Below are 72,089 nucleotides of genomic sequence, written 5' to 3' on the forward strand. Positions count from 1 at the left end.
GGTAATTCCCCTTAATACAGGAACTATTAAGAGACTGGAGTCTCTGTGTGTAGCTCACACAGCCCCTTTATTAAGCTCACCTTTTAAGAGCTACCTTGCATGATAGGGTCCTTGTTCTCTCTCACCCTCTCCCACTGTAAATTTTCCAGATGGAATGATACTTTCTTTAAGCATTCCTTCATTACAATATCAGCTACCTCTCTCACCTGGGAAATAAAGGTTAATTGGCGCTGTGCAATTCCAGATTCATATTACAGGCACTTGAGATAGGCAGTATTAACTAACAATCATTGCAAAAATGGTAATGACTAAGCTAGAGGCACCTTGAAATCCCCACCCAAAGCTAAAAATTGTGGCCAGCCAACTGTATACTGAAATCATACAGACATCTTTGGAGGCTATTTACAGGCAATTAGAGCAGAACTCACATATGATAAATTGCAACATCCTCAAAATCTCAAGTGTAAAGTACCTTAATTCTAAGTTATGGCTAATATATCCCCAGATCATTTTTTAAAAACTAAATTGCATGCAAGTGACCTTCTATCCTCCTCCGTCTTGATATTCTGTTTCACTCTGTGAGCAATTAGTACTACTGAAAAGACATCTTTAGCTCAGAACAGACTTCCAACTCATTTAACATTTCATTGTTGGATGATGGAAAAACAATTGAATCAGAGACTGGAGCTAAATGGTTCATCTGAGTACAGAAATGCTGTTTATTATTTCAAACGTGTAGCAGTGGCACTTGCTATCTCAGGCCATCATTTCAAGAAGGAAACAGCACACAAAGCTGGGTACTAACTCCCAGTTCTGTCCGCCACACTGATTGCCACAAGTCAGTGTCACTGCCTATAGACTGAGACTGAACTTCATTGTGAAAATCCTTCCAAACTGGACCCACATTAAGCCATCTACTCCAACAGGGCTGCCCAGCCTCACAAGCCACAGCACTTCTTGGCCAGTGTTAAAGTTGTAACTTGTGAAGTACTTAAGGATGAAAGACACTATAAAAAAAAGTTTAGTATTTTTAGAGCTCAGAGAAGGCTAATAAATAAATTAATCTTTATGTCAGTCTTTGAACATTGTATGGCTTCAGGCAAGTACATGCTCCTTTTCAAGGCAAAATAGAGAAGAAGTAGTTTTGGTCTCTGAATGGAAATGGGTTTAGAGGGAAAGTAAACTGCATCTCTTATATGGAAGTGAAAAAGAAAATGATGCAAAGGGCCATGTGTCTTGCTTCCTTGGAGTCCTCAACAGGGGAAGGGAGGGAGTCTTGTCAGGAGGGCAAGATGTGGTCTATGCTTGTATAGACAGGGAAAGAAGAAAATAGCTTCAAGAGGTGAGAAATGCCAAAGAAATAAAATTGGTATGGTAAAAGAGGTGTTTAAGAGGCTTATTCTCCCTCAATGTATTCCCTGAATTCCTATTTAATATTAATGGGACTTGAATACACAGCTCATGGGGAAAGAAGAGTGCCCTTTGTGGGCTTAAGTAGGATCCTACAAAATTCAGAGCAGCACAAGAGGTAGCCAAAAGAAGTTGCTTAAGTTCTAAAAAAAATGCAGAGTACAGATGCACAGAACGAGCCACTGAGAAAACAAAGTGAGACCAATAAAACCAAGGAAGTAGAGGTAGCTGATGTGAGAGCCATACCCTAAATTCAGGTAGCTTCCTTGCCTCTAGTAGATCTCATTGACATATAGTAATGACATTAGATATAAAGAGTTACTGCTCACTCCAGCTAGCGGATAACTGCAAAGATATGTACATTTTCAGCAGCATAGTGTTCCTTTTCCTTTTTGCTGTGCCACGTGATAAATCCTATGATGAAATACAAATCCTTGCATGATTTTTTATGTAGCAACAAACAAAATAACTCAAGAGACAGCATTGCAAACATTTGTACTAAGCTACAGTTCTGCTGGACGCATTTAGGAAGATGTAGCAGGTCATAGCAGGTCAGTTTTCAATGGATGCTTGGCAGTAGAGCTCTGCAAAAACCTACAGTGCTAGGACTGGGATGGCAGTGCAGCCACAGCTGGAAAGGGGATAAACCCTGCTGGCAAGAATGATGCTGTCTCTGGACTAAGGCAAAGATGAGACAGACCTTTAACTGGGGGGGATCACAGGAGCCACAGGAAGAAACAGTGAAGGTGGGATGTAAACAGAGGGTGATTAATTTTGATGGGTCCCATCTCCTGACTGCAATAAATCAAGACATGTCAGCCTCAAATCTAGAAGAAGCGACATTCTAGCAGATACCTCTGAAAAGCTGATTGCTCCAGCACATCCTGATTCACAAGGGTATGAATGGCAGTAATGGGAGGGCTAGTAGTAAATCTGCCCATGGCTTCTCTGCATTTCTCTGTCAATGTATCTTTTATAATCAGCATCTAGTGAAAAAAAAACAAAGCTCAAACAAATCAGCCTCCTGATGAAATCGCTAAGGCAACATGCAGCTCCCCTAAGAAACAGTCCAGAAGTCAGGTTATGATGAGCACTGAGGAGTGACTAGCCTGTAGCACAGTTACGTAACAAAGGGGCTGCAAAGACCCTCAGACTCGCACGAGTCCAGGAAGCTTTACATCACAGTTGCAGTTCATGAAGTTTTACAGCTGATTTATGGTATTGGTTTCAGAACTCTTCACTCTTTTATAAGTGCATGGGACTTTTCCTATAAACACGGATTGAGGAGAAGGCTTTGGACTATTTTTTACACATTGTAATCATATGCAGGCATGCTATCACTTGCAAAAAGTGATACCTATATTCTCCCTCTCTCCGTACCTCTCTCCCCCATTTTATTTCAAGCATATGGGCTGGTATTCCTATGGGTAAACCACCTAAAAATTAGTTCCAGAACAGACATGTTAATGGTGACTTAAATAACTAAAACATAAAGTACAGCTGATGAAATCTTGGCAGTGAAATATTTGAACATTGCCAGAAAAAAGTAGATTCCCACCTTATGTCCAAATTTCATTACCCCTCCGATGACCAGTACTATCAGTTTGTTTTGATCTTGGTAGCTTTAAGTATTTCTTAGTTTCTGGAGATTAATATACTGCCACCTGCAATCATAACACCTAGGACTGCGATGTTGTCAGATTTTTTTGGTTCAGTTGGGGTCAGCTGAACTCGGTGCCCAGATGGGACACTTCATGAGCAGCCATGGGTGGTTGTGATGAGCTGCCTCCCAAGCAGTGCAGCACCCCAGCCTGGTAGCACTGTTTCCAAGTGCACCACTAGTACCATCTTTTCCCATGTGGCAGAAAGCTGACAGGCGTTTGCTCACACCCATTAAAGATTCCAAGAGGCATTTTATAGATGAGTGAGTTATAGATGCCTATTTGCTGGCTTCCTGAGGGGAGCTGCTCAGATGCCGGATTTTGTATTCATCACAAAGTTCATTGGAAAAGGTATCTTCACTTCCTTTCAGATCTATTTTGCAAAGCATCTGCTATGTTTCATGCAGGCTACAGCTGATTTCTGTGGAAAGCAGCAATTCCTACATAGGATTTACACATGACAGCAGCAGGCTAAGCATTGATAGGCAGGCTTAATCCTCAGCTGTGCTCCAGCTGATATCAAAGAGCTTTTATATTTAATAAGTCTCAAACACTTAGAATCACAGAGGACAGAAAAGTACATAAAAATATGGTAGACCCAAACTATCCTCCAGGGCAAGATGAAACAGAAAATCAAGAGCATAAGATTTCTTAAATGGGTAGAAGTCCATACTCAATAATAATGAAGAATTATACACAAATCATCCTGCTGTTTCAGGATAATTTATCTAAATACGATGTCAGGCAGAAACCACTGGAGCAGTGATGCTGGGTAGGTATGTGTCAGAAAGCAGACATATGAGTAAGTACCATGGATGAAGACTTCTCCCCAAACCTATTTTCCTCTCTTTGTTTCATGCAGGAGAGTAAACCCCATAACAGACCCCCTCTCCAGAGAGCCTTTCTAAGCTCCACATCTCTGTTCACCCACCTGGCCTTCCACATCAAGCAGAAAATACTTCAGCTTCAGCGATCAAAAACATTCCCTTTCCTGCCTCATGAGGGGAATGCTGCTCCCAAAGCCTGCTGGGATCTGTTTCTGTCCCTCTAACACAAGGACTGTTTTAATTTTAGATCCGAACTGTCCTTAACCAGAAACATCAGAGAGATATGTTTTTAGAGGTTTTAACCAACCCAGAACAAAACTGTCAGCTGGAAGACACTTCCTTCAGTCCATTGCCACCTTCTTGATCTTGAGATCTGTCAAGCCCAGATAAGACGGCTTCATCTTATTCCCAGCTAGCTGGCAAAACACAAGCTTGAAAGTGCCTGTATCTCTTCCTCGTCCCTGTATATATAAATATCAAGTGTTTTGTGTCATCGTGATAGATCTTTTCTGCCCTTCTGCTTTTTCATCCATAGTGCTATTACTCCCCACCATCAAAGCCTGTCCATTCTCTCTCTCACTTATATAGTGAGATAGTCTTACTTCTGCTCTACCAAAAAAGAGCCTTTAGGAGCATCAGCCTCAACTATAAAAGCTCATAATAAATCCAATTTCCTCATATTCTCCTCCAAACATTATTGCTTTATGCAGTATTAACACAGGGTTACCATTCTCCTCCAACTTCCTTCCTGTCCTCACCATTACTGACAGTTGCTGTCAATCTATATGGCTGGTTGCCAATATTACTCCCGCTCACCTGTAAAGACAGCATCTCTCCCAACCCCCTGCGAGACTGAGAGAGTATTTAACACATGTGCAACTTTCAGGTGACTGTTTTTGACAGTGCAGGTTTTGAAAGATAAAGGAACAGGAAAGCTTGTGTTGATGTCTAAGCAGCCATATACAATGCAGCAGTTCAATTTTCTGGGAAGCGTACATGTGGAGGCATCTGGGTGAAGAAGGAGCATAGCAGGGCTGGGGAAAATGGAAGCCCTGCAGAAGAGATCCAGGACAAACAAGTGTGACTAATGCTGAGGACGGTTAAATTAAGAGCTTACCTAGTGGTCCCTTTCTCCCTTAGGTCAGTACTCACTGGGTTAGACCTCCATAGCCAGCATTATCATCAAAGACTTTCTTACAGGCACAGCAAATAGGGAAGACAAAACCGCTTGACTTTACCTTTGATATAAAAATAATACAGGTTGTGTAAAGCATATGACAGCTACAAGGAGTCTATGACAGTAATTTGAGGAATCTGTGCCCCTGAAAGATGCAGTAAAGTCTCTGGCAGCTGGTGGCCTGATGGAGTTGAGATGATGCAGACACAAGGCTGGGACCTGTAATCCCAAACAGCCAGGCTATTTTATTGTGCTTATTCACACGAACACTTGTGAGATCTACAGGAGATCTATGGATTCCTTAGCTGATAGCATCTCCTGACTGACCTCCTTTATCTCGCTACTAGTGGCAAGGAAAAATGTCTCTTTACTCATGGCAAGGAAAAATGTTCATGTTAGGGTTTGAGACACTCTTCTGACCACCAGCTTACTTTTTTAGCTCTGTAACTCTTCGGAGGCTCTGCTCAGCGACACCTTAATTCCATAATTTTCACAATAACAACTTAACTTTTGTCCAGATATCACAGGTATCTTACCCCATTCTCCTTCCCTGAGAATTTCATACAGAAGAGGTTATAGTTCTGTTCAGAGACAGAGACATGTGAAAGAGACCGATAACATCCATTTTTGGAATTAGCTTTTCAAAGCTTTTCCAATTGTGCAGACCTCAAGGAATTGGGCTTGTTTTTCTTCATTTCCCTCTGCAGAGAGAGAAAGAGATTCCTGGAGTCACAAATCCAGGAGCTATGGAAAGCCTGTCTTCACATGCTCCTGCTCTGCAGGACATAAAGCAGACCCAAGCCCATTGCAAGGAGAAGGAAAGAGGGTGATCTGACAGCTGGTGGTTTGGTGAGGATAAAAGGCCTGAGAAAACCAGGGTATCTTCTCAAAACCTCTGAGGAAGAAGTTGAATCCATAATACACACTTTTGCACCTGATAGTAACACTGTTGGGTAGGTTTTGTCACATACTTCCAGGCAGCTTAAAATTTAATTTGTTCTGATCCAGAGAATTGCTATACACATCTGATCAGAGCACGATCAGGAACATTTTGTATGAACAAGCAACAGTTTCCCAGAGAACTTGGTTTGCGTCCTTCAAAAGTGGATTAAAATATTCAGTTGCTAATGGCATAGTGTTTCAAAACTGTACTCGAGTAACTGGGGAAGGGACCAACACTCATGGTCAAATTAGGGATTAGCACAGAAAAAACGCCAGAAGTAACTTTCTGTTGAACCCAAGTTTGAGCTGTTCAAATTTTTGTATTTTGTCCTGAACCTATCTTGAGCCATGGCTGGAATTCGGTTGTCTTCAGAAGATTAGGAAAAATTTGCCTGAGATCAGTCATCCTTTATTTAAAAAACCATACATTTAACTTGTAGCAACATCTCACTGAATTGTATAACACGGGAAAACAAATCTGAAATGAATTTAGTTCTTAGACTTTCCTTTCAAGAGACAACAACTTCGAGTTATGGCAGAGCATGGGTCCTTGGACTACTGAATTTTTGCAATTGGCTAAACTATGTGACACTTTTTTCAGGTGATGTGACTGACTGGGGAGTAGTAGTGAGCACATAGATGTCTGCGCCCAGACATTACTAAAGTAATGAGAGATTCAACAACTGATTGAAAAGACACATCTTCAGAGATCATCACTGCCTTCTTCACAAACAACAATATAAAATATGAACCTCAAGAAGACCGAGGAGTTACTAATAGCATCAAAAAGGGAAACTGAATATAACTGAGGGTACTGGACATTCTGATAAGACTTTTCACTTGATATCATCATAGCAATTTGGTTAAACAGAGAGAAGATCATGGCCCTGAGTAGAGTTGTGGAATCCAGTTTAAAATGAAGCACTGGTACTCAAACACTCGGTGATTGTAAGAAGATATCTTATTCCATGGAAATTACTTGAAATATGCTCATTTCAAACAAGGGTGGAGGGGGCTGGAGGTAGGGGAATGAAAGTCACCAGGTTTTTTCTGTCGTTAAGTCACTTGGAGAACACCACCACTGAACCAAAGGAGGAATTCCTCCTGAAATAAATCCCTTTTAATATACATACAGAGATTTTTCTTTTGCTTGCTTCCTGTCTCGTTCCTTTGAATTTGGTAATCCAATCTTCTTCCTCCCACGTCCTGCCTTTTCTGATTCCTAATTGTTTGTCCCACAATAACCTGTTCCATCTTTGAGCCACAATGCCTACAGGTTTCAGAAGGTCCATCCCATTCTAAGGGTGTAAATCATTGACAGTCCTTACAGAAATGCTAGTTTTATAATGATTCTATGATGGCCAATGCCCAGTGCTCTTCACTGGTACATTTCTGGCAACTTTTGTCTTTGTGTCGGGGCATAAAAATATACTCAGAGTTACTGTTGCCTTTTTCAGAGGCAGTTTCCACTGTGATCTCTCATGAGTATACTCTTTATTGCAATAACTTCTCTGAGAAACAAAATCACTTCTTAAAACTAACTGCTTCTGCGTACAGACATTATTCAGTAATGACCTCAAGTGACAAAAAGCAACCAGAAATTTGCAATTAACAAGATATAGAAAATTTCCCTGCTCTGCAATTAGCTTTTTTGTGCTGGATCCTATGTCTTGACCCTCATCTTGGCATTTTTATATCTCCAAATACTCCAGTACACGTGAAAGTTTACTTCCATGACTAATCCTATTGATTCGGATCAGACTAGTCATGTGAATGAAGTTATGTGCTAATATAGGACTTTGCAGGCTCAGGATCTCTTCATCCAAACCTTATCCTCCCAGCCCTTCACCATGACCCATGAATTCCAGTGGTTTTCATTCATATACAAACAAACAAGCCAGGGAACCAAGGGATATTAATTGGCCTGGAGCCAGGGCAAGGATGTCTTTTTTCAGCCTGAGGTTCTTAGGTCCGGTCTCCTTGTCCCATCTCTGATAATGGTTCTCCATTCAGTAAAACACTTGCCAGGGCTTCCCAAGCATCAACTGCCTTTTAAGGCAAGTATTTGAAGCTATGACAGATGTTAAGATAGCTGGTTTATTTATTATGAAGTGTTTAGTAACGCATTCACATGAAAAATGCTTGTGAATTTTAGTAAAGAATGACATACAAGAGTCTGAATTTTGTCTTGAATTGGTTAGTTTGTAGGTCTAGGAGAGCTGGTTTCATCATGTTGAAAAAGAAAATCCTGTGAAATATATTAAAATCCAGATGCAAGGGGTTTTTCTTTCTTTCTTTTTTTTTTTTTTTTTTATTATCAGGTTTGCCAAAATACCAGTAAGGTTATGGAACTAATAAAGTAAATCCTATGCTCATGTGACTCAACTGCATCTAGTCTGAAGATAAGTCTGACTTAAGGGTTCAAATATATGAAGTGCTTGTACAGTAGATGTGAAATAAGTATATCTAAGTATTAAATCACAAGCAAGTGTTATCCATCTGCTAAGTATATTAATGTACTGCATCATGTATACTATACTTTATTGTGCTTATATTAAATTTAAAGTGCCGGAAGGCAAACAATTTGGATATGTGAAAGTGAAAGGCTTTCCCAGCTCTTTTTCCCAAAACAGTGAATTAAGTTTTTTATTGGGTTGGTGGCTTCTTTAGTGTTTCTGTGCTATCTTGGCAGGTATTATGAACAGCTCAATGAGAAATACTGTTCTACCGAACCTGCCAGACAGCTGAGAAGTGAGGCAAGTCATGTAAGTGCTGGATTGTGGTTCTAGCTTGCATTTTACCCATGTAAGTATACAAAAGTTGAGTAGAATCTCATTTAGGGTGCAAGATGCACTCTAGTTCAAAGGCTGAACTGGGCAGGAGTGAGAGAAATGGTGAAAGGAGTAGAATGCAGATACAGTTCAAGTCCAAGTACAATGAATATTATATAAGCTATGTTTGAAAGCGGGAACATTTGGAATAGAAGGTATCTTGGAGCATTTATGACCATTATTAGCCATTCAAGCTTTTGTGCTTGTGTGTGTCACATTAGTTTTCCAACAGAGTCCCAGATTCCAATTTCTACTATTTATTCTCTGCCTTTCTTGACCATGTATGCAAAATACTTTACAAACCAAGCAGATGGGTGCTTATTTTTCACCAATCTGCTTCTGCGTAATTCCGAGTTTATGTTGTACCTGGTAAAGAAATCTAGTAGTGGATTGTGGATTGGTCAGCCAGAATATGGCAAGCTGTAGACATAAAAATATGGAAAGAGCTCCAGACACTAGTTCTGTCTGGTGGAAAATTGTTATCTGCAAATACCACCCACATCTTCAAACACAGACCCATGAAATGCAAACAGTAGCATCTTGTGTCAATACCTTTGGCCTGGTCATGCACAAGATCTGCTGAAACGTGGCATTTAGAGATTCGAATCTTCAAAGTGAGAGCACTTCCCTCCTGGTGGGGAGCGTGGCTGCCTCGGGTCTGCATGCACAAGCTCTTCAGCAAACCTTAGTTAAAATTCTTTTCTTTTGCTGCTGTTTGAGTTGGAGCGCTGCAGATCTGCCATTTCTTATACTCCACCTGCATGTGTTAATGGCCAGTTCAATATATCTGGGGTACAGTTCTTATTTCACGCGGCTTTATTCTAGCTACCAGATGCAAAATAGACTTTTTAAGCATTTTAAATGGTTTGTAACCTGACCTCGCATGGTATATCACCTTATGTGTGACCAGCAATTTCTGAGACACAGTTCCTTACTGCAAGCAGTTAAATTACTGGTTACAGCCATCTGGTTTACTCCTGGAGTAGGAGTTTGACTCCTCAGACCAAGTTACTCTAATTCAAAACCTATAAATCTTCACCAATAAAAAAAAAAAAAAGGTAAAAAAATAGTGGCTGTTTTTAAGAGAGGGAAAAAACCCAAAACCCCCAACAGCCCAGTTCTTTCTTTGCACGGGTAGCATTCTCAAAAGTGCTAAAGCAATCTGGTTTCAATCTTAGTTATGATCCTAAGTAGATGCCTTCTTGACTCTGGTATCATCATGGCTGCAAAATAAGAAGCAGGCTCACTGGCACTGAACGTACGTATGTCCTGGATTTGCTCTGCCTCCTGCTTGTGGAAAGCTGGCAAAAGCAGCAAGGCTGAGTCTTACATGTTTTTTCTCCAGTTTATTGTGTTTAGATGGGGTAAGCATACTGCAAAGCTGCTGGTTGTCCACTTGATGGTATCAAGTAACTGAACATGGGAGGGTACAGCTGCTTAATGCTTTCTGTTTGGGCAAACGTGACCAGAGAATTTTACACCAGGTAAACCAGCTGCATTATGTTCTTCACCTACATGAACAAATCCAGTGCTAGATTTAATCAGACTGTGCTTCATTTAGCTTGCTGCTCACATTCTGTAGTACAGCCTAGTCTATTCTGGACCAGCCTTGCTGGGAGGTGGATAAACACATCAGGAAAATCACCATGGTTTTCCGCAAGAGGAGGACTGCTAATGTGCATTGTGTCCAACAGAAACATTGTGATCTGGCTCATTTGGCAATCTTTACAACAGCAAATACATATAAATCTAACGCATCGACTTTCCTTCTCAGGGTAGCTGATATGATATCTGATATGGAATATACCACATTCAAAAGAAATGGATGGCATGATGCTGGGACAGAAAGGTACTTAGACAGAAAGACTGCACCTTCTGGCCAAGCAAGACATTGAACCACGTCACAGTGGTACATGGGTATGCAGTTGTCTGTACCCTGTATGGGCACTGAAGCAGCCAGAGGATGTCCATATCCTCTGATAAGAAGATAAATAAGAAGAGCTGATCTCAGAAGGAAATTTCACCCTGTCCTAGATGAGGCAGCACCCACTTGAGCTTGGCAGCAGCAGGGCACAGGCAGCTGTCCTGCCTGCAGCAGCGCCTCAGTAACCCCCTGCATAAAATCATAATCATATCCTGAGAGTTTGCAGCTCTGTATCTGCTGGATGCCACCACAAGCAGGGGTGAGTAATGGCGCTGGCTACTAACAGCAGGGGGTAATGTTAAGAGCTGGAGCTGGCGCCAATGGCTCTGAGCGCCTTGCAGGCCGCCAGCCGCTCCAAGGCATCCTGGGACTGCTCATACCACTCTCAGGGAGCCCAAATAAGAGCATGTTGGTATTATTTGTTTTCTTCTGTCAGATTATTCATTCTAAATACCATTGCATCTTCTTATTGTCAACAGATAGTCTGTGGACAAGGCCATGTTTTGAAAAGAGCAGTTGTTATTCACAAGTCCTGGTCATAAGGTATGTGGCACTTGGGGGAATTTGTTTGCAAACTGTCCATTGCAAGTATTAACTGTCTATCATGAAGAAATTATCACCCGGGGCTATGTAACCATGATTTCTTCTGCCTGACCAGAGTCCACAAAACTTTTTTCTTGGAAAGGAGAAAGACAAATTACAAAAGATAAATGACTAGCTATGAACTTCTGGTATGCTTTATCCAAAGTCTATGTAATTATACTGAAGCCCACAAAGCTTTTTGGATCCTTGTCTTCATGGCATTTCTGATTGCTTGGAATACTTGGGAAACAATAAGTAATAAAACTGCACAAATATGACTGCATAAGGAAGCTTGATTCCTTGTACAAACTGGCACTCTCAATCTTATCTCAATCTTAGAAGTGCCATAGTTGGACAAGTTTCTTTTTCATTCCACTAGTCTTTATATCTTGCAAGTAGTCAGTATTCACACAAATAAATGCCAGCCAGGGTGAGCTAGGTGCAGCTTTAGATTCTTGTCCTGCTTTGAGAATCTTCTCTGGTTTGAATGCTGGGCACAAGGGATGTCACACGAGGTGCTACAGAAAAGATGCACTGTGGTTATGCCAAGATGAGAACCAAACCACAACAGGTAAATGCAGCATTTGGAAGATAAGAGGCAGAGGGGACAGGAACAGAAACCGGCAAGCTCTCCACCAGCCCATGTGTGCAGTTGGGCTGAAGAGGCGTCTATGCTTCTTTTCAAGCCATACACCCGGAGCAGTGCAAACGGGTCAGTGTGCTTGAAACAGTGAAGAAACTACTTGGTAAATAAACAAACAGGAACAGCTAAAATTAGACTCGCTGCAATGAGGGGCTAGTTCATTCTGCTACGCTGGAAGTGAGCCCTCACATCCCGTGTGCGCGCTCCCTGGGAGCCGGCCGCTGAGTTACACTCGTTTATCCTCCGTGCTCTAAAAAAAGACCGGGCCGACGGGCCACTTCCCGTGTTTTATGCCCGCGCCGTGGGCATGACAGCGCGGCTATAAACCGCCGTAAATCAGAGCAGTTTCCAGCACCTCTCCCGGCGGGGCAGGCCGCCCCTTCCGCAGCACCCCCCGGTATCCCCCACCTCTCACCGCTCCATCCTGTGGCCGAGCTCCAACCGCGCACCCTCATTTCTTAGTCTCATGTCCCGAGCATACATTATACAGACTGCTGCCTCCCGCCCCGGCCCGCTCCTCCGCCTAGGTGAATACATTATGCTAATGAGGGCGGGAGGTGGGCCGGCGGGCGGGGCGGTGGCTCCGCGGCTGGCCGCGGGGCAGCGCGGAGTACCGCGGAGGCTGCTGTCGGGGCGACGCTGCTGCCGTCGGGTTTCTCCGCCTGGCGCGGCTGCTGGGCGCCGTCGCGCAGGTGGAGGGGGAGCAACAAGTCCGACGGCGGCGGGGAGGAGAGCGGGAGGAGGAGGAGGAGAAGGAGGGGGGATGCACACACACATAACGCTTCCCGCCCCGCGTCTGAAAACCTCTCTGACAAGTGGCAAACCGCTAGCAGAGCACGCTGCTCCCTCCGAAGAGCGGGTGGAAGCCGCGGGGGCTCGCCCCTCGCCCAGCCCTGCTGCCGGCTTTTGGCTCCTCGCCCCCCTCCCATCACCTCCTTCCCCGTCGCCCCTGCTGTGGGGCTGAGTGGAGACCCGCTGCCGGGCGGCGTGCGGTGCGGGCTGCTCTCTCGCCTTGAAAGTGTGCGAGCCGGTTGAGGGCATTCCTTCTACTTACCGCTATTTTTTTTAATCGTTACTATTATTTTGTCCTTTTCGCTATTTATTTTTCTCGTACTTTATTGTTACTGTTTTTTGTTGCCGCTGTTCGTAAACTAATTGCCTCCATGGGGGGCGGAGGAAAGGAAATCAGAGCTGCCGCAGCTGAAGGGTGTAAAGGCGCTCTGGTGAAGAGCCGCGGAGCCGCAGGACGGGATGGCAGCGGGCAGCGCGGCGGCGGCGGGGATTGCTGCCCGCGGTGGGCCGGGCCGTGCGGCTCGGCGCTGGCGGCTCTCCTCTCCGCGCTGGCTGCCGCCTCCTGCGTCTACCTGGGTGTGCGGACCAGCGACCTCCAGGCCAGGGTCGCGGCCATCGAGGACGCCCGAGGGGGCTTCTCTACCGCTGCCCCGCTCCCGCCGCTGCCCGGCTTCTCCCTGGAGCAGCTGAACGCGATGATGCAGGAGAAAGTGGAGCGGCTTCTCGCCCAGGTGTGCGGGGCGCGGGTGGCCGCTCTCGGGCAGCGAGTGTGCCGGGGGTCGGGGGCCATGCGTGCGGGACGATAGGAGTGCCGCCTGAAGCGGTGAGAGGCGACCGGAGCTGCTCCGCGGGCGGGAGGGGCGGGGGGAGTGGGGAAATGGAGCCCGCACCCCCGGGTGGCGGCTGAGCCTGGGGAGTAGAGTGCTTGAGGTGGAGGTCGGAGGGGGGGCCCGGCTGCTGGGGCTGGCGGGTCGGGGGCTTTGGGTTGGGGTACCCCCAACGCTGGGCGCTGTTCTCGTGCGGGGCTGGGGGGCACTTGCGGCGGAGGCTAGGGGAGAGCCAGTGGCGTCGGGCTCCGTTTTGCTGTTGTGGGGGTGCAGAGGACAGCGAGGTACCGCGGGTGGAGGCCAAGGGGGGAAGCCGTGGCAGGGAGCGCAGCCCGTGGGATAGCGCGAGCTGCCGGCTCGCGCCCCCGCCGGCCGGGAGTGCTGGTTGCGGTGGGTGAGCTCCCGGGGGCCCTCACTTCGCTTCTCTCCCCCTCAGAAATCCTACGAGCATTTGGCGAAAATACGAGTAGCGAGAGAAGCGCCTCCAGAGTGCAACTGCCCGCCAGGTAACGGACACAGCGCGGAAATCGCCTCTCTGAGGCTTGTCACTCGGAGGGGGAGGATGGGGAGGGGCTTGGTATCCCGTGTTTTTCATATACACCCAAGTCAGATCTGGGGGATACCTCTTCAATCAACACCTCTACAAAGCGCAGAATCGCCTGCTTCCACTGTGACGCTAGGTTGGAATTACTGCTAGTTAAAAAGCCTTGGTTGGGCTGGGTGATGCCAAACAATAACACTTACAAAGAAGTTAATGATCTATCCCAGCAAGAAGGAATATGTTCTCCCTCAGATAAGGCAGTACTGAATCAAGGTATTGTGTGCTTAGCTTGGGATATGGAACAAGAGTTACTAGCAGAAATATTGAACAATTTATAACATGGAATGTAACGAGTCTGTTGCAAGTTAGCAGTAATATATACAAGAGCTTTTCAGTCTCGTTTATCTGTAGTCTTGGATGAAAGCAGTTTCCCTAGCAAGGGATTGCAGGTTTCATACAAGAAGGTTCAGAACTGTTTATGCAACCAGTGATGTTGATTGACTTTGGAAACAGGCCTCCTAATACTGGGATCGGTTGCTCATACGCACACACTGCAACATTTCCTATGTTTTTCATGCTTCTTTTTGGCAGTGTGATAACTACTGATATTGTTTTAGCCATTAAACTATCATTATTGTTTATAAACTTCTGCTAATATATACCCAAGTTCAAATGGTATATTAAAAGTTAAGGAAATAATACCAGTATTTCACAGGGTGATGTGGGAATTCCAGCATCCTCTGTGTGATGAAGTACACTAGATGCACTGTGTGCTTGATGTATCCTGCCACTCTATATGAAAAAACATCCCATTTACAGGTGGAACATCAAATGTCAACAAGCATTGAGCTCATTTTGTATGCCAATAGGATGTGTGGTAGTACTGTGTGTATAAGGAAGAAGCTTTTCCAGTTTAGGATGTGATTCCTGCTAAACTCATCAGTCTGAAAAGAGTACTGAGTCTAGGTGTTAAGCTGACTACAATGATTGGTTCAGTATTTTGATGATGCTACAACTGGGAGGAGAGTACTGGCTGCTAGAAGAGTTACCATGGCTAACATGAAAAGGACAGTATATGTGACTAGGACTGTTTTAAAAGGGTGCATAGAATTACTCAATTCCCAGACAGTTTTGGTAAGGAACGTTGGTTTCCTGCCCTCTGTATAATGTTCTCCTTTATGGCTAACATGAGCATACAGTGTTCATCTTATTTTTTCGGTTGCTTAACTGCAATAAATTACAAGATTCATGTTTGTGCACTAAAAACAAGGGTTGATGGTCGTGTTGTATGCAAAGAAGTGTTCTGTGAGCCTGAAACAGTGTTGAATTTGATGCAAAGCTCTCTTCCTTCTATGCCTCCTTATTTAAATTAATCTGCTACAATGTTTCAGTTACTGTTTTCATACTAAAGGTCAGTATGGACTTTTTCGTAGCTGGTGTTACGCACTGCTTTTCTTCCCCACTGCCACTAGAGCTCCACATTATACCAATTTTTATCTGACCTTTTTCCTTAAGAAGTATGTTTTACCAAATAGATAATGAGTAACAGAATAGTTCTCACATGCATTGGAAAAAAATCCTTGCTAGATGAAAGTAAAAATTAAGTGATCTGGGAAACCTCTTCAAGGGAGCAAGACTCATAAGATCAGGAAAAATTATATAAATTGTTACAATAAAAAACCTAAATTACAGAGAGGACTAGCTGGTATGGGGGGTAGAAATGTGATATGGAGCTTTTCACCTCCGGGTGGCTATTTCAGTTTGGAAGCAAGTTTTGTAGTGGCTGAAAGATGCTGCCATGTGATAGCCTCATGTTGGACAGCTTAAAATGAGTTGGTGCGCTCATGCTTGTTGCCAGTGGACAGGTGTCTACCTCAAAATGGCATCTTCTTGAGAGCCTTGTCTGAGACAAGATGGGCTGAGTGGCACCACCACCTGAGGAGCGTGCCTTCCTAATAGCAGGCATTAATCAGAACAGGATGGGATAGAGCAAATAAACTGTTGTTACTTCATTTGGCTCACTTTGTTAGAATTCCTTTTCAACTGGACAGGATGGGCTTTTATTTTCATCCTTACTACTCCTATTACAAATTTGGACTACTGTGTTTAGAAAAGCATTTGGTTTAATAGGAAAGGTATCAAGTGTTTTTTTCTGTTGCCTGCTATTTGTGAAGCCAAAGAGTACATTGCCTCTTTACTTCTCACATGGTTCCCATGGTGCTGCTTTATTCTGCTCAGCTTCTTCATTTCTTCCCTGGATTTCTGTAATAATAAAATACATGTCTGTTAGAGATGACTTCTGGAGGCCTTTATAGTACAGAGCTGATTTTTGAAACATCCCTATGCTGTGAGAAAAGGTTGCTGCCAAGTGGCTACTGAGTCAGTTTCCATTATCCTACTCTTTAAAGAGAAGTAAAGATTATTTAAAAATAGGTTACATTGTTCTCTACCAAAAGAAGAGAGGGGAATTCAGTCTGCTGACAGGGTGGTGAGAACATGGCCTCTGATTTAGGATTAAAGTTATGCAACTGGTGTAGAACCCAGTAGCTTGGGATGTTCATCCCATGGCAGGAACGTGCACATTCAAAGGAAAGTAGGTTTGAATGGCTTGGGTACCAAAGGCAGACAAATTCACAACTGCTCATTGCTTGCAGAGCTGTCTACATGTGGCTCCTTTTAATTCAACACTAGCCTTGAACTTTGTCTAGAGTGAAGAATGGTTCATATTTCTCTTTAAAAACGTTGTATTCACTAAATATGGGTTGTTTGTTTGTTTGGTTTTTTTTGTAATTATTATTTTCTATTTCCTTACAAACACAATGCGAGGAGATATTAGAGTTTTGAATTTAATTCTGCAGGACTAAAGCCAGATACCAAAGATTTTGTAAATATTTAAAAAATGACAATAGCAGGCATTCTTTCTCCTCTTAAAGCAGAGTAATAAAGTTTGAAAAGTAAATGCATGCTGACATTCCTCTTAAATTACCTCAGCTCTAACAAGAGTGCCAGCTTAAATCCCATGCTTGCGACTGGTGCTGCAGTCACTGCTGGCAGTTAGCCTTCTGCACATGCGACCAGGGCACAAATTGAGTGGCTATAATTATTTTTAAAGTAATAAATTACTGTTCCTTTGCCAGATTTATTATTTATTGTAACTTAATGTTTCTATACTGTAAAATATGAACAAAAAAAAGTAGGTGTGTAGGTGAGTATTTCATACGTTCCGTTAAATGGCTGTGGGAGCATAATCAGCTTTTATGAGGAACAGTCAAGCACAGTGCTGGATACTTCTTACCTAGTGCCAAGAATTACACTGTTGTGGAAAGAGTAACATGTACAGAAAGCCCAGGGTTACTCCTAATTCAGTAGAGTTTTAAGAAATTCTTAGCTTTTGGTAGATTCTTCAGACTTTCCTCTTCCAGGAAACATTCATGCCTAGGACTTGTAGACTTCAACAGAAATTAATATATGCCTACATTTTTTGGTGAATCGATCCTTTATGCATTGTAAGGGTCCAGTTTTGATACTTGTGGTCATGTGCCACGATGTCTCATTCTGTAAATGATCCTCGGAACTGGAGTCGGATGATGTTGGCAGGAGTCAAGTCTGTTAGTACAGAAAGTTCATACTTGGTCAGTAGGAGGGATAGCAAGTGATTATCTATGGTTTTGCATGTCTGTTTAGGCCAGTTTGGGGAAGCCATTAATTTCTTTACCCCTCTTCTCTTTTGAGGAAGACCTTTATAATGAATTTATTCCTTAAGAAAAAAAAAAAAAAGGAATGGGGGGAGGGAAGCAGCAAGCAGCATTATATAAGTAGGAAAGCCAATGTGCCATACATTTCTTTAATTCTGCATTGACAAAGGATGTGTTGCATAACAGCAGAGATGTTTTTTATCTCTAACTGCTGTGACACACTGTATATGTCTGTTCACTGTAGCTTGCATGTAAAATGATGGGGTTTTCTGTTGGTTGGCTTGGTTTTACCTCTTTTTCCCCCCAGAACATTAGCTAAACGTCACTGATGGGTACCTAGCAAAGTTGATCAAATAAATTTACCTTTACTTTCTTTGTGTCAAAGGAAGGCTTTTTCCTTTGCTCTCTCTCTCTGTATCTTTCCCATCAAGAACCCAAAATTTTTCTCCTCTTGTGTTTGGATACCTGTGACTTCAAACTCTTTCCAGGCATGGATGCTGTCACCATTCTTCTTTCTTAGCCAGCTGTTTGGTGCTGGTTTTGTAATCATGTCTTCTTGATTCTCTGTTCTAGTCTCTAAGAGCTTTATGGTTTGGCATTTGAAGTACCTCCTATTTCACTGTCAATTTGCTGTGATGAGGTTATACAGCTTGTTTCAGTGTAGTTGTGTGTATATAAACCCGTTCATTCAGGAGACAAAATGCCATAAGCCAAGGTTTATTTTTTGGGGGGGAGGAATAGAGAATAGTAGTTAGTTTTATTCTGCTGGGAAAACTGTGTTCTACAGCTACGGTTCTTCAGTAGGATGATGCATCTGTTATATGTATTTTGGTAGCAGCATGGATGGTAAAAATCAGTGTAATTTTCTAGAATCCCAGTATTGGTTTTGTCCTTTTAAGCACCTAATGTTTGTTTTGACATGCAGTGGAAGTACAACTTAGGCACTCTTTCTTACTTCCACATGTTCCATAAGGACTATTTCCTGGAGCATTTTGATTAGTGAGGCTGAGAGAATGGAGAAGAAATCAATCTCTGTGATTAAAAGAATTCTGAAATAGGTATCAGTAAGGTATTACTTGTTTGTTTCAAGTTATGTTTATAATGAAGTGGCTCTCTAAAGACTGAAGAGTAAAGGGGAGCTACAGATACCCAAAAGAAAGTACAGATGTAGAATGTATCCAAAATGTTTTTCCATGCTATTTGAAATTTCAGAGTGCACTATCTGAACCTAGCTCCCAGCACTACTTATTTCTGCCATGTCTGTATCATCTATTTGCTGAATGCAGTGCTCAGCTCTGATTTTGTAATTTTTCTGACAGGGCTTTGAGTTCCCCTTTCATACCTTCGCTGGTTTGATATTTTTCGTTTCAGTTCCTAGATAAAGATGTTTATTGATGTGCAGCAGCATGCAACCTTCTGGGTAGTCTGTTGTCTTGTTTGGATGAACGATTAGAGGTACTTTTCCCCCATGCCCCAGAATAGCTAAATATTTTTTACTGGATAAGATGTGACCTTTTAATTCCCTTCCCTCTGGGTAGGGAGGTAGGGTGAACAACATGATGAATGAAACATTATGTGGCTCAAAGGAGAACTGATTGACAGCAGACTGCACCAGATTTTTGTCTTTTTTAATCTTACTGATGTCAGTGGAGTTGATGTGGCCGCAAAAGTGTTATTAATGAAAGGTTTTTCTATGACTTGAATGAAAATTTATTTAACTTGCTGTTTTGTCAAACAAGGCATATTGAAAGGAAGGTTTGGTTATCTGCATTAACTTTTTTATGCTATGAGATTAATATTAATATAAGAATATAATATGTTCTTACCTTTCCTTACATGTGGCACCTGTCCATCTCAAACTGCTGAAGTGTCTAAGCAGTTCAAGTACTGTGAGTCTTGCAGCAAGAGGAGCGTCCATTAAGCTCACTTCTGGAGCAATGTTTTTAGTTTGTGGGGTCTTTCTTTTTTCTTTCTTAAATCATTAATTATATGCATGTATTTATTTGAAGAGTATTTAAAGCTTGGATAACTGAGTTCTGTGCAGAAATACTCATCCATGCCCTTTTCCTTAAAGGTTAGTGTGTTCTCGGGAATGTGTTGCCAGAACAACACTGCTGCACCTTCATACGGCACTCATCCTCCTTCTCACTCCCTTATAGGTTTACTGGCTGCAGCCTTCCTGTCCATTTTTTGTATAGGTAGCACAATAAAAATTGCCTAGCTTTGAAAACAGCACAACTTATAAAAACTGTCTTTTAGGGCCTTTTAGGTTATCAGGTAGAATCACATAATTAATATGTTCAAGTTACCAACCCTGTGAAACCATCCATCTTACTTTAACATGCACAGAACTCGAGTCATACTGCTAACTACAGCCTCTTCAGGAAGGCTGGTCTATGCAGACCGATTTTCCCCTTCATTGTTTTAGCTGATTTCCAAGTCAGCCACAGAAAAGGAACATGATTGCTTGCTTAGAACTATTAAGAAGATGTAAGAAGGCATAGAATAATACAGGCTTGAAGAAACTCTTTTCGTTCTATACAATTAAAGCTGCAGTTTGTAGTTAGATAATACACGCTATAGTGAACATGATACTGCAGGCTTGCTTGTTGGAAGCTTGTGGACCATCAGGTTTTTACTGGTTAGATTTACAGTAGAGCAATGCCTACTTAAATTCATCTGCTCGGGTCTTTAAATGAGGTTAACTTCAGCAGAAGAAGCTGTTTGTGATTGCTTAATAACAATAAACATCAGAAAAAAATCTTCAGAACTGGGTGCCCAATTTAAAAATGCAGGATTTATACATGCCTTTCATGCAAATACAGCCATTTTTTTCTCTATGTAGACTTGAACAACGTTAGAAATACAGGTTGGGCTCATGCCCCAAGAGATCATCTTAGTCATGTTTCTGGGATCTGGAGCAAATGTGTCTAGGCCATCATTATCGAGTATTTCATTCCATGTGGTTCACAACTGCCGTGTCTAGTCAGTCCTGGCTCGACAAATAGTTGGATCTGCCTTAATTTTGTGATTAAGTGCAAGCAACCTCATGTGAATAATCTCCCCAGTTAAATATGTGATGTTCTGTAAATATGCAAACGTGTAGTGCAAAAAATTGCTAATGCATACATGTATATTGTGTGAGCTTAGGCACTATTTAAATATTTCCATAGGTTGCCTAGCTCATAGTAGGCAAGCTACAGCTTCCTTGTTTGTGAAGTAAAACACTTGTCCCATCCTTTGTGTTCATGAAGAAAACCTGACCATTATGCCCTGTTTAGAACAGCTTTTACAATATGTTGCAATATGGTCTTGTCTGTGACGCACACTAGAAAAAAGTATTCTTTCTGCTTCTTCCCTGTTCTTCTGACTTTTGTTTTTTTTTTTTTTCCTTTATTTTTTCAGTCTTTGTTGTATTAAAATTGATTCTTGTTTATATGTGCAGATACATGTTTTTAGGAGCAGGGTTTTACATGCAGTTGTAAATATTGCATGCATGTTTGGTGAAAACTGTTTCTTCTTGTGCTTGGAAAGCTTTGAAACAGATGGCGATGCTTGGTGAGTTTTTCTTTTTTTTTTTTTTTTTTTTTTTTTAGGAAATATGAAGCTGTTATATGCCCATGTAAACTTTTTTTACTAGAAACATATATTCTTATAATTGTCAGTGATACGATGAAAGCAAAATAATAAATGGAAGGACTAAAGTGCAATAATGGAGGTGAAAAACTGGGAAGATTTGGTTTTTGGAATGTTCTGAAAGTGGGTTTTTGTTCTGCCATTTGCAGCTTGTTCTGTCTTAAGAAAAATCCATTTATTTTTCCTTCCACTTAAATGTTTTCAATATCCCTCTCTGAATATAATAGCAGAGAGAAAAATCATACCTCAAGATATTTTGAATTTTTAGCCTATGAATGAGGTTCCTTCCATAAGTATAAACTCGTTCTTGGCACACTGCGCTCAAGGTTATGCTGAAAATCTGCCATTCAAAAGATCTTTTCTAAAACTGTGTGTGTGGAGAGAGGGATAGGAATGGGGAACACAGAAGGCATTTTGAAACCAGGAAAATATATTGAAAGTTAGAGGCCAAAATCTTTTATCAGAAGTGTGGCTGCCATTGCAGTGACAGATTTGTGAATGCATATCTGAAAGCACAACAGCACCCTATAATTTGAAGGGCACTAACTAAACCCCCTAAAAAAGATATTTCTGTGATTAAGATCATGTACAGCAAAAGCATAGCTGGCTACAGATGAAGGCCTCTCTTGCGCTGGTAGTACTAATTGTGTTGCTGGGGAATGGTGTAAGGTTTCCTATATGTCAGTGTTTCAACTGGATGATAGCAGGGTTTTCATGGAGGGCTGGAGTGCTGAAAGTCAAAGTGTATGCATCTTAAGTTGAGGTGGTATTTCCTTTTGCTGGCACCTCTGATAATCTCTTAAGAATATGAGAACCAGCTGCTTGAAGGCATCCTTCCTCTTCCTCCCCACCCTATGCTCATACCCTCTGAGTAAGCTCCTGTTCTGAGTCCCTTGATGTTCTTAGGAGAAGCCTTGATACCTAAGCACAACGGTATGGCCACAGAGGATTAAAAGGATAAACTCCATAGTCTGTGTATTAATATTCTCCAGTCACCGAGTTTTCATCTAGGTAATGTTCAAGGGCATTACTATGAAAAATACTGTTAAGTGTTCTCTGGAAAGTCTCTATACTGTCAACTTTTCTGCTGCTTTTTATCAAATGCTCCTTTAATGTTTGCACCTTCACTGCTGTATGACTGGTTACTGCCAGCTGAAGGATGACAAATGTTGAGGGCTGTCACTTCAGCTTGACATAGAGGTGGTTAATATACTATTGGTTTCATACCCTCCATCTCTTAGGATAGCTGTCTCAAAATTCAGTCAAAATACTTCCTGACTCATAATTTGGCCCTAGTACAAGGAGATGTGCCCTGTACATATATTCTCAAGCATAAACCAAAGTGGTGTCATTGTTGTGGTGGTCCTTCTGGCAGTGCCAAACTTGAACTCCGCTTTTTTGTGTTCTCTGTCCTGGTGGATGCTTGATAATTGTTTGTGTCAGTTAGTAATATGTAGCTTGGGGAATGGTTTTAGTTGGCACTTACAAATGCAGTGGTATCACAGAAATGGGCTGTGGTGTTTGCTGCAGCTGTGTGTGTCTGTGAAGAAGTCACAGTTCAGTTAGGATCATCTGGCTTATGTTTCCCAAGTGGTTCTTTGGAGTAGGTGCACAGAATACTGATGAACCAGAGGCTGAAAGACAGAGGCATGGCATCAGTTTAAAATGAACCAGTGCTTGGACAGCCATTGTCAATACTTGCTTAGGGTTGGTGTCTTTGTCATGATGACACTCGTGTTTGTAGAAGGCTGGAAATGTTCCTGTATGTGAAGGTGAAGTGTTTTTCCAAGGCAGCACGCATGTGCACTGTATTTCTCCACTGTAGGGAGACTGATCTTTGTGAAGAGAGATTAGTATTTAAGTCTGGCAGTTATAGATTTCACTTTAAGACAGCTTTGCATAATTTCTTGGTTTGACTTCCAGGCTAAGCCACATCCTAATGTGCTGTAGGAGGACTTTCTTTTAGCACATTCAATTAAGAGGCAGCGCATAAGATGTTAGAGTGGCCAGCTAAGAAGCGTGAGCCTTGAAAACTGAACCACCAGCAATAAGGGGGAAATACAGCAAGACTGAAATCCTCACTTTTTTTCACTCTTGAAATTGATTTGCTGTTACAAGGTGGTCTTTTCATGTCTTCCAAACAATTTCAGTCTATTTTAGGATAATAGGGAGAAATTAATCTGTTTTCAGTGTGTATTATAGCAGCTGGAAGATTGGAAACACTCTCAAAAAACCTCTCTCTTAGCAAGTTTAAAGGAATGCACCTTAGAGGAAACATTGTGCACAATGAATTACAGCAGGGACAACTATTGTGACTGTTTTCCTTTACAGGACTGTAAAGGTGGGGTAAAATGTCTTCATATTTGAGTTTTTACATTTGAAAAATTGAGTTTATGTAAATACATTAAACAGAGTGTGCCAAAGGCTTACAAGTACAAAGTGTAAATAATTTTGAAATAAAGTTACTGTCTTGAACAGAAGTCTTTCTTTCCAATGCATTCCTCACCTCTGTTAATTTGGGTAACCACCTCCTCATGCACCATTTTGATCAGTAGTATGGGACATAATCAAATGGAATCTGCTGAAGTGTCATCGCTGGCAGTTGCATGTTCATTTTCTGAGGATAGAGAAATGGGATCTTGTACTGTGCTCTTTCTTCTTCCTTTAGGTTGCTGAGTCATCACACGTGAAAATAGTTACAAAAGCATTAATTTGCAGCTGGAGAAACATTTTGGGAACTTTTTTAAAGGATATTTTTTGTTTAAAGACAAACCAACCCTATAGAATCTTCGTAGTTGAAAAGGTGGGCAATGCCCGCTTAGATCACTTATGCTGGGACAGAAGTAGCTTCTTTTGCTACCACAGTTTCTGATATCCAAACGTTATTTCATTTTGAACTGAAGGTAGTAAAAGTAGCCTTTAATTGGAATTGTGACTGATAGTAATAAGACTTGATAAGTGCGTATGCATTACTTCAGACACATTAAGAATTCCACAGATTTTAACTGAAATCAGTAGCTACTCTGGAATCTGAGAGTTGGGTATAGCCTTGATTGTTTGTCATTTGGTTGTGGGTTTTTTTTGTTTTTGGATCATTGTGCATATCTGTAAGTGCAGCCATTATCATCTACTTTAGCTTTGACATACAGTTTTTACCAAACAAATACTATTTTTTTTATTTATTTGCCATTCAGTTTATCATTTATTCTTTCCAATATCTGAGCAAGAACACTATGTCTATATCTACTAGGAATACAGAATTAGTTTTGTAATACTGTAAGAATTCTGGCTGCACTTGGGGACAGTCTGAACAGTAGAAATTACTAAATGTATTTATCTTTCTGGGAAAACTACATATTCTTATATCTCAATGTATAGTTTGCAGACCCAGTGAGTGTTGTTCTGAGGATTGTTGGTTGTTTAGAAGTGATTAGACAAAGCTACTAAAAATCTTACAGAAATGCTCAAAATATCAGTTCTAAGGGATAAAAAAAATAGATCCATATGTACGGCTGGGCCTTAATTTCCTTACCAGCATGACTGAGTTCTGCCTATGCGCGTGTTTTTCTACTCATATGTTTTAATACGTGCGCAAGAGGTGAAACCTCTGTTCAACTCTTAGTGTGTCTTTTAACTCTGTGGATTATCTCTCCCATTCCCCCCTTCCCTGATACTATGCTTGAAAAGTCACTATTTGCTTAACCCAGATGTTCCCTCCATTTCTTTATGAAGCAATAATTAATGTTTTTCATACCCACTGTACTTTGTAAGTTTCTTTGCTTGCTGTGGTATAAAAAAGTTAAAGATGCCTGTTGGGGCTGTCAAAATCTGGAATAGCCATAGAATCACAGAATATCTCAACTTGGAAGGGACCCATAAGGATCATCACGTCCAACTCCCTGCTCCTCACAGGACTACCTAATACTAAACCATATGACCAAGAGTGCTGTCCAGACACTCCTTGAACTCTGACAGGCTTGATGTCATGACCACTTCCTTGGGCAGCCTGTTCTAGTGACTGACCACTGACTCTTGGTGAAGAACTTTTTTCTAATGTCTAATCTGAACTTCCCCTGATGTGGCTTCATTCCATTTCCTCATGTCCTGTCTCTGGTCACTAGAGACAGGAGATCAGCACTTCCCCTTCCACTGCCCCCCTTGAGGAAGTTGAAGACTGTGATGATGTCTTCAGCCTTCTTTTCTCCAAACTGAACAAGCCAAGCAACCTCAGCAGCTCCTGGTAAGTCTTGTCCTCAAGACCTTTTGCCATCCTAGCTACCTCCCTTTGGGCACAGTTGAATAGTCTGATGTCCTTCTGTTGAGTCACCCAAAACTGCACACAGTACTCAAGATGGGGCTGCACTAATGAAGTGCAGAGTGGGGCAGTCACCTTCCTTCACTAGCTTACTATGCTATGCTTGATGCACTCCAGGACACAGTTAGCTGTTTTGGCTCGTATGCAACTTGCCATCAACCCAAAGCCCCAGATTTCTATCTGCAGGGCTGCTCTCCAGCCTCTTGTCCCTTAATTTCTACATATAACCAGGATTTTCCTCTCCCTGGTCTAGAATCTGGCACTTGCTGCTGTTAAATTTAATACAGTTGGTGATTGCCCAGCTCTCTAGTTTATTCAGGTCTCTCTGTAAGGCCTCTCTACCCTTAAGAGAGTCTATAACTCCTAGTTTAGTATCATCAGCAAACTTAATGTACATTGAATTCCTGCATCCAGATAATTTGTAAAAACATTAAAGGGCTTCGGTCCTAAAATTGAGCCCTGGGAAATCCCAGGTGACTGGCTGCTGATTGGTATAACCCCATTTACTACAACTCTTTGAGCCCAAACCATCAACCAATTGCTCACCCAATGTATTATGGACTTGATTTGTTCCAAAAGCTGTTATTATGATCCCTCCTTGCTTGATCGTGTTGCTGAAAGTCCATCTCTGTTTTCCTGCTTTATGTAGAGCGGGAAGGACAAGAGCTAGGGCCTCTCTTCCAGAGGCATGTCATTTATATGTTTAGCTTAGTAGCCTTGTGAGCACATATTCCCACTGCATGTGTCTTGCAAGTGTTGGATTTTACAGAAAACGATTGGTGAGGCACAACATTATTCTGTTACCATTAATCGTACTTTGAGATGAGCTAATGATGAGTAGTTGTTTAACTTAGTTACTAATAATAGCATTTGGTTAGGGACTAATGCAGTCAGAATTTTTCTGACTCTTGAAGAAAATTCCTGCTGGTTCTAAAGAGCACTTGTTTTCAAATGAAGACAGATATCTCCCCAAATTGTGATCTTTCTTTCAGATGCCCAAGCATTCTCTTTTTGACTGCCTCCAGTGTTCTTTATACTGTGTTGCTCGAGATGGCAAAGAGGGTTACTCACATCTTTGTATTGTATTCAGACACACTAGACTTTTTGTTAGACTGTGATTGGTCTAATCAATCTAAACCATGTGAAGCTGCTGAGTAAAAGTGGCTTGAGGAGGACTTTTTGTGACAGCCATCAGTTTAAAGGCTGGGAGGAATCTGTAGTGATCTGGGGAGAGGTTTGTGGGTGTCCTTTGGACAGATGGTTTTCTTCACTTGAGATCATACAAAATGTACAGTAACACCAGCACTTGCCTACACACCAAGCGAGATTGCCCTGGTGCTTCAGGACGAGAGCATATACTTTTCATAGACATAGCAAGGGGACATTTGCTTGTTGCTACTTTCCTTTCAGCTGCTCTGTTGAGACTAAGACTGCCCTTTTGTAAGGTGTAATAAGGTTCTTGGCAAAACAGCAGGTTCATAAAGGATGTCATTGCATACATATGTAACTTCAGTGTAACTGACCGCCTTTTTCTTTCTGAAAGGAAGGTTAGAACCAGTAGTTCCAAGTCCCCGTTTACATTTTTGTAAAATACAATTAATTTTTTTTTTATCTTGCTGTCAAATTATAGAACTGAACAACATGTCAGATTTTTCCCGTGAAGTTAATTGCATGCTCTTTGATTACCAAAGAAGGTACATAACAAATTAATTTTCCTAAGCATGCTGGAAAATGTAACTACCAATGTGTTTACCAGCAGCAGGCATCTCATGTTCATTTGCATTCATTACATATGCTGCATTTTTCCATTCAATTAATTTTCTTTTTCAGTGCATACAAAGTATGATCTTATGGCATTGGCCTTTTTAGATTCCAAAACTGTGTCTTGGTTTAACTGTGGGGAGAGAATTAATTTCTAATTCGGCTGTTATCTAAGAACAGCTATAATTAGATGGAATTCAGGAGTCTTTTTATCCCTACATGGTATACTTAAAGTTAGTATGGTTTCTGTTTTTGTATTTCTTAAGTGGAACATCTCTTATTGTAGTAAATGACAATGCATTTTAGTGACGATATGTTAATACCACTCTTATTTGCCCATTCGCAGTATGCAGCTGGAGTAAGAGTAAATACAGATCTTACTGGTTTACTTGGTTGACAATAGCTGAATCTGTTTAAAGGAAACAATGGTTTAAATGTTTTCCCCCAAAAGATGAACTGTACGGTTAAAGTGTACTTAGTAGTGTGGTTAGCAATAAGTTCTCTTTGTAATCTGTTCTCATATTTAGTGCGCTTTTCAGTAATTATGGTTTGAAAGCAGTAATTGAGTAATTTGAGTTTGAGCTAGGATTTATGGTTGTGTGTTGTAGGTAAATGAAAATTTTTATTTAAAAAATATCACTGAGTCAATTATTGGTGGAAATTTTGTCAAACAAAAAGAGAACTGGCAAAAAACTCTTAACCCTGAAACTTACAGTATGCTTGTAAAAATCTGGAACTCGAAAAACCTTGGGGCCTTTCCTATTATGAAAGCTGATGGAAAACAGCAGAGAATTTGTCTGCGAACCAATACCTCTATGATTTTTTTCTGAAATGCTAGTTTATAAAAAGTCCAAGCAAACCAAAACTAAAAAAGCAACCTTTTTTTACAGGGAAGATTTTCATTAAAGAATAGATAAATGACTGAGCAAACCAGGAGATAGGCTATAGGCAAAAAAGTGTGTCTCAGTGCTGCACTGCGTTTCTAGATGCTTGTGGTCTTAAAGGCTATCGAGGAAAAGCAGAAATAGAAAGCTAAGGGTTCTGTTAGTGTTTTCTTCTAGCCTTTTTAGAGAAATCATTGCTCATTTTATCCAAATGTGTCTCCTTAAGGTAAAAGGAAAAACAGCTCCTTGCAGCTAACTTTGTGAAATGTTATCTTATTTCCATTAATATGGAGTTAATTGTGTTTTTCTCTGGAGGCTTGAACTTGTATTACTTGATTTGATGGAAATATATTCATGTGACTTGAATGAGAACTTTATCAAGTTGTAATATTTCATATGATGAAGTCCTTCACAGGATTCTTGAAGTACAGAACAGTTATTGAAAAAATATTGGCCTTTATTCATTGGTGTCTCTTGCTTTTTGTTGCTGGATGGAAACAAAGTAGATATATAGGAATTATCTTGCTGATGAATCCAGCGTTAAGATTTTACATATTTAACAGTTGGAGACAGAATGCTGCTCGTACCAAAATACTTTATTTTCAAGGGTTATGAATCTGTTTTGCATAGTAAAGTATGGGTTGTTGCTGGGCTGCCTTTCCAGTGTGTTGCACTCATTCTAAACATTAAACAGCTTAAAATAGCTCAGTGTATTCTTCCTGATGGACCTGTGATACTCTACACTTCTTAGACTGACCTTGATTTTGATTTAAAAACTGTATTTGTTTAAACTGATTATAGTTAAAATATATGGAAAACAGTGACTTTTTCAAAGTGAATTCTATACTTTCCATACTTGTGTTTTGTTAGCAGATGAGAGTATTTTTTGAATTTCTGATTGGCAGCGTCGTAAAGCACGGTAGTAAGTGGAAAACAAAGCTGTATTCAGTGTAAAGTTCCCTTCTCTCTGCCTCCCACCAGGAATCACTGTCAATAATAAAGCTTTTGAGGAAGCGTCTCTGATGAATCAAGAGGCAGAACATGCCATTTGCACTTCTGTTGTTTATCTGGTTTCTAGGGAGATTCTTCTTTGCATGTAGAGATATCTGTTGAGATGTAAAGATATGTGGGCCGGAAAGAAAGCCTTAGTTAATAAGGTGAGACATTTCTAAGTTAACATTTTTCTTGCCCATTAAAATCACCATTGGACTGCATTTTCTAGAAAGGTGCAAGTTCCCCAAATAGATGTATATTGCTGTTGGTGGCATGTGTTAATAGGATAGGTATTACATATATATGAGGTGTTAGGTCCTTAGCTACTTATTTGCATGTGCAGCTGTATTGGTGCAGCCCTGTCCATGTATATATGCTTATGGAATATGAATTCTTTGGCTTTAAGAATTTAGATTAGCACTTAAATCTCCCGTTGTCACATCCAAATTTACAAATTTCCCCTGCCTTCCGTTAGTTTCGAAGCACTTTAAATAAATAAATAAATGAGTCTTATTAATGTAACAAATGTAGCCTGGATCATATCTCATTTATTGCTGATGTCCATCAAAGTTGGCTTTTTCCTTTTTTCCACTTAAGTAAATGAAAAATTAGCAGTTTGCGTGGGTTTGCATAGTCCTTCATTTTTCCACTGGATTTCTTAACATCATTTAAATACCTGGGCTTGTAACTGTATTAAGGTTCAGTTTCTGGAGATCTGAGGGATTCTCATAAGCAAATGATGACAAGTGAGCAACTTACTATTTTATGGTAATATTCTAGGTATTTACAGTTACTTAGAAATTAGTAAAGTGAGTTACTTCAGGATAAATTTGTTCTCTTTAAGTCAATGATACTTTTAAAACTACATTTTCTCTGCATGTTGCTTGTTTTTATGAATTGTTTGCCCACGGTACTAGAACTACCAAAAAAAAGAGCACCTCCCACGCCTTATGTATCATATTCTCACCAGAATAATTTGTCATGATTTGCATGTTTTAACTCATCTGCACATTTGTTTTAGCAGTCTAGCACTGCTTTGATTGTTGCTTTGACAGATGAGCTAGTGAGAAGTGTTTTAATTACATGTTTAAGGATTGAAATTGAAAGACATTTTATCTTTCAATCTTCCACTGTTGCTTTCTGTATGTCTTAGTTTCTGGAACAACCTGGGAAGATTAGCAGGTATGTTTGAGCACAGAACTTAAATTCAGATGTCTTGCAATTGAAAGGTTTTCAAGAATCCTGAAGTGGAGAAATAATCTGATAGGAAATAGGATACAGTTGAATAATGCTGAGAAAAGTATACTTGGGATGTAAATAAGCTTGCTGTACAGACATTGACAAAGTAGCTATTCTGAAGAAATTTCTGGGATTGATAGTCAATCACAAGCTGAGCATAAGTCAAGTGTTACACTCATGTGAAAAATGAAATAGCTCTTCCACTCTGAATTGGTAAGGTATCGCTTGTGAAATTTTGTCTAGTTCTGGGAATCATTTAAATATAAACATTGCTCAGATGAGAAGAGTCCAGAGCAGAGCTACAACAGCCATCAGAAGAATGTTTTTCTGTCTGTAGATACAGGGGAGTTTGAGAATTGGAGTGGTTTGAATTAGAGCAGTTCTAACTGAAGGGAGGAGTAAAAGTTAACTGCAGAAAAAAGAAGGTGAAAAAGTGAACTGTGTGCTTATTTCTTGTCTTTGCAGAATAGTGTAAGCAGTGGAACTCATTCTATTTGATGGTTATAGCAACTCCATCACAAGATGTTTGAAGAACAGACTTGTAAATACCCATCAGGATTGATATCAGTAACTTGTGCCCTTACTTTAGGGAAGTAGTCTAGATGATCTTTGGAAATCAATTCCAGTGTTCCTTGTCAGTTGCTCAGATGTTAAATGCCCTGCAAGTTAAACATTGATTCATATCTTGTGCTAGGTAACATTGCTTCATTAACTTCTTTCATAGATACCCTGGGTTTTGGAAGCCTAGGGTTTGTTTGCTGCCATCGTTACACTTGAATTTAACTTGAAAGATAGACTGCCTGTAGGTACAAGTGTAACATTGCTAGCAATCAGAAATGTGTAATTATTTTCTCCCAAGATCAGAAAGGAGAAACATAACTCAAAAAATGGGGCTAAGAATTACTGCTTATGCTTGAAAGATGCTGAGAAGGTAACAGATTTCTCTTCTCCAGCTTTGTTGTTGCGTAGAATGGTAGAATGGAAATACTGTGCTTAAATGATTTTATTTCAAGAAGTTCGTAGCTTTTAAAGTTGAAGGGTAGTTTTTTTAATTGCCAAGATAAAACTTAAGAAAATAAACTCTACTGCTAACATGATCTGGGGGCCAGGGGCTTGCTTTCTGGGTGTGTAACTCTTCTAGTGGCTTAGTGACTAAATTTTGTAGACCTGCTTGCCAGTGTTTGGTTTCCTTCTATTTGGCATGGATGTGATTGGGGTTTTGTGTAGGGGTGTTTTTTTTTTTTTTTTAATTTTAGGGTTTTTTTTCCCTTTTTGGGGGGGTCATAAGAATTTTTATTTTGTTTTCAGTGAGTCTGTGTGTATCTTTGATATTTTTACATGTAAGTCAAGCAAGTACGGCTCTGGTAAGTACTTGGTTGCCAGACTGTCAAGTGAAAGAAAGCAAATATGCCACAGGAGATACGAGAATTTCATAGTGCTTTTTCTCTTGTGCTGACTGACTCAATATGTTACAGTAGTGTTTGGAGATATTGTGAGGTTTGTTTTTTTTTCTTGGCACAGTGTAAATGGAAATTGTGATCATTGATACAGGAGATGCACTTCTGTTTCTAAAATAAACAATAAAATATTGTAATAAGAGTTAGTGTAGAATGTACCTCTAAATCCTCAGTACTTCTGAAATTGTTAGGAAATATGCTTAGGGAAAGCTTGGAAAAGCCATCTTATGGGTGCACAGAACCTGCAATGGGTCTGTTGTATTTCATTATTTGTCTTTCACCACAAACCTTCTTTACCTTTTTTGTTATTCATAAATTAATTTACTTTAGTGGGAATCTCTTGCAAGATTTAACATGATCTGATTTGGTTTTCCTCATTTCTTCTCATGTCTTCCTCAAAGGTTTAAGAAGTTGGCATGGCTAGCTAAATGCTGGAATGGTGGAGGAATGCTCCTTAGGTTCAGAAAGACCAAGGGCCTCACAGTAAGGGGAGCCTCTATTTGGTTTGAGCCAGTTTGATCAAGCTTGGTGCTTTCTGTGCCTTTTATGAAAAAAGGTTGCAGTCAAAAACAGTACTGTTGGCATCGTTTCTGTATATATGAAGTGGCAGCAGTGATTAAACAAACATGACTTTAAAGAATGGCTCAATTCTGAAAACTGACTTGCAAAATTAACACCTTCATTGACTGTCTGCTCCGTATGTTTATGAAGACAAGATGTATAATTGACTGAAGTGACAAAAAATATGATTATTCCTAGCCCTGTCAACAGCAGGGTAAGCTGGCTACTATTTCTCCTTAGGCATCATCAGAATTGCTACATGAGTTACATGGCCAATCATCCTCACCTATGCTCACCCTCATAAGCTCATGTTGCAGAGGTCTTTGCCAAAGAAGTGACTGATTATGGTTTGACCTACACAAGCTTTATGGCAATAGTGTGCGTGAAAATAGGAATGATCTTGTTTGGTGTGGTGGCTTTTCTCTTTAAATAGGTTATAAAATGATTTTTCTTTTTTTTTTCTTTTTTTTTTTTTTTTTCCCTTAACCACCTCTGTAGCAGATCTGCATAAAAGCAGACTGGATATAAATAAATATATGTGTAAATCAGAAACAAAACTGTGAATATTACTGTCAGCAGTGAACACACACTAATTTTTCACCAAAACACACCTGCAGCCTCCAGTAATTTGCTTCTTGGAGTAGTGTTCAGGTAGATATGATCCCTTTAGTGGTGGGCATTTAGAGATAACCATCTAAACTGGTACCCAAAACTGTAACTTGATATTACTTTCACCCAAAATAAGCTGTTCAGAGGCAGTTGATGACTGCTAAAACTTGGTATTTGTCAATCAGCCAGCACATGGGCTAATATTTTTGAGAAATTGTACTTACATTGCTGCTGCAAACTCTAGGGATCAGGATATCCCTTTAAACTAAATAGCGCTCTTTGTGAACATACAAAATGAAGCACTAAGACAGGTGTCTCAGTGGCAGTCAAATTTCAGACCTGAGAAATATATTTAGGGATTTCACTGACAATCTGCAGTTTGAAAGCTAGATGCCAATTTCTAGATTAGCAAGTTCTTGATGGAGTTAGAACTTTGTTGCTGCTAATGATTATGCCATTGTTATTTATGCCTGTAAATAAAGGTTTTAAACATGAAAAGAAATGAAGCTTCAGAGGTAGCTTTGGGGACTCCATCCTCAGAGGAGTAAATCCAGGATGGTGGGCGGGCCCTTGCAGGACCCTGCTGTTTCTCTCATGGGTTTGGTTTGCTTTTCAAAGGAGACAACTGTATATATTACACTAATTGATATATTTTAATAAGAGGAACTGTATTCCCACTAGTTCCTCTGAATTAAAGCCCTTCCTGATAACCTTGGACAAAAGAAATGCTGTAAACGTTTTTATTACAAGTGATTTTGTATACTCGCAGGGCTTTTTTTTGGGGTCTCTTTACCTCTTTTTCTCTCAAGAGTAAGATTAACGTTTCTGAAAGAGAAGGCCTCCGTTTGGCCTCATTAGGTTTGCTTTTTGGCCTTTGCACCCCTGTGGTGATGGGAAACTTGTCTGTAATCTTTAGGGGATTTGTTAATGTGAATGGGAAAAAGAGGAAATGTCTTTGTGATATAGATTAATTCAAATGGGGTATGGCTATTTTTCTTTTATGAAAGTGCAAAGGTGCATAAAAATTGTGTGAATATGTCAATTAGGGGCCTGTTGCTTGTAACCAGTGGATTCTAGCCTAGCCTTAAGATTTAAGCAATTTAACTTTTTAGAAGAGTGATATAAAGGCATATCTTAGAACAGCACTTGTTACTTAATTTGATCTTAGAAATGTGAGTCTAAAATAGCAAACATCTTAATTATGTTGTAATGATATTGAAAATGTAAGTAATGATTTTCATTAAGTTGATTTTGAGAAGGTTTCTTAACTGTTTTGGCATCTTTTTAGGGGTTGTTTTCTTTTTTTGTTCTTGTTTATTCCTTTTTATACAGAGCAGAATGTTGATGGTATTTAGTGAATTTTAAAGAATGCAGCAGCTACTTGATCACTTGAAAGCAAAGCAGTTTCTCACATTGTACCTGTGCAGTGCCAAGGAAAATTTCACATATCATCAGTAATTTTTTGGGTTAGGAAATCTTGGTTACTTTAACATCTTTATAATTTCCCAAGGTCTGGACAATTCTGAAACCCTAGAAATGTTGCAGTTATATTGTGTAGCAATTGGCAGCAGTCAACTGGAAAGTTTGCTCATTTCAGTGTATATTATGTCAAAAAAACCCAACAAACCACAAACCCACACCAAGCACCTACACCATGCAACAGCACCATTACACATCTTCAGCTTTTCTTAATTTGCAAGTATATCATTATAACACTAAAAAATCTTCTAACCCTTGTAACTATAATTGGCAATAAGCTACTGAGAGGAGTTTTGAAAGAACAGTTCTAACTGCTTGCAAATGTAGGAATATTGTCTTAGGAGAGATATGGCATATCCACATACAGTACTGAATTGTGCTATTCCAAATTCAGTTTACATTACTAAAAAGTTCTTAAGGTGATATTTCTTATATAAAGCAGATTGCAATAGTGATCCAACAAGTGATATATAGGTATAGTCTTATGCGTAATGTGTTTATTCCTTTCAGTACTACCGTAGTGCTTAGGAACTCTGCTAGGGCCAAGATTTTGTTGCCCCAAGTATTGTAGAAAGAAAATGGGGAAGTAAGGGAAGGGTGAGGCAGTCTTCACTCCTGACAGATTACAATTTTAAATGTGAGGTAACAGGAAAAGGTAAGTTTAATACAGGCTCAAGAGAAGAATATGTAAATGGTGTGGCAATACCAGTTAGTGTAGAGGGCAATCATTTGATCAAGTTATCACAATAAGTACTATGAAGTTGTTTTATTTGATTATCTTGCCTTGTAGCAGGAAAACAGACTTTAAGAGAGATAAAAAGGAAGCTTTACAGACCTTTGAAACTGCCCTACAAAATGGGAAGGACAGGATTGGGAAAACTATTTTGAAAGGTGTAGCTTTGAAAACTGGAAAAAACAAAAGTGGGCAGACACTGCTATTTGCTGTTTATACATCGAGACTGATGCTTTGGAGATGAGATTCCTGGAAATGTGGAAGAACTTGAAGGTAAACATTGATCCATTAGGGGAAAAAAGTGCCAATAGAGATGGAGAGAGAAGAGATTTAGGCATAGAGATCCTCACATCTGGCTTGAATCCAAGATGATGTGCAAACTATGTTCCCGAATGACCAGGAATTTATTCACTGCTTTTGAGTAGGGAGGCATGGGAAGAAATCTTGTGATGGAAAGATTGTGATGTCTCTTTTTATGCTGAACATAACACTGAGTTATTAGGGTAACTTACTATTGAATTGAGAAATAAGACATAGCTAGGCAGATGCTAGATATTATCACTGGACTCCAAATTTACTTTAATATGGACTTCTCCATCTTAGTCATACTATTGAACTGGGAAAGTTGGAGCCTACTTAGACAAAATGCATGGAAACAGTAAGGACCAAAGAAAGAAAACAGGGACTCCCTCAGCCAGCCTGGCTTAAGGTGATACAAATATTTTAGCATCCTTTGAATTGAACCTTGTTGTTTTAGTGTTGTCTCCCTGTAACAGATGAGTGCTTTATTTTATTCAGTTTCATGGTTTTGGTTTGTACAAGATTTATATTTTCATAATATTCATGAGTTTTAACTGAATACGATAAAGTTACTATTTTCTGCATAGCTCCTATATAGCCAATAATTTTTATGCAAGTAGGAGACTTGGAATTTTAAATAGTAAGAGAGGGTTGAATTTCTGAAGCTGTTCAGGAGCCTGGGCTTAATTGAAAAGAGTAGTGGGCACTGAAATCAAAGTGTGAGTCTTTGCTATGGTGCTGTGTATCATACATCTTGCCTTACAAACACATACATGCGCGCACACTTGAGTGCTTTGTTAAACTAGGGCCAAGACATAATACGGTAGGAGCCAAGTATCTGTTTTGTCATCAAATATATAAAGAATACACTCACAGTTTCCCTCAACAGCCTCATGAGTGACTGAAAATTGCTGTTCCATTGGCAGTGATACTGTGGCTGTAGTGCAGTCCAGTTGTACCATGTTTAATTATAGAAGTATCAAGCCAAGAGCATTTAGTCTAGACTTTGAGCACTTTGGAGTCTCTCACTTATTTTACTTAAAATATTGGAATTGGTCAAACAAAAAATAGCTCAATTTTCTTGGAGATCCATATCTTCACAGAGTATCGTTAGGCCTTAAAAACTCTGGTTATTCAAAGTAGGTACTGGCATGTAACCGGGGTCTGCTGAAACGAGTAAATCTCAGACCTCTCAATCTTACTGACATTGCTCAAATTGAAAATGTCAAATATGTCACCGTGTAAGCATGATGCAGGAGCATGAAACTTTAACTATATTTCTTAAAAAATGAGTTAACAAGTGATGGGATTTGCTTGGAATTACGATGAAGTCCTATTGCTGTTCAAGACCATAATGAATCATCAGTTTGTTTGCTGAATATTCGCACATCCTTCATGCAACACAGACAACATGATTTGCCCTGAAACAGTAAAAGACATTTATTATTTGAAGATAAAATGCACTTCAGAGGATGAGGCACAGTGATGAATAAGCACATGACTTCAAAATAGTATTTCAAGGCCTGATTTTGTCAAGCAGTTGCAGAAGAAGAAAGGTTTGGGTTTGTGCGTTTTGGGTGGGTTTTTCTGTTTTGGGGTTTTTTTTTGGTGCTGATCTGGCTTAGCTTTGCAGTGGAACTGCAGTACATTTCACTCATTAAACCTGGGCTGTAGAATTCTCAGAGTGGGTGGAATAAGAGGATTTGAGAAAACTATAAAGTGTTATCCACCCCCTGCAGACCTCAGATCCTGTATTTATTGCAAGCAGTATTAAAAGCCTCTGAAAAGCACTTTCTGTAGGAAAATGAAGTTACTATAAAACCTTTTGTGAAGATTCATGTAATTTTTTTTTCCTGACTAGGAAACAGTCTGATGGTTTAAACTCCCCAATTTCACTCCAAACCTGATTTGATAAAGAATGTGATTTGATTTCTGAGGTGAGTTTTGTGAGAATCTGAGCAAATGTGTATTTTCAGCACAAGGTGGTAGCTGCAGCTGAGACTTTTCATTTGCTTGCTTAAGCAGAAATTTGAACCCAGACTCTGGGTTTGGACCCTGGTGAATTAACTCGCCCCAATCTGAAACAAACTGGCACAATTTTAAGGACCTGACATGATTATAAAGAAACCCAAGCGAGCACAGAATTTCTAGGAATTGCTACCAGCATTTCATTACACCCGAAGTGAGCAGTAGCTTCTGATGTTATGCTGGCAGGATTTTTCCAAAGCTGCTTTACAAGAATATTTTCATCTACCTAAACAAAACGTCTCTATTTTCATCCTATGGGATGAGAAGTTTACATTAGTGGTAGGGATAGTAAGAAAGACTGCTGTGAAAACAGTCTAACAAAGGAAGAGACGCTAAAGGGGAAAGATTATGACAAAGGTTTCTAGTCTTGTGATCTGTGCATGTTCTGCTTCATTCTGCTGCTTTTGGTGAAAGGCGCTTAAAATCAATCGTGATAGCAAGAAAGTTTAACATGCTGTTTGTTCCTAGATGTAATGGCTGTTCCAGTGCTAGGGGTCATCCCAGATTTCTCATAGCTCTTGAAATGTCTCAACATAATCAGATACGTTGGAACATGTTCCTCCACAACTTGTGTTTGCTTCAAAGCAACAAAATGTATTGCCGGAAAACTGTTTGCCTTTTTAGTTCACTCTGAAGTAACTGATGACAGGTCCTGTAAAAGGCACCCTACTGAAAACCTCCCTCAGCTAATACAGTTACCTTAAACTAGAAGGATTCACTTGGAATAGTGCCGCAGAGAACCAGACATGCGGTGTATAGGACTAGTCCATTGATCCCAGTTCCAGAACTGTATAATCTTATTTTCAAAAGTAGGATATGTTAAAGTTAACTCCCCACGCTTGTTTGTCTGGTATGGTTACTAAATTTGATACTGTTTAGAGATAAAATTGCTACTTCTGGAGACAAAAAGGAAAACGTATATTACTGGTTTTAATTCCACCTAAGTCTCACAGGTGATGAGGCATACCAACAAGCAGGTGTTCTGCACAACTAAATTGGTGTCATCAATACCTGATGCACTAGCTTATGCGCCTCCTAGAATATTAATTACAATAATTACTCAGATGCATGGAATTTACAAGTTTATATTGCTTTTACAAATCTCAGGGCTGTTTTTGTGAAAGTTGATAAAAAGCAGGTAAGCATGCCTCTTCAGCGGAGTTATTCATAGCAGTCTGGAAAAGTGTTAAAATTGAACCTTGTATGTAACAGTGGGTATGACTGGCTGTAATAAAGGGGGCACTCAAAGTTAAGGGGAGGAGGGGATACAATCACAGTGCCTGCTCAGAGGTTAAAAGAAAATTAAAAGCCAAAGTAAAAAAGTTTCCCCCCCCCTTCAGCATAACTACTCCTGAGCATTGTCCATAGTACCGCTGCTGACTGGTGTGATTGCAAAAAGGCACTGAGTGATCTGATTTTGCAAAAAAACCCACTAATCAAGACATGTTGTATCTTTCTCTCTGCGTGTGTATGTATGTTTCTGTATTGCCTGTTAGCGAAGAATAGTACTGTTGTTCCTCAGAAGTCACGTGAACTTTGGAGGGGGAAGTAAGTCCGTTACTGGCAGACTTTTTTGAAACAGCATGTCAGTTCTGTAAGTGGATTTGCTGTGATTCTTATTGCCCATACTAGTACTATAGCTTTTCTACTGGTTCCAGATGTCTAAAATACAATATAGGATGGGAGAAGGGAAGAGTATAATGAAAAACTTCTGGATTTCCGTATCATAGACAATTGCTGTAATTTCGCAAAGAAAGTTTGCAGAAGCGCATTTGGTATTTAATGGAAATGCAGTTATTTGATTAGATCTCCTCAAGGAATATAGATTAAAAAAAGCTAATTCTAGAATTTCAGTGTGAACCATATAAATACTACTGGACAGTTTGCCCCTAAAAGTAACTTGCTTCATATATAAAAGAGATAGACTGTAGGTCAAAAATTGTAGTGTAGCTGTAAATGCACCTGAAAGGATTCCTGAACTATATAACCATTGAGAAAGCTGATGACAGTTACCTTCTTCCCTCTGCCCCAGTTCTTCTTCCCTAACACCCCAGGAAAAGGTGTTTAGAATCAGTTTTGGCCTGTCACTAATGAATTTAAAATTCCAAGCAATTTGAAAGACGTACTCATATATCAGATGCTGAATGCGTCCACCTAATGTGTTTAAATACATTTTTTGGGTTTGTTTTATCATTTTATTAAAAAAACCCCACAACAAACACAACAGAAAAACCCCAAAACATCCTCCTCTCCCTCTCCCACCCACAAAAAGATAAAAATAGAAAGAGGGGTCCTTACTAAATAGAGGTTATCCTCAGAGCACCAGGCTCAAAGCATAATATATCGGTCATACTGATAGAGGAAACTGCTCAGGCTATCGTATTGAAGGCATGTTTGATACCTACCGCTCAGTTTATTTTCTTGCTTTTATACTTTTTTTTCTAAGGACAGATGTTGTTCCTTTATACTAAAGTGAATTGAGAATAACCCCCCGAGTTCCATCTGGTCTAATTCAGAGATGATTAGCTTAATTCTCATCTGATTGCAGGTAACTGCTAATTGTCCCTGGTGCACAGAAAGGTGCAATAATTTCTGCTGTCATTTCTGCATCTGTAACTTTGGAATATTGCCGTGTGTGTCGACAACATGAGTCTGCTTGTTTACGAAAGACCAGGATTGAGCCAAATAAACACACTTCAGGAACACTGCTGATCGGTAAATATTTAGATTAACCTGGGCCTGCCTGTAGAACAAGACAAGCCCATCAGTTTCCACACCAGTCAGGCTCAGTATTAAAGCAAATTCAAATGTACGTTTACTAAAGAAAAGCTAAACTGAATTGTAAAAGCAACTATGGCAACTGATCAACTATGTGGAGAGCAGGGAAAAAGTTACTTTTAAAAAGCTTATGATCCCTGAGAACCACATACTTTATTTCACTGTCTCTGAAGATAGATCTACTTATGAATTGGTTTAAGTTTTAATAATAGATGTAGGCACACAAAATATCGTGTGTGAACTCCTCGGCTTCTTTATTCAAGTAAAATCATAATTGTATAATTGTGTGGGACACTTCATGGGTGTTTTATATCATGGATTAACATTTCATATTTTTAATTGGGGGAGGGGAAGAAAATGTCTTTCTGTGTGACTGCAGTGCACCTTAATGGCTTTAAAATGCTAAAATAGAACTTGAAAGTGTTCTTAATGGTTGGCTGGTTTACTTTTTAATTGCATTTTGGACAGGGAGAAAGTTTGTCTTTGAATTCAACTGTGAGACAGCTTTCAAGTTAAGTTAAAAAAGGAGCATTTTTGAAATTAAGACTGCATGACTGTCTACCATGATTTTGACAATGAGGCTGGCTTAGGTGATACAACTTTTTATATTGGATTTAAAGGGTATAATGCACAAAAAGCCCAAGTGATGCTATGAAAAAAATGAATCGGTTGCCCAGGGAGGTTGTGAGTGCTCCATCCCTGGCGGTGTTCAAGGCCAGGTTGGATGAAGCCTTGTGTGGGGTGGTTTAGTGTGAGGTGTCCTTGCCCATGGCAGGGGGTTTGGAACTAGATGATCTTGAGGTCCTTTCCAACCCTAACTATTCTATGATTCTATTCTATAAAACTGCAAGTTGCTTGCTTCGAAAATGATTTGCCTGTAAATGGGATGCTTTTTTTTCTTAAGAAATGTGTTCTGAGATGTTTGAATGATCAAGCAGGCTTTCAAAACACTTTGTCCCAGCAAATGAAGGAGCTGGATTATAGGGTGTCTTTCAGATCAGTTTGGATGAGATGTTTCCTACCTTTGATAGAAAGAAGGGACTGTAGGAGGTGATGCAAATTCAAATGCAGATTATTATTCTAATCATCTCCAGTGGTCTGTGTGCTCTCAAAACAGAGTCTTTGGAAAAAATGCACAGTTTAAATACTTTTCTTAATGATGTAGCATGCAGTAAAATAGCTGTAGTCTGTCTTCATTAGCATTCTGTGTATTAAGCATGAATTTCATTCTCTTGACTAATGTGACTCCTGGGATTTTCCTTTATACTTGTTGGTTTTACACTTCAAAAGTGGTACGAGTCCCAAAACTATTTCAGAAAGCAAATTGATTGTCAGTATTCTCCCTGGAGAGGAGAAATGGAGCTCCTTGTTGTAAGAAGTAGCATGGGGGTGGAGGGCGTAGGGAAGACAATAAAAAATAATACAAAAATCCCTTAATATCGTTGGTTGGATGTTCTGCTTGATTGTTTTCAGTACTGACAGTCACTTCAATACCTATTTTTGATTATGACATGCATTATATCAGGTTGAGATGTATGAATTTTCTTCCTGAAAGTGTATGGTAAAGTATCTCCTATCTTAGTAGAGGACACATGAAATGCAGTGCATGTAATTCAGGAGGAGCCCGTGGCTAATGCTCATGTTTGCAAGGGGACCAGCAGAGGAGGTAGGACCTTCATTCTGCTGCTGTGATACTAAACTGTCAGTGATGAATTTTTTTTTCTGGTGTTTGGCCCAAGTGGGAAGCAGAATAACTGTTTATCAAGCTTCAAGCAGTTTGTGACAGCCAAAGGCCCAGTGAGAATGATCTGATGAAACCACTGGAGTTCTGTCATATAAGGTTTTGTAGGAAATAGCTCTAGGGATGCTGTTAAAGGTTATTGAGTTATGCTGGTGTGGTCAGGTCACTCACTATGACTTTGTAAATGCAGAATTTCAACCCTAATAATGAAAAGAATATCCATCTGCAAAAAAGACACCAAATACAATAATTAAGAAATATGTGCTTAGTCGTTAACCTTGTAAGTTCCCTTTCTAACTGTATTTTGTTTTCTTTCTATATGCTTTGTGGGAGTTTGGAAAGAAAGGTTACTTCTGTAGCTTGTTGCATAACCTTTGCATAAAAAAGAATTTTCCCAGCAAGTTCCTTGCCCTTATAGAAAAATCTACTAGACAGAAAAAAAGAGGTTTCAACTCTTGAAAGGAAATGGGCAGTTTGAACCATGAAGGAATGAATGTGTTCAGGCCATCAAAGGGTACTTAAAGACAGTCTCTAAATCACCAGGAAAGCAAGTAATTCTTTGGATCTTGGGGTAGTGGGAGTCTGAATTTCAGGTGCCACTATTCAGGGCCTCAAGTGGGAAAGCTGTATCCTTTTAAGAAAGGAGGAAAAAAACATTAAAGTTTATGCTGTAATTAGGCATCAAGGATTGCACCGAACTCCTTTACTAGAAGATCATATTGTTGTTTCCATGAAAAATCAGTGGCTAATATATGTTGTGTATATTTGATGATTGCAGAAACTCAATTATCTTTTAAATCTTATTATGAATCATTTTTTTTCATCAGTTAGAAGTGTAATGATCAGAGAAATCTAGACAACACTAAATCGTATTTATTCTGACATCAGTTAAAAGCACTCAACTGTACTTTTTCATGGGAAGGAGAATTGAGGAGAAAATAACTAAGCAGGCCAATCATTCTCCAGGTTATCATCTGATAAATAATGATGAATTATCAGGCATGTTAATATCTGAGTTCGTGTCTCCGCTTTCAATAAGTACAAGCATCCAGAAACTCGGTCAGTTTTTGGCAAACAAGGAGAAAGTGTTCATCTTGGTTGTTTACTTTAAATTTTTAGTTGGGGCAGTTGCTCACCAGAATACAAAAAAAGCTTTAATATTGACTTAAGTAGAGATGTACTGAAAACTAAGTAACGTTTTCCGTGCAAATGCATGTAGGGAAGCAGTTGCTGAGCACTTCAAGAGCATTGTTGGGAAGAGACTGAAGAACTCCCAGGGTATTTGGTATGTTTGCAAGTCATATGTGTGTTAATTTCTATGCTCCAGAAGTGCCATAAATTCGCTTCATAAATTTATGTTGTGTTTAATCTTTTCCTGACACCTGCAGCAGGAAGGAATTTGAGATTTTTCTTACCTATACATGTACGTGCTCTCATAGCGGTCTCTCAACTTGCTTTCCCTTATCTTTTTTTTCCCTTTCCCCTTTTGTTTTCTAATCTTTTGCTTGCACACCCATTTTTATGTAATGGAGTTGTCGGAACAATTGCAACAAAGGCAGATTACTTCATGTACTTTTTTTTGTGATACTAAAATAAAATACTGCTAGAGCAGAGTTCAGTTTCTGACTGGCTGATGGATGTTCCTTTTTATACAAATACAGAATTACGCAGCAGGGAAACAAATTAGAAGAACAAAGTTTAAATGAGTGACGATACACATATAAATCTGTGTGTAAACATGGTATTTTCTATTCACGTCCTTTTTGTTGGAGGGTTGTTTTTCTGTTCTTTCGAAGGATCCAGGCAAACCAGCTGTTTTACAGTTGGTATTTAGGATTATTTATTGAACCAGTCATGCTGGTTCTTTTTGGTACACATATGCAGATATCTGCCAAGTCTCATTTGACTGTGTATTATGGAGACCATTTTTAAAATGGAGCGAGGTCCTTGCCTGTCCTGAAGCCATTTAATAGTGTTCCTGGCAATGACGAGGAAACCTGTGGCCATCTTTGGCAAGTAAACATAGATTTCCCTGGGGATGTATGCAGAACTACACTTCATAGAATCATAGAATGGTTTGGGTTGGAAGGGATCTTAAAGATCTTCTAGTACCACATCCCACCACCTTTCACTAGACCAGGTTGCTCAAAGCCGCATCCAAACTGAACACTGCCAAGGATGGGGCATCACAGCTTCACTAAGCAGCCTGTGGCAGTGCCTCACCACCCTCGCAGGGAACAATTTCTTCCTAACATCTAATCTATACTTACCCTCTTTCAGTTTAAAGGCATTATCCTTTGGCCCATAACGATATGCCCTTTTAAAAGTCCCTCTCCAGATTTCTTGTAGGTCGCCTTTAGGCACCGGAAGCTGCTCTAAGGTTTCCCCTGAGCCTTCTCTTCCACAGGCAGAACAAGCTGAACTCTTTTAGTCTGTCTTCACAGGAGAGATGCTTCAGCCCTCTGACCACCTTCATGTCCTCCTCTGGACTTTCTGCAACAGGTCCACCTCCTTATGTTAGTATATGCCACCTTAATGTTAGTTGGAGCAACCTGTCCATATAGGCATTGGGGAAACCTCCACTGTTAGCTTCAAGATTTGTGATAGAGCATTGTAAATCACTCAAAACCCGATTTCCAAACTCTGGCATGGTAAACGATTTACTTTCTGGCTGTATAATATAGTTTGTGTATGTTTCTGTAGCATTTAACAACATTGTGGTTCTCATGATTTTCTAGGTAAGGATGTATGTTTTGGTGTAAGGGGGAAATTTCACACATGCCATAAAGGTAATTCAGTGGGACAGGATGATATTCCATTTCCAATTCACGCATAATCTTACAAAACGTTTCCTGTTGTTTTTAGTTTTGGTTGTAAGTTATTAATAACTTTATACCTGTGTTTGTGCAAAAGTAAAGCACTACTTGTAAAAACCTAGCTAGAAATAAGACTGAAAATCCACACTGACTTCTAAAAGGTTTATTGGTTGACTATGCTTCGAGTTACTGAGCTGTACGGATGGAACTCTTCTTTGGCTGTTTACAAGAAAAGCAGATTGATATGTGACAAATGTGTTGCAAAGATGTATGGTATCCCATTTAGGTGCTTTGAGAAATGACATCACTTTTACGAAATGTGGTGTGCTTGAGAGAAGAAGCAAGACTGCTAGCAATACTGCAGGCAGAAAGCGTTTGTTGTCTGCATTTGTTAGTCTCTTTTTGCAGAGATGAAACAGCTCGAAGGAGAGGGATATAACAATGGAAAGGAATAGATACTTCTTTATGTGATGATGTGTTTTTATGCGAAACTTTATTTTTGGGGAGTTAAGGTACTATGGAAACTCAGTAAAATTCTTAAAGAAGACTTGTGAGTGCAACAGGAACTTTAGGGGATAAATTAAAGATATTGACGTACCTGTCTGGGGGTGAGATCTGGGTTACTGGGGTTTCACTAACACTGCTTCAGCAACGGTTTCAAACTGTCTCCTGTGCTGTAAATTAGAAACTCCTTTATTTTAATTAAGACCATCTGGGAGCTCAAAGGGGCTGAAGGTTGGGGAAAGCACTGAGGTGCATGGAGTATTTGTAGCTGCTGGTTTTCAAGGAAAGAACCTTTCTCTACAGAACAGCATGCTGAATAGAAAGAAATGATGAAATGTTATTTTGCAGTCAGTGTTTTTAAATGTTCCTATAGTATTAGAAAAGGCGAATAAGCAAATTGACTGTATTTGGGGAGAATATTGCATATATGTGCATATTGCCTTTAGGTGGTGAATAATTGAAATTTAGACTTCATTCTAAGCAGTACTAATAGAGTACAGGACAGTGCAAAAGGCTGTAGATATTTTCAACACCTGCACTTCAAAAAGTGTAAAATTCCAAAATGAAGTCGGTTCATGTTAAACCAAAGGCAGTGTTTGTTTTTTGTGTGTTTCAAGACGACAAGGTAAAAGCGATGCTTCTTTTGACATGAAGTATTTTACCCGACTAGAGCCAGAATACTTCAGTTTGGATGCTGTGGCCAAGTGGATGCGGATGGAGATTTAAACTGCCGGGAAGGCATCTCTTTTCCTCTGATAGCTTGAGCTTTGTTCTAGTTGTCCTGGATGTGCTAGGTGGAGCCCAGATTTCCCACATATCCACAGTGGTCTGACTGAGCTATTGGGTAAAGAGGGAACAATTCCAGCCTCTGAGTGAGGTTTTATGACACTAGTTCTTAGTTTGTTTTTCCCCAGATGAAATTAGTCAGTGAACTTGACCTGGATGCATTAATCCTTTTAAGTTGGCTGAAACTACATGTTTACTGAAGAAAACCGTGCTTGCTTGAGCCAAATGCCCTTGTCCTTGTTGCAAATGGAGAAAAAGAGAGAATAGCTCAATAAAATTGTCACAGCTTCATAAGGTCAGGTACAGTATTTTTGCCATCCTGTTAGGAGGAGGAATTAAATTGAACAGCCTCTTATCTGAATTTCTCACACAAATTCTCATAGTGTATCTAATGCTGAAAGCACTGTACTGTTGAGAGCTAATTTTCTTTATTTAGGTTCAGTAGTTTGCTTATCCTGCTACAGCTGATAACCTCACACAGTAACTTGAGCCTTGATAAGTGGGACAGGAAGTATTTTAAGTCCTGTGGATATGAAGGATGATAGTGTTGCTCTGTTTCATGTTGGTTTAGTAATGGAGAATTTATTTTGGTTTTAAAGTAAGTATTAACAACACACTGAGTTTGCAGTTGAGGATTGTCTCTATGTGTGCATGTGCACATGTGTGACTTAAAGATTGTTCTTTTTTTTTACAGATATCAAATTCTCAGCTAAGAGGAGTTGAAATACATTCAACTGTAATGGTCCTATGCTGATATAAATCAGCCGAACTTTTGCCCCTCAAATCACTGGCTATTTAGCTCATATTCCCCTAATATGTAGTCTGAACTTATCGTTTGATTAATGATGCCACAAAATTCGCAGGTGCACTTGGGTGTTTGCATGTGTCAGTTTGATGGGTAGATACAAGGTTACAAGAACTGATGTGCAGATGTATGGTCTTTATGAATGTGTACAGCACGTATGTGTGTGTCCCTGGAGCCATATAGAAAATATGAGTCTGTGATATGTGAAACAAAAAGGTAGAGGCTGACCTCCTCATTACATCACACAACCAGACACATTCATGATGTAATGCCTTGTTCCTTCTAGCACTGTGAAGATCATACATATTTCTGTTCTCCCTTCATTTGAAATTAACTTACAGACTTTTAAAGCCTTTTATATGTAGTCTAGTGCATATTTTCCTCTGCTAGATGAATGAAAATCAAGTTAACTCTGCAGAAGTCTGTGGCACAAGTAGGAGCAGAGGATGGATCTCAGTGAACTCTTTCTCTCTGGAGCTGCATCACCTTCTTTAAGAATAGGGGCAGGTACAGATGCTGCAATTATCAAGAGAATCCTAGAGGAAGAGAAAGGTGGAGGACCAGAAAAATCCTATAACTGTCACTAGACAGAATTCCCACTGCCTTTCATCAGGAGTGAAATAGCTTTGCTGTTACGGCAGTGCCTCGCTAAATTTCTAGATGGAAAACTTTGTAGTATTTACATCTCACAGAACACTTCTGCCTTTAGTGGTGTGTGCAGGTTCCATTACAACAGTAAGGATGTAGATAAACTTTTCAGCTTGGGTACCTAACATGAGGCATGCCACTCTGTATTTGGACACTTATGTAAGCAGTTGATTTAAAAGTGTTCCTATTGACTTCAAAGCAAAAATGTATCTTTTGATGTATGCTTAGGTGCCTAACATTTGGCATCCAAAGATTTTAAAGAGCTACATTGTCTTTGACATCTATAGCATATATATTTATACATATGTGGGAACAAAGGTCCTACCTCCCAGAACCTGCCTGAGCAGATGCAAGGCAGAAGTCAGTGGCTGAGGGTGGAAAGATAAAGCTCCAGATTCTTTTAGCAGCAGTAGTGTAATCTTTTGTAGGGACATGAGTTTTTTCAGAAGGCCCTTTCTCAGGGCAGGAGTGGAAAGAGAAGGCATGCATTCTTGATGTTGAAAGCCCACTTGTGCTTTTTATGTTGACCTTTTTCAGGAGCAGTCCATCCATACATAAAAGAATGCAATGCTGACAAGTTTAATAAAGTTTGTCTAAACTGCTCTAAAAGAGGTGATTAGGGAAAGAAAAAAAATTGTAGGAACTACTTTTTGCTCACAAATAATATAGAAAAGCTTTCTCAAGTTTGTTTTCTGTCTGCCACTGAATGTAACTCAAGGTGATATTTCTTCCCCCCCCCCCCCCTTATTTCAATGGCCTGTATAACATTTATGCAATAAATTCTTTTGCAGTGAATTCCATTTGACCCAGTCCTGCAAATGCTTGTATGATGCATGCTCTGGGAGGTAGTTTGATTAAGTCTAATAAATCAGTTCCTCTGCTGAAACTAAGGTATACAGAAATTGAGACATGTATGGAGAGCTATGGTTAAAACATCCTTTTATTTTCCAGTCCTGTTTGATATGGCAGTACAAAGTTACTGCAGCTTTTCTACTCTGTTACACTGAAGATATTTTTAGCTGATATCTGGTCAGAAAATTGAATTACCATTGCATGGAAAATGTAAGTGTTTAAATAAAAACACAGTTGTAGCATAGAAGTCTATCACAAAATGAACGTTTCATAAAATTTAGGTGTAATCACATAGTCCATGGAGGCGCAGTTGAATTCTTTTGCTTAAAGACTTCTTGAACTGCTTGTGATGGTTAATTATGGTGAAAGCATTCAGGACTACTAATACTTCAAGATTACGACTATACTTTGCAATTTGGAATGAAGTGAAACTATTTTGGAAAAATATTCTGATACATTGCATATCTATGTGCTTGTGTACTTTTCTTCATTCCTGATATAAAATGGGAAAATTGAGTTCAATTCACACATAATAAATAATACGATTAGATACAGCAATGTGTCCATAACGTATTTTTATACTGAATAGATCAGTTGCAAGAGACCTACAATGATCATCTAGCCCAACTGCCTGACCACTTATACTTGTGCCTGGCATTACTCCATCCTAGATGCAGAATCTGGCATTTGCTCTTTTTCAGTTTCATGTCATTAATCATAGTCTAAGTCTCCAATTTATCTAGGTCCCTTTGCAAGGCCTCTCCTCCCTCAAGATGATCAATGGCACCTCCCATTTTATCATCAGCAATCTTGCTCGTGGTGCATTCACATTCAACTCCTGCATCTAAATCATTGATAGAAATATTGAACAGAGCTGGTCCTGAAGTTGAGCCCCGAGAAGCACTTCTGATGACTGGTTGTCAGCCAGATGTAGCTCCACGTATCAGATCTTGATATAAGCACATGTTTAATGAGAAACTCCATGTTAAGGTTTTTTTTTTTTTTGTCCATGCAGCTAAATACTTATGCTCATCTGTCCAGTCTGTTGTTTACTAGAAAAGTTTTGTAACCTTTTTAGTGGGCCTTTTCTAATTTGCACTAATTTACAAGGGCAGCATTGGCCAAGCACAACTAAGAAGCAGTACTGCACAAAGGTTTTCAGAGAGTTCCTTTTCCTGCTTTTCTTGTTTTCTTTCCTATGCCAGAAACAGTCATAACTTGATGGAGAGGCTGGCTGTTACAACGAGGTGATCCTCCTGAGGTTGGTGGAAAGGACACTTGCCTTATACTGTAGTTAATGGGGCAAGGGAGAAAGGTCAGGAGAGATGAGGCAGAGCAACTGGCTTGAGTCTGCTTTCAGAGAAGAGAGGAAAGTACTTTTCCTGATTTTTAACTGAAAAGTCTGAATGACAATATATTCCAGAATGCTTTATAAATTAGATACACATTCTTCAGGTAAATGAGTAAGCCAGCTTTTTCTGTGCTGTTACTGATGTAATACAGGTAAGATAGATAGTCTCACAGGTACCAGAACTAATTCAAGGCTTCACAGCATTAAAGGTAGTGCATATATATCTCCTGGTAGTGCAGACTGGGCTGTGGGTGAGGTGCAGTGGCTGGCTAGAGGAGTTGTATGAATCCCTGGCAGGTGAGATGGCCTATGTGATTTTTGAGTGGAAAAGAGCATGGGAATAGGTTTTCTGGAGTTATGGGTATGACCGTGGCAGCCCTACACAGTGTATCTGTCTCTCCTCTTGCATTCACTGGGGTATGGACCTCCTTTGCACCTTTCCAGCCATAGGGCCACAGGTTCCCTGCTCTGCCTATAGGTACTGGCTTGCCTCCATGCTGTCCATCTCACAGAAAGCATTACCTACTCCACTTGCCTCTTGGGCTGCTGGGGAAGAAAAGGGATAGGAGAAAGGGCTAGAGCCCTAGCTGAGTTCCTTCACACAAATAGGAGGGTATCAGATAGAAAGGGAAGGCCTGAGACAGGGAGCTAATAAGTGCTAATACCAGAGAGGGGTTTGTCTGTTCTTGAGGAGAGTAAAGAAGACAGTTGCTCCTGCGGTGGTTTTTGCTCCATCACGTGTTGCCTTCTTAATAGTCTGCCAGTAGGTAGAGTATGACAGCCAGCCTTTGTCCCCTTCAGCATAGGCAGAGAAGGCAAAGTGCTGCCTCTTCAGGCTACTCCTGTAGGCAACTGTCTTGCTGTGCTCGTGCCTTAAGTCAGATCTGATATTTGCTGGGGGGGAGGGGGGGGGAAGAAAAAAAGAAAGAAAATAACCTTGGAGCTTTAAAAATGTTTTAAAATTTATAACTGTGCAGAGTTGAAATTGCACCTGAATTTCTACCTGCAAATGGCAACCTCATCATCTGTACAGTTTGCCTGCAGGCCAAGCTGCAGAATGGCTTTAGTATGACCTGTGAGTCATCAGGGTTAGCACTTGTAGCTCTCTGGATATTCTGAAGAAGTAATAACCCAGACAAATTGTTTGTGAGGTCTGAGGGAACCACTGCATCCCAATCTAGCTCTTTCATGTAAGAATTTCTTTTTTTTCCACTGTTCTACTATTAAGAGGCATTTTCTTTTCTAAGATAATGGACTACAGTAATCAAGGGATTACCAGAAACCTTTAAATAAAGAACCCAAGAATAAATTGTCAGCATGCTGCTTTTGAAATGTACTATCAGAAGTGATTTGATTCATCCTTAATTCGGAAAAGATTTATGACAATGTGTCCCTCCAGTTTTTATGCTGTAGTGGTGTTCTGAATAGTCACTTCCAGCAGACCAGAGTTCTTTTTCGCTCTAAGAAACATCACATTTAAAATATTATGTGCAATTATTTGGTTTCCAATTCAAGAAACAGAGGTATTGTTATCATACTCCCAGGACTGTGATATAAGTTGTAAGCAAAACAGACCACAGCTTAAGTTGTTATCTTTTCATGACTGGTTTAGATCATACAAATTCAAGTTTGCTGAGGCAGATGTGTTTTTGCAGAATGACAAGGGTAGGTCATATGGTAGCTGTTAATACAGTTTCATTTATCTGGACCTCAGTTTACAAGGATCTGAAACAACATCATATTACTTTCCAGTGAAAACGTGTAACTATAATGATATGTAATGGTCTCAGTATTCATTCACTTCATTGCTGTCTGATAGTCACATTGGACTGACAGAAACAAACCAAGTGTTTTTAATTCTTTCTTGGGGCTGTGGATATTCATCAGGAAGGATATTGAATGTCATGAGTCAGATTATCACATCACAAATTGGAGTAATGTCACTGAAGTCAAAGTGGTGATTTACACCTGCTGAACTTGTTTCCATAGCCTTATACTATGCATAAGGGCATCGGTTGCTCCAGTGCATCACTTCTGCTTCTTATAATAATTTTTGATTTGCAAATATCAGCAAGGGGAATTTCTACTTGACAATAAACTAATTCTCATGAGCAATAACTTATCTTAAACAATCTTTCCATTGTTGTTAAAATTGTGATGGTTTAGGACTCTGGAGGTTTTCTGTATTCGAGTTTTGATATAAACTGGTTAAGTTGGTGAAGATTTTCCTAGTTTACTTATTAGTATCCTCTAAATTTCTGAACTTATGAAATGTACAGGTCCAGTGGGCAGGGATGACTGTTGGCAGAGGCTTTTAAAAACATCTGGGAAGTTACAGCTGTAACTGTACTGGGAGTTTTAAATCTCAGTTGAAAGTGCCCTGCTGACCTCAGTTTTTCAGCAGCCTGGGAACTACAGATCACTTTGTGAAAGAAAATCAGTTTTAGATGTCTCTAATGTAATTTATTCAAGCATTGCACTGAGCCATTTCTTGTCAATAACAAAAAATGTAACTGGTTATGTATAGGCAGCAAGTAGCACTCTGACAAGATGAGAAGTGGGTGCCATGCCAAAAATTCAGATTCTTTATAAGACTAATCCCATTCTGAGTGCACATTCAAAGCAGTTAGAGGCAATTTTTAATGTATTATTCTACAATGACACCCTTTCTTTTGAAATGTAAACTGTTCATGAGCTTAACTGGAGAATAGAATAATGGTTTTTAGATGACTGAAAAACACCAGATTGGTACTTTTACTAACCTGAGGCAAATGGAATACTTTGACTTCTTATTTGGACTTTAAGCTCTGCCTGTGGACTAGAATGTGCTGTTTGCTCTGTGCCTGGGTTGGGAGTGCACACTGATGTCCCAGAGGCACAACCTGTCTCTGGTGCCACTACTGCTCTGAGTCATGTCTTTAAAAAGTGTAGAGTACTTCTCTAAGTTCAGCTTGATGTAGGTGTCTGTACTGCAGCTATGCAAAGTAGTACCCTCTTCCTCTGAGCAGACACACACGCATACAGTTTGCAGCAGCAAGGTCTGGAGGGAGGCCCTGCTACAAAATCCTAGTGTTCAGGTAGCTCAGGGAGGTTGGCAAGGCACAGAAAGAAGGGATGTAGCAATATTCTGCTTCGAGAGAATAGCCAGAGAAACAAAGACATTTCCTAGCAGGAATATGCCATGCTTTTTAATGGGTTACTAAACACAAGGCTAATTCAGGCTCTGGTGTATATTGTGCATGAGATGCTCTGTCTTCTGTATGAGCCTAATGTCTTTGTGCTTATGTAGCACGTAGACTCAATCCCATGCTCTCACACCAGTGTAGTGAAGGATTGATCTGCAACGTACTTTGAAATAGTGATTGCAGTTGGGTGGAATATCCTGGCTATCTGGGAGATAGTAGTGAAGTGTGGAACAATGCTAGGTGATTTGTGTGTATCTTGGGAAGATTTTGGTACTGACACCTGTAGTTTGGTGTTTTGTTTTTTTTTTTAATCAATCTAGCCAGTTTCAACATAGATTACACTTACCGTATCTGTATGGTGAGACTGGAGTTACTGTTGAGTCGTGAGTTGTCATGTAACTACTGCAGTTAAATGAGAGTCCAGAGTTGTGAATGTAAGATTCTACTTGAGAGGAATTTATTACCCAAGCTGACAGATCATGTGTCCTGAAGAGTTTACATTAGTAACTCCTCTTTTCTTGTTTTATGGAAAGTCATAAAATTCTCCATGTTTTTAATGAGCATAAAATCTCTCAAAACTTGCTTTTAACATTGATGCTGAACAGTCTACCACACATAGTTAATGTATGCATTTGTTCTGTTCAGGCTTCATGCCATTCTGGGTGTAATGCATCTGAGATACCTTCCTGCATATTAAGCCCTGAGAAACCAATTTGCAAAGGCCATTGCAGATTTGGAAAGATCTCAAAAAGAAGTAAGAGTGTCACGAGAGAGGAAAAAGCTATCATTTGGAGAGACTAAAACAACTGATCCCTGCTTCAGCACATCATCTTTGTTACCTGAAGCTAGAAGACTAAATCCAATGATCTGAACTTCTCCCTGTTGTGTGTCCTGTTTTCCCCCCACTTTTATCTTTCTACTGAGCTCTTAAATCCAAACACATATTCTGGCGATCCCCAAGAGAGCTGAGGGTAGGGAAGTGTTTCTCAGGAGGCCATAGGACTGAATGCTAAGTGTGCATATGGAGGTTCCAGCAAAACCTGTAGACAGCTGTGAACCTTCTGGTTCATTCTCTTTCTTTCTCTCTCTCTTTCTGGACTTCTGTTAACTGTTAGCAAATCTGTGACATTGACAGTGTCCGGGAAGCAGAAGGCATGTCTGTCTACACTTGTATGGCCCTATATCCTTTCTCATTCCAGCAGTCTGTTACTTCCTCTTTCTCACTTAAGACTGCAATTAGCACTTTTTTATGACTTTGAAATATTAGAAGGGGGAACCATGATTGATAGTAATGTAGATGCTTGAACTTTTGGGGAACATTCTTTTCATATAGTGATGGTGCCAGCTGCTTCTTTGGCCCTGTCTGGTTAATATTTTTTTTCTCTTGATGGCTTTTAAAAATGAATGCACTCTTCAACTAAGACATTGAGTTTGTTTGAAGTCCAACTGGCAGTAGAATAAGTGGCTTAGCTAAAGTGCTTTATTCTTCAGTAAGGGGCAGAAGCTTTAAGGCTTGCTTTTCAGTAGTCTTTACCCAGGGTCATAACTAAATACCCCATCAAATATAATATGCTACACTGTTTCATATTTTGTGGCTATTAACTGTGGCATCTAAAAACATCTAAATGTTAGAATTTAAGAGGATGGTATTTTCATGAGGGATGTGATTCCCTCAGGTATGACTTTGTCAACCTAGAATTTCTTGACAGTCTCTTTAATTGGAAGTCATTGCTTTTGGCAGATCTAAATATCAGCTGTATTATTTGGAAGTGCCTGATTAAGTAAGTAGTAACAGTAATAAAGATAAATAATAAAAAAAACCATTATTTGAAGGTGATAAATGTGTGTGTGGGGTCCCTTTTGGGGAAAGCTGTGTTGATGAGGAATCAGTCTGATTAATGTTGGGGTTTTTGTTTGTTGGGTTTGGTTTTGTGGTTGTTTTTAAGAAGAAAGTGTCCATATTATGTCTTAGCAACGCACACACAAACACACACACACACACAGAAAAACATGGTCACATTTAAGAATGCTCAAGATAATATAGGAAATTTTAATTATTCAGGCCCAGTTTGTTTTTCTCCCCACCTCCCCCCCCCCCACCCCCATGTTGTAACACAGTGTTTTGCCCACTGTTTCTGTGTCCACAGATGGTGGACGTTCCTTAGTAGGTCATTACTTTCCATGCTGAAAAAAATAACCTTTATTTATCAGCTTCCATGTTGATGTCATCGCATTGAGGAATTGCATGGAAAGGAACTTCATAGTATCATAGCATACCTTGGTGCAATGTAGTGCTGGTACCCTGTCTCAAAAGGATGTGATAGAACTAGAAAAGTTGTAGAAAGGGTTGAAAGGCTGACCAGCTATGGAGCTTGTTCTGTGAAGGGAATGACTAAGACTCTGTAATGAAAGAGGTGCACATATTGCTGTGTATAAAATCTCAGTTGATCCAGAGAAGGTGAGTAGATAATGGCAATTCACTTGCTTCTAATGCAAGGTGAGGTGATCATCACACAGAATTGGCTTGCTCACAGCAGAGTTAAATGACTTTTGTGCAATGTACAGTTAGTCTGTGGAAGTCCTTGCCACAGGAGATGGATGATGTTGTACATGGCTTCAAAAAGGATCTTCATAAAAGAGAGGTTCCTGTCTGTTAATCGTAAACTTTTGATCCACAAAATGCCTGAGCTGCAGTGTTGCTGGGACAGTTTTCTGAGTAAATATCATGTGCTACTGCCCTGTAATGGCTATCCTGAAACATAAGTCTTTGGTCTGATAAATTCTTGTAATGGCTTGAAACTAGTTAAGTAACTGCAGAATTGTGGGGCACATTTAAATTTGCTCTAAACATTTTAGAGAAGTCATGTATACCACTTCACAGCTTCACATTCAAATTGGAAATAATGCGTTCTACAAATAAGTTGATTAGTTTACCCTTTATGTGATGCTTTTTTACTTAGTGTTTAAGAGACATTGCAGAAACATGCAAAAAAAAGTTAACACTGGTTTTAGGTTAAGTTCCTAAAGAGCAAAGTATCAAACTTTCAGTGTTTTCCCTCTCATGTATTGACACAACTTATGTCAGGTTTACACTATAAACATAACAGGTTAGTTGTGTAGGTGTCTTTCTCTGCTATGGGCTGGTTTTGTCAGAAACAATGCATTAGTGATATGAGCTGTCGAGTAAAAAAACTGTGTCATTCCTGTTTATGACTCTAACTTTTTACTTATAAAAGTGGTTGTCACTGAAGAATAGCACGGGAGTCCTGTCTCTCTTCCATGCAGGGAAACTCTTTAGGAACCTGTTTTAGACTTTAAATATCTAAATCATCTACATGAGTTGCATATCTGAATAGTTTTGTATATCTGGAGATAAGTTTCTTGACAGGAGTCACATCCATCAGTCTGGCCAATTAGAGAACTGTTGGATTTGCAGGCTTCATATTTGGACTTAATCTTGGAAAATGTGTGAACCTGTGTTAAACAAATGGTTAGTCTAAACACTTAAAATGGTTTTAACTCTGAGCGTTATGAATTGATCTCCATAAACTGATTTCAATATAGTGAATAATTTTCTCAATATAAATGTTTTTGGTACCTAGCGAGCTGCAACAATGAAAAGATCAAAGCTTCAGTACTGGGCAGTTCTGCTTTAATCAATACAAAGTTTTGGTTTAGCTCTCTAGACTAGAGGCTTAGAGCATGTACTGTAAAATTCAGTGTTAGTTCTCTCTCTGCAGGTAAACTAAATATTCAAAGGCTTTTTTTTTTTTTTTTTTTTTTTTTTTTTAATTAATGCCATTTACAACAGACAGAACCACAGAATTAGAGAATAAAGATTAGGTCATCTTTTATGGAAAAAAAATCTATTGCGCCCTACCAGGCAAATAATGATCTTATCTATTATTTGTCTTCAGGAATACTGCTCTTAAATTGCAGTAGTATTTATTTTTCTATATTTGGGGTTGGAATGTAAAAGATCACCCCAAAACCTGTCCCAACCTCTCCTGTATTTCTAGGCTTTTACAAATGATGCTCCTGGCTAATTACTTCTCCACAATAATATTTTTTCATAAATCAAAGACAAGTCTGTCCTTAAATATCCCCAAAATATTTTGAAAAATCTTAATCTTCGAGGTCTTAAAACACAATGGGAAGTCAGATAAGATTTTTATGTTTTTAATGAAATAAGAATTGTCGAGCATCAAAAGGCAGCAAGTGGGAAATGCGGAAATGTTTCTCTTACTCCTGTATGGCAACATGTAGGGTTGAGGAGTCGCATGGCTCTCAAGTTACTAATTCTTAATTTAAATATCTGGTAGGTTTTAAATCTGAAAACTACATGGCACATGAGTGCTTCTGCTGGTTACAACCATCAGAATGTCACTGAACAAGGTAATTTAGCTTCCTTCCCACCTCTTCTAAAGCTTAATGGGTTTTAAAATCTTGGCTAGGTCTCTGTTTTAAGAAGGAAAACCCAGTTTGAGCTGTTCTGTCAATCTTAATCTTTTCTTCCTTAAAAATGACACCATATGTTGAGAATTTTTGTTTGTCTTCACTTCTAAATGTTTCTAAATCATTGTGTTTTTTTCCTGTTGAAGGAGAGATTTTCAAGAAAATGATAGTAATTGAACACTGGAACTTATCTTTTGATTCAGTGGATTTTCCAGCACTTGAAGCACTTCAATCAAGATCAAATGACTTTCTAAAAGACATGCTCTATGTGCAGTAGAAATTATGGGGTTGTTAAAAGCTTCAGTTGATGAAACTGAAGATGTCCGCAGAGAGGGATAATCATACACTCGCTTCTCAGTTTCTGCATCTGAATTTATTGGAAGTACTGGGTTAGTTGTAAGCCAGTTCAGTCAGATTTCTTGAAAAAGTTCACAGAATAGACAATAAGCCATCATAACAGCCGTAGAAATATAGTCCTAGGACAGAACTCCTCCCACTGATGCCCTGACTACAGCCTGAATAAGGATTTGCTTTCTGGAATAAGACCTAACAAAGTGTGAATTGTGCTGCATAAATGCATTTCCAGTGTGGGGTTAGGCAGGAGGTCAAAGGATGAGTGCCATTCATATAAATATGAGTGTGAAGTAAAAGAATTAATTTCAGTTAACTGTGCACAAATGAATCAATAGAATTATTAATCCCAGCAAACCATTCGTTGCTATTTGCTCTTCTAATAGTTATAAACACTTGTTTTTTTCTTTTAATTAAAAGGAGAAATAATTCCAGCTAATTAAACTCTTGATCCATATCTCTTGAATATTTTTCAGTACATTTTTGGATGATATCTTCAGAAATGTTCAACTTTGGTTTGTGTGGTGGGTTGACCCTGGCTGGACACCAAGTGCCCACCAAAACCACTCTACCACTATCTCTCCCTCTTTAGCTGGACAGGGGAGAGAAAATACATTGAAAGGTTACAATACAATAATGAGAAAGTAAATCCTAAATCTTAAATTGTCCCTCAATTCTTCCCAGGCTTAACTTTTCTCCCAAATTCTCTATCTCCTTCTACCCCTGATAGTACAGGGGGATGGGGAATGGGGGTTGCAGTCAGTTCGTCACATGTTGTCTCTGTCACTTCTTCCTCCTCATGGGCAGGACTCCTCACACTCTTCTTCTACTGCAGCATGGGGTCCCTCCCACAGAAGAAGTCCTTCACAAACTGCTCTATTGTGGATCCCTTCCATGGGGTGCAGTCCTTCAGGAACAGGCTGCTCCAGTGTGGGTCTCCTGCAGGGTCACAAGTCCTGCAGCAAACCTGATCCAACGTGGGCTCCTCTCTTCAAGAGCTACAGGTCCTGTCAGGAGCATGCTCCAGCACAGGCTTCCCACAGTGTCCCAGCCTCTTTGGGCATCTCTCCGCTCTGGAGGAGTGTCCTCAATGAACTGCAGGGGCACAACCTGCCTCACCATAGTCTGCACCACAGGCTGCAGGGGAATCTCCGCTCCAGTGCCTGGAGCACCTCCTCTCCTCCTTCCTCATTGACTTTCCTGTCTCCAGAGCTGTTTCTCTCACATGTTTTCACTGTTCTCTCTAGCTGCTGTTGCACAGGTTGGTTTTTTTCACCCTTCTTAAATCTGTTATCCTAGAGGTTCTATCACTGTTACTGATGGGCTTAGTCTTCACCAGCAGTGGGTCCATCTTAGGCAAAGCTTCTCACAGAAGCCATCCTTGTAGTTGCCTGCTACCAAAAGCTTTGCCATGCAAGCATGACACAGTTTGACAGCAAGCTAAGGTTTCTAGTGTCCCATGTTCAGAATGTAAATGGGGGAGATTTTGATAATAGAGCTTGTTTACACACTTGAATAGATGAACAGGTGCTGTTAGGCATAGGGGAGTTCTGTGAACCTGCTTCGCTCAAATCCAGCTGCAAAGTTGATGTACGATTTGAACTTGCACTAGTGATTCTTTTTGTAATTGCCTAGTGCTACAAAATGTAAGCTAAATGAGTCTTGAAGGGCGGCTATATGACATACTTCTACTGCTCTGCCACATTTTAGTTGATAATCAGATCTCCTATTACAGCTGTCCTCCGTGCAGCTCTCTGAAACACAGGTCTGACCTTAAGTAGGCTGTTACGGTGAATTTAAAGTTCATGTTTTTGTCTTTAGAATGGTGCCTGTTTAGGAACGGATCACTTAATTTAACCCAGTCAATTATTAGTGCACCTGAATGAGAGAGCTAATTATCATTGTGTACTGATGGGTACATGACATGTTGTCTGGCTGTAATGGACTGCATAAACAGTATGGCATTTCAGCTGACCTGCAGATGAAAAAATTATTTAGAAATGTATAGCAACTTGCTGTATTAGCTGGGAAAATTCAGTCCACAAGGAACTAAATTGTAGGTGTATAATTTTACCTTGAAGGTACTATTATTTCATTATGTGTAGCTTGCTCGACTTTACCTCTGCAGATCATGATGATGTCTTGTTATAACTGGACATACCGAAACCTGATGCAGTCAGGCTGATAAAGTGTTGAAACAATTCAGGGTTAAGGAATGCTGTGTGCTGCCTCACAAAAGGGAAAATTGATTCCATCTGCTCAAATTAAATGTTGATTTAGACCTCTTTTTTTTTTTTTTTTCTTTTTTTCTTAATGTAAACCATGCTTTTGAAAGAACTACTTAGTAAATATTTTTGGTTTTATTATATGGATTTAGAAATAAATTGGAGAGAACTTCAGGTCTGTCTTGTCTTCCTTAGGAAAAGGTTTTATTCAAGTGAGCAATGTATTTCAGCACAAACGTGTACAGTACAGCCCCTTTTGCCACGCTCAGCACTTTGTATACCTGATTGAGGGCTATTAAACTCAAATTTGATGTACTGGCAGAGTTGGCTGAGTCTTGTTTAACATAATTAAAATTCTGTGGTCAACTTTTTCTCCCTGCATTCCACAGCCAAAAAAGCCAATGTGTGCTTCATGAATGGCCTTTGTAGACAATCTGTTTGTCTCTACTGAACTGCTTTTGTTTTTAATAGATGTCTTCTGTAGGTCATTTCTGAATGTCTCTTCAGTGTGAGTTAAGCTGCTAATACAAGTACCTAGAGTGATCTGGAGGTCTGTTCAATCTCAAGGAGCTTAAAGGTTCAAATAAGGGTCTACTGAAGAGCAAATCAGTTAATGGTTAAGACAAAATGTAGTGAACCAAATAAAGAACCCACAGTTCACATAGCTGACATCATCCTATAATATCTCTCGGACAACACTGTGCTTTATAATGTGTTTGATGCGTGTTTTTTTGGGTTTTTTTTCCTTCTGTAGACACAAAGATTTCAATTGACTTGAGTGCTCCAGAGGCTAAATTCTTAAAGGTATCTGAGTACTTAAAGGTATGCATAGAAGTTTCTTGGGATTAAAAACTAATGCCCAAGCACTTCATTCCTGTTTGTGATTTTAGGGAAATCTATTTGCATTCCTAAATACTGAAATACTTCAGAAGTCCAATAGGCAAGATGGTCTTTCCTTTTCTGTGTGATCTGTCAGGCATCCTTTTGCCTGCTACACAAAACATCAGCGCAGAAAGAGGTGAGAAAAGAGTGGAAGCTGAAGAACTGATGTTACTGAGCTTGTTTACCCCAGTGAGCAATGCATTTGACATGTTTGGTACTTGTTTATGGTGATGTGATGTACAGGATGAAAAACTGTGACTGTCTGATGTTTAAAACATGACTTGATCTCTGACATTCTTGCTGTTTATGCTGACAGCTAGCGTATAAAGTCCCAGACATTCCCTTCTAGCATAGCCTGCTCTCAGACACCAGAATCACTTACGAGGCTTTTACCAGCTTTTTTCTTGGAAGGCAATGATGACAATTGAATGTCATTTTTGCAGAAGCACCCTATTCCCTCAAATGGTGGTGAGGTAATTTTCTGTCAGTGTGCTCCCTGCTATTTTTGTAGGGTGGATTGCACTCTTTATTTGAAGATCAAATGCTCTGAATAGGCCTTAAGGAAGGAAAAAAATATGGGAAGGCTTCCTTCCCAGTAGGTTGATTAAAAAAAAAAGAGCAACATCTGAGTTAAGCTAAAGTGTAAACCCCCCACCTGTTTGTCCAGCTACTTCCTCTGTGTTTCCCAGGCTGGGTGTTAGTGTTTGCACTTGCAATGGCTGGTTTTCAAACAGCTGCTGAAGTTCTGTTGCACAGAATTGTTAGCCTGGGAGAAGCCCACTGTTTGACAGCACTCCTGCCTCTTTGCCTGAAGAGTACTTGTGTGGCCACTGATCACCATCTACATAAGGCAAGAATCTCATTAACTGTAGTGCTGGAGGTAGTCAAAACTTTGATCAGCTTCTACATTAGTTTTGTTGTGATTTATCATGATGTAGCCTGTCATTTAAATTCCACCATCATTATAAATGGAATGTGATTTTTTGGCTGGTTACTTAGGCTAATACTGCATCATTGTGATGGTAATGATTAACTCCACATCTAGGGATTGCAAAATGAAATCTTACAGCAGTGATGAGTTACACTGCATAGAGCTATCTGGAAAATAGCTGAGCTACCTGCCCTAAATGTTGTAAGAGTATTAATATATTTAGAACTGAATTGTTGTTGACAGCTATTGTTCAGCAATCCATTTTGTTACAGTCTCCTCATGACATGGGTCAGATTCTGCATTGTTACTGCATTTTTGAGGCTCTATAAAATTTTTTCCTTAAGGAATTAACTAGGACAGTAATTAGCATATAAGGTTTCCGGTGTAATAACCACTGTCAAAATGTACAGGGTCTTAAGGAAACAGGAAAAAACATTCAGTGTGAGGCTGTCTTCAGAATTTTCTTGCTTCTCTAGAAATGAGGATTTTAATGCTGATTTGAAATTGTGCTTGGCGTTGAAGACAAAGTGCATTTAGGGAAATATGGCTTTTATTACAAAGGGCTTTGCATATGGGAAATTGGAAAATGTTGGTTTTGGTGATTTCTCACAGTAAATCTAAATGCTATGGGAAAAAATATGAGGTCAAATCCCTTCAGATTTGCTACAGGAATGACAAACTGAAGGGAAAGCTCAACTATGGAGCTTACCAAACCCAAAAGGTGATTAAGCATTTCAGCCTTATTTTACTCTTAGTCCTATCAGGTATGTCTTCCAGCTAGCTATACTGATCACATTCTGCAAGAGGGGAGGGGTAAAATCTAGGGAGAAGCAGAAGAATACATCAGGGTATTTGACTTAGGTGACTTGCTTAGAACTGCTTTAATAATAATAAAGTTAACAAATTCAGTCTTTTTATCCTCCTAATTAGTAATATAATAAGAAATTTCAAGAACCAGCTCCTGATTTGGTAAATGCAGAAAATTTATGGTTTTGCTTTTAAATCCATCCATCAGGATTGAGATTCTGTAATACCACTAAATCCTGTCCAGAAAGATAGAAGTTGCTCCTTCACTCTCACTGTGAATAAATATGCTGTATATTGCTGCTTTTCTGTTGCCTTGCTGGCCATGCCCACTTTGCTCAACTTGGTTGGTTTCTTACCTCATAATAACTACAGTCAAGTCTGTCTTCATCTGTGGGTGAAGATTAAAAGTACAAGGTGTATATGGATGTAGAAACCGTCTTCTCTAGATTAGCTCATGTCCATAGCCATTACTAGCTCAAATAAAATGCTGTTGTAGAAGCAGCATACCAGTATTATGAAAACAGATATTATGGAGCTCAGTCATTTGGATGTGTATATCTCATTCTTAAAATGGGAATTCTGACAAGTACAGCCTAGACTCAACAGTAGATGTGATTGTGTGTGGACATTAGCATATGTATTAAGAGTTCCCACCCTATGAATGTGTTGATGGGTTAAATCTGTTGCAGGAAAATGCTCATGGATCCAGTTTTAAATACTTATAAGTATTTCTTTTATGTTTATTATGTTTATTTTTTATTTACTTGAGAACCATAGCATGGGCAATTCCAAATTTGGACAGATAGTGAGAATCTCGAGCTTCATGAAGCTTAGCTTAGCTTAGCTCTTTTGTCTATTCCCTATACTGCTTCAGAGTATCATAGGGGAAGCTATATGGGAATGTCTGCTCTTTCCTTTGCTGTTTTCAAACTCTAGCAGCCGTGAAATAAGAAAGATAAGTAGGATCCTGGTTACTTGAATGGCCCTTGATTACTTTCCTTAATAGTACTGAAAGATTCATGGTTCCATGTCCAGCTCTTAGATAAGGGAAATGTAAAGATGACATTTGGTGATCAGGTCCCATCAGCATTATCTGGAAAATAGCACCATCAAACCTATAAGCCTCCTCCTGAGGAGAACATATTAAATATAGGAACTTATCCTATGGTCCACTTTGTAAGACCTCCATTAGCTGGAAAAATCCAGCAAGTCCTAAACATAACAAACAGAGACATGAGATTGCTGTATAGCCTGTGCATACAAGAACTGAGCTCAGGTGAATTCCTGAATAAATGGTTCTATGTATATCTTCACTTAAGTTATACCAATATGCTGCTTTTCCAACTTTGTTCCCCTTTGTAACTTTTCCTGATGTTTTCCCAACTATTCAGTGGTCAGAGGCAAAATAGTTATAATGTTTAATTGTGACTAACCATGGAAAATGTCACAAGAGTAATGGTGCCACAACTAGAATTAGAATACCCTGAAGGTTAGAGCTTGTCTTGTAGTTATAGCGATGCCCTCATTGTAAAAGGCTGCCTTTAGTTCTTATGGAAAAGGCATAAGTTTGAGATAATTTCTGATTTGAGCTTATTTCTCTCTCATGTTTTCTTTCCCTGTGAAGGGAAATGTAATCAGAATCCAGAAATGGACTTTTAAGATGTATTAATTGATAGCATCTGTCTTTGAAAGGAGGTATATGGTATTCCTATGTTAAAATAAAAAGGAATGGAAGGATACACAGTTCAATTGGGAAATTGAGAGGGAGACACTGTGCTTCTGGTTGATAGAGCCTTAGAAGCTTTTTACAGATGCTGTAATAGAGCTAAAACATGAGCATGTGTAAGAAAGGGAGTGGTGACTGTTTGATAGTAAGACCTTGAATGTCCCTTTTGCTATTCATGCAGGCACTGATATTATTTACATCCCTATAACTATACTTTAGGGCTGTGCCAAGGTTTTAAAGTCTCCCCCCTCCAGCTAATTGATTATCTGATGTGGGCTGCTTTGACTTGGCAGTATCATATGTACACAGAATGAGGTACAGGGGCAGCTGGCATGCTCATTTCCAATTTCAATGTTTGGCAGCTTCCGAAATCAGCACGGGGCATACTGAAACACTTGGCACTTCATCCAAAAGTAATGAAGTCTTTCACTTAACCCAATGTGAGGGTAAACAGGATGTTAGCCAGAGTTACTTTGGTGTCAGATATCAGATGAAGGATAAAATGCACAGTAATTTATGGACTGAACTAAAAGTTCCTTTTCTACCATTCAATTTTTTGTTTACGTTATTGATAATCTATTTATTACATTATTAAAAATCTATTTGTATGTTCTCTTTGTAAATTAAGTTGTAAATTATTATCTGCATAGGACTATAAAACAATAACTGAAGTATTTCTTTGATATAAAGCCTATTTCTTCTTCCACTTGACAGATTGAAGAAGTGATTAACAGTTTCTTTGGTAGTTCACATGCTGTGGCTTCAACAGCCTTGTGTTTCTGAACTTTTGCTTCTGTAGACCATTGCCAAAAATATTGTACATTAATTACCAATATGAGAATAAACTCTGAGAGAAAAAATTATAGCTGTGTGGAATAGTACAGAACAGAATATGGGTTTATCAACTAATGCAGTATTTTCCAGTACTAATAAAGTGATTAATAAAATACTGGGGGAGATGATACTGAAAATTGCTCTGTAATGTAATTCTTGTTGAAGACAGAAGGTATAATTGGTCTAAAGACCTGAGATGATATTAACTTAGCTGCAAAAGATGAGGTTAGTTGTGGAAGTATATGTAACTAAGTGCCTAGGGAGACAAGTGAATCTTACAAAGGAAGAAGTATTAGTGTAAACAGGATTCTGCAATTCTGCCCTCAACAAAATTTTATTGGATATTTTAATGAATAAACTTAGCACAGAAATGTAGAATTCTACCTATACAGAGGAAAAAATAAATGGACAGCAATCCAAAGACAAGCAAAAAACTGTGTATAGAATATTTGAATGACCTTGAGGATTAGAATGATAAAATATAAATAAAACAATTTACTTGAAAGCGAAAAGCCATGCATTTGAGGAAGAACATTTATCATAATTTCCATTGTAAATGGGGAGCCAGCATGTACAATCCCTGGAAAATGAAAAAGACTTGAGTTTTATTCAGACAGGGAGGACTGAGCCTTCAGTATGGCATATCTGCATTTAAAAAAAGCAACCAAGCAACTCTCTCATCCCCAAATAAATAATAACAAAAATCAAGAAAGAATACTAATGCTGATGTGCAGCCTTATCTGGGGTACTGCATCACTGTGTTCAGCTAATTCATACTGAAGCAGGGTCATAGAGATCATTGTAGAGGAAAGAGCTTGTCATAGGAGAGTCTAAAGCTGGCTTCTTTGGCTTTGCAAAGTGAAGATGAAGAAAAATGCTTCCTGCCTATAAATGAATAGAATAGGATTATCATTAGGGAAGAAAAAGAGATTTTGTCTAAGGGATAATGCTTGTACAGGAACAGAGAGGTGTAAACTGTCTACAAATGAAGCAGAAAACCAGGAATCTATCTGTATGAAAGTATGACTTTCTGCATGTTCCTTCAGTGGAGATAAGAACAGGAAAAATAGACTAGCTGGATGAGGTAGTTAGATCAACTTCTGACGAAGTTCCTTGGAGCCTTGAGAAAAATTGTAGTTATATGTCAAAAAAACATCCTGAGACAGAGAAGTTCTTTAGTCGCAAAGTTTTACACTCAAATCAAGCAAAGCTTGATTTCCACGATAGATCTAAACAGATAAATCCCAGTCCTTCTGTGTCTAGGATAATCTCTGATAAACAAAGCAAACAAACAAAGGCCTCTTAGGTTTCCATCTGTTTCCAATATCAAATGCTTTCTTTGGTTCTGACCTTTATACAGTGTCTACTTTTATGTGGCCTGCAGCCAGATCTCCTGAAGCTATGATTTCGTAATCTCGCAAAGTTAGCTTGGTTATTATGCAGCTGATAGGTTTCCAGGAAAAAAGGAAAGGGTTTTGGTAGGGTGTATTGGCACTGCAGTAGGTGGCACTCTTCACTTTAGGTCTTGCCCTAAATCCTATTTTTTTTTTCGCAGGAATGGGGAGGATGCAATTTTGCCGTGGCCTTAGCTAACTTCTGTTTTGGCAAATGTAGTTTGATCTCCCTGAATTCCTCTCGCTGTGTTGTTTCCATGCTGTGAGTTTTACTTCACTGAAATATTTGGAGTAAAATCACCCTAATGCTGGAATTAGATCAGAAAAGGACCCAATAAGTGGGACATAATCTGCTTCCTCTTCTACAAATGTTCATCTAGTAAGAACTCAATGGTTTCCATTAAATTGGTCCATATGGATTTCAGTAGAGCTGAACCGTAGCCATCATTACTCCTTGATAATATTTTGTATGCCGTCCAGGCTACTGTGATTGGTTCCACAGTATTCAACCCATAGTATGCCTAAATCTTCATGCTGGTGGTCTGTAAAGGAGCCAGTCCTGTTTATCTGACATTCCCTTTAGGCACAGGGTTTTTGTGTAATGTAACTTCACAGGAAGGGAAGTTTGCAGTTAAGCTGCATTTAATGCTCCCTGAACACACTGGGTCAAGTGCACCACTTCCTAAAGCTCTAATGTTCTGGACCAGGGTTTTTCAGTTCACGTTTTCAGGAAATGTAGTAACTGAAAAATATTACTTTCAGAAAAACTCAGAGAAACCCAACAGACTTTTGCTTAAATTTGTACAAACCTTATCCTAGAAGAGTGACATTGTACCTCAGTTTCCCCGTTGTGGATTTCTTGGGGTTTGGTCTTGAATAAGTAGCTGATGCCTTTGCTGAATTCTTATTTACCCAAATAAATATAATTATCTGTCTCAGTCATTGGTGATCTCCTTCTGTAGCTGGTCCTCTATTAAAAGTGCCTTCCCCTAGAAAAGAAGGAAAAAAGGCGAAAATGCTGTTTCTTTTGACGCTCTTGTTGCCTTTGACATTAAAAAAACCCCATGAATATTGGAATTGTATTACCCTCTCTAGGTTTGATGATAGTCTAAATCTCACTGCCTGACGGTATATATAATAAAACATATATATATATACATATATATACATATAAACATGTATATATATATATATATGCCAGTTTGGGGCTCTTTTTTCCATTTCTATTTTCAGTACAGTATAATCAATAAGGTAAGCTGTTTCCTCTGTTTGTCTCATCTGTTCTTCTGGTTACAGTTAATGGTATAGGATGTCCTCAAGCCTTGCATTGCATATTCAGCCCTGAGGTGTTGATGAAATAGCTAAGTTTTCCAAAATGATCAATTTCTATTTTCTCTTCTGTGCTGCTGCTTCGTGGGTTTTGTGTGTTGTCAAGCAGTTTTCATATAGTTTACAACATGAGCTGAGCTGTGCTGTGTGAAAGAGAAGACTCTGTACTGATGACAACTGCTGTTGAAGTAATATTTCCATCACTCTCTAACCTCTCAAAAGCAGTGTTTAGCTTGTTTAGATGCTCTTACTTCTGTCCACTGTGAGAGGAGAGCAGAAAGAGAACATTTGACATGAAAATGTTGTACCTGCTGACACGGTTCCAGTCAAAGATTTTTGGAGGTCTGTACCTTGAAAAACACCTGTCATTGAGTGAGACTTTGTAAAGCCTTCGTGTTCTTTCTTACAGGGTTTGCCTGCATCTAACCAGTTGTGCTGTAACTTTTTTCATCTCCGTATTGTTCATTATGATAGTGAGGATTAGGCTGCTGACATGAGAGGTGAAGATTCTCTAATCTTCCCTCCTGCCAGCAAGCTTGACTTTATTTTCGGAAACACTTCTCTGATGTCTCAGCGCTCTCAATATTGATAAAAACAACACAAAATGTATTTCTTGGCTGGGGTAACATGGGCACAAATTTTGCTGTGGTCAGTGAAAGTTTCTCCTTGATGTGTACCTGTTATTGTAACAGAGTGACAGTGGAATTTAGACTGTATCCATGTAGCCATCAGCTTCTGTAGGGAGATCTGGTATTGCATCTCTCTTGTGGTTGATAGCTTTTGTAGTGTATGCTGAAAGCATGCTGACCTTTAGCAATTCCCCCTCTGTCATAACAAAGAGATGTCTGTTAATTCCAGCCTGCATAAACTCTGCATTTAGTTTTAAACTGTTTCTGCACATAAGTGTAAATTTAAAACCATTAGAATGCATTTTTAGGAACTAAAAAAGGAATTGTGTTTCTAGGATATCAATAATTATATATAGAACAGTAGAAAAAAACCAACCAAGTCATCTTTCATCTGCATTTTTTAACCCTTCTCTGTGGCAGTGTTCATGTAGTAATGTGTTTACATAAGTAACTCCTCCTTCGCTGCTGTCAAAATGTTTTGACTCTAGTCACTCTGAATTGTGCATTGAAAAGATATGCTTGCAGGAAAAGTGTACTTACACAGTGCTCCTTGCAAATGTTTGGCCAGATCCTTTTGCAGTAAGCACACAAATCCCCAGAGAGCCCAGTGACAACTCTGGCAATCTTAATTTCATCTTTAGACACCAATTTTATAATTATTGCATTTCAAAATCCCTTTTAGACGTTATAGAAGTTGATTCTCTCTTTGCTAAAAGTTTTGATCAAGTAGATCTGAAGGGGACACTAACTATTCTGGTTTAAAATGGCAGATAAGCAAAGACTGTCCTTCTTGAAAGAAGTGGCTTTGGTTTTGGGTGTTTCTTACGCAGGCCTGCTAACAAAGGGAAAAAACCCCAGTGATTTTGTATCACCCTAACTCTAACCCTTGGAACACTGTAATACAACTTACATTTCCCACAAACCCTGCAGAATCTCACAGGAATCTCTTTTGTTGGATTGTGCTTTTCAAGTAGGTTGATGTGTAATCAGGTAGGTTTGAGGTTTTTAAACCCTGTTTTCTTGCAGAGCTAAAGGTCTCTTCATAATTGCAGTTTACTTGGAAGGGAAGTTAAAATTAAGCTTTTTTAGCTTTTTTTTTTCTTTTTCCCTCGTTTGTTTTCTAGGTTGAAATTTCTTTGGTTACAGTCGCAGTTTTCTGATGGAATTTTATTTTCATTTATGCTTACAGAACTCTGAAGTAGCTCGAGTTGTTTCTAAATCAGCTTGAACTGCGCATGAATAAATTCTGCCTGCAAATTAGAAAAAAATCCATTATTAAATCAAAGGTCTGGAACAGTCTTCTAATTAGAGAGTGCTTGGGTCAAAAAGACCAAAGTAATTTTCAAATGGAGTTTGTTAGGTGCTGTATGATAACAGTACACCACTGAACTTGACCCAGGAGAGGGCTCTTGCATTCCTCAATGTGTACTGTTGTAGCTGAAAGCACAACTTGACCTAGTTATTAAACTGTTAACTGGAAAGGGTGGAATAATTCTATTTCCCAAGGTCCGATTGTATTTCTGAGGTGTGGGGAACTACACTGGCTTGTTTATTCAAGACCCCTGCTGGGTGGTTTGAAAGTGACAAGGAGATTGTTCATAACTTCACAGCTGGAATAAAATAGCTGCAAGCAAACTTAGGAAGTAGAACTCAGCATATCAAAATATGGAATATTCTTTTGAGAGCCCCGAATACTTCGAAGTAGCAGAATGTTCTTGCATTAATCTCGTATGGAAACAAAATATTACTAAAGATAGTAACTAATACTGAATATAGCTTCATGTATGGCAGTATTAAATATGCTGTTACCCTGGAGAATTTTATGGAATCATAGTTTGGGTTGTAAAGGACCAAAAAGAGCATCTAGTTCCAACCCCTGTGCCATGGGCAGGGACACCTCCCTTTAGACCAGCCACATCCAGCCCAGCCTTGAACACTCCCAGGACTGGGACATTTACGACTTCTTTGAGCAACCTGTTCCAGTGCCTCACCACCCTCACAAGTAAAGGTTTTCTTCCTTGAATCCAACCTAAATATCTTCTGTTTAAGTTTGAACCCATTACTCCTTGTTCTATCACTACAGTCCCTGATGCAGATCTACATTCGCTGTTGAATTTTAAACAGTCAAAGAAGAAGTCGCAATAGTGCTTTAGAGTTTTGCAGATCCAGAGATGGCAAACAGTGCAAGTTTTCTTTGCCAGGTGCTATATATACCTATGTTGTAGCCATATGGGATTGTTAGCTCCTTGGGGGTAAAGTGGCCCTTTGAGTAGCTTCTGTATGGTGTAATTTGGGTAGAAATAGTGTTTTCCCAGAATCTCATGACAAGACTGGTTGGGTTTCCTTACCCAAGTTAGCTGTCTTGAGCTTATGTCCTGGGACATTGGCTAAAACCAGGTTTTCAGTAGATACCAAGTTGCATGTGTTGATTGCAGCTGTGTTTTCAAGCATAGTTCTGTTCCTGCACAACTGAAGATATTTTAGCTGCATTAGAAATAGTTTCTACAAGTAACTTACATGTGAAGATGCATGTACATGTTGCTGTATTTGCATATTAATTTAGTCTACTTTTAGACTCATAAGAACTTCACATCTAATATACTTAGTCTTTGAACTGTATGTGAATAATGAATATAAGTGTGCAAGGCAATAATTGCATGTTGGTGACTGTCAGCTATTGGATTTGAAGCAAAAAACATGACTTTTTGCTAAATGAGGCTGTGAATAATCAGGCAGTGTTTAACTGAGGAGCTGGATGAATGATTTATCATGCTAACAGCACACAAACAGCCTGACAATTTTAATGGTTTAGTAACTTGTTGATATTTCATAGCAGTGTATGTAGGAACTTCCACTTTTGTGAAGGTGGAATGCTCTGGGGTAATAAGTAACAACAGTTGTATAAAGGGATCCCCTTTACCTCACTGGAAAAAGACTAACTTGCTGGAGTTATCTGTTGCGTTTTCCTAGATGGCACTTCAGTCACTTGCATACAATACGTAAATGTGGGTGTGCGTCCTTCCAAAAGGTACGTACTTACAGTACATATGGTATCTATCCAGCACATATTTTTGGGTAAATCAAATTTCTTTCTTCAGAGTAAACTTTTGGGTGACAGCCAAGCTGTACAGTCATTTTTATGTTGCCATTTTAACCTCATTAAGGAGAATGGGAAAGATGCTTGGCCCTACATGCTGTAAGTTTTCCTCTGCT

At 39.4% G+C, this 72,089-nt stretch overlaps 1 protein-coding gene across 1 annotated transcript; it reads left to right on the forward strand.

Annotated features, from left to right (window-relative positions):
• The first annotated feature begins 13,160 nt into the window (after nt 1-13,160).
• On the forward strand, nt 13,161-47,249 carry COL25A1 (collagen type XXV alpha 1 chain). The gene is made up of 3 exons (XM_065664403.1): nt 13,161-13,520; nt 14,053-14,122; nt 47,167-47,249. Exons 1-3 carry the CDS (start codon nt 13,161-13,163, stop codon nt 47,193-47,195), a joined length of 459 nt encoding a protein of 152 aa, XP_065520475.1. The 3' UTR covers nt 47,196-47,249.
• The last annotated feature ends 24,840 nt before the right edge of the window (nt 47,250-72,089 follow it).

This window comes from Lathamus discolor, chromosome 1 (assembly GCF_037157495.1).
Source record: "Lathamus discolor isolate bLatDis1 chromosome 1, bLatDis1.hap1, whole genome shotgun sequence".
NCBI lineage: Eukaryota > Metazoa > Chordata > Aves > Psittaciformes > Psittacidae > Lathamus > Lathamus discolor.

Excerpts from the sequence above, each read along its gene's own strand:
- COL25A1 (XM_065664403.1), top strand. The coding sequence starts at position 13,161 with ATGGGGGGCGGAGGAAAGGAAATCAGAGCTGCCGCAGCTGAAGGGTGT. Across the intron at positions 13,521-14,052 it reads TGGAGCGGCTTCTCGCCCAG|AAATCCTACGAGCATTTGGC; the intron begins GTGTGCGGGGCG and ends TCTCCCCCTCAG. Across the intron at positions 14,123-47,166 it reads AGAGTGCAACTGCCCGCCAG|ATATCAAATTCTCAGCTAAG; the intron begins GTAACGGACACA and ends TTTTTTTTACAG.